The sequence below is a fragment of the Phascolarctos cinereus genome, unplaced genomic scaffold, assembly GCF_003287225.1.
Source record: "Phascolarctos cinereus isolate Bilbo 61053 unplaced genomic scaffold, phaCin_HiC Scaffold_5;HRSCAF=322, whole genome shotgun sequence".
Lineage (NCBI taxonomy): Eukaryota > Metazoa > Chordata > Mammalia > Diprotodontia > Phascolarctidae > Phascolarctos > Phascolarctos cinereus.
This window is the reverse complement of record NW_027555958.1, coordinates 308177379-308249467: the sequence shown is the minus strand read 5'-3', so window position 1 is coordinate 308249467 and position 72089 is coordinate 308177379.

Sequence of the window (72089 nt, the reverse complement as noted above, 5' to 3'; positions counted from 1 at the left end):
AGACAATAATGGCAGACATGACTTCTTCATAATAGTTTGTAGAAGGTAAGCAATTATTTGATTTTTCAAGTGCAAGCCCATATTATACTTTACTTACACAATAGTTTTCAAATAGAGAACATCATATGCTTGCACTTAATGGTAAATGAATAAATCACATAGTTTTTATCTATGAATAATAATCAATTAATATTTTTTTTTCTGAATGCCACATCTAGTAAATAAAACTTTACTTAGTTACTTAAGGAATAGAATTACAGACAGCAGAAAAAAATCCCTGTTCCCTCTTTCATCTTGAGTGAATAGAGCCTTATTATTCATAGTATTTTGCCCTATATACTTTGTGCCATGGAACAAATTGCTAGAATTTTGAAGAAAGCCAATATGCAATTTTCTTTTCATTTTCTAATGCTTGTTTGAGAAACTGATTAAAGAGACTAGAAGGTTCTTGGTCTGAAACTACACGCCATGTGAGAAAAGGTTGGGGTTACTGCAGAAATCAGTCATTAATTCCAAATGCAATAATCACAGATTATTCAAATTTTAAAAAGATGTTTCTACCTGTGACTAAATAGATGATCAAAAGCAGCATTGGTCTTGGATGGATGTTGAATTTTTCAATCCAGAAAGAGTGTTCAGGTATCAGTTTTGAGGAAAATGCTTACTGTCTGAATGTCATCAGAGGGGTCCAATAGTAGCATGTTGGTTGCCCTAAGAATGTGAGGAAAACTTGGAACTCAGTTTTAAATAAGATCATAACCTCTAATCACAAATAATAGATGCAGCCAGCCTACTTAGCCATCCAGTTTTAATTAGATTCTCTGCAGCTATGTGCCTTTGAAGTGGACTAAGTTCAGTATATCACAAATGTTCAACGTTCTTCGATCAAGTGAATGTGTGTGTGTGTCTAAGTTAACATAACTTACACCAAAATTGATACAATAATAGGTGGGGAAAGAAGTCCAAATGGACTGTATCCTCCTTTCAACTTTCATAGCTTTTACCCTAGTTCAGGTCTTCATCACCTTACTCTAGGACTGTTATAGCAGCCTCCTAATAACTCAACCCGATTCCAGTGTCTCCCTTCTCCAACACATCCTCCACACTGCTGTAAAATTGGTTTCTACAGTACATATCTTATCATGTCCCTACCCTAAGCAATAATTTTCCATAGTTCTCTGTTGTCCCTAGGATAAGACACAAAATTCTCAGCCTAATATTTAAAACTCTCTATAACCTGGCTTCACCTACCACTCCCTGTCCCAACTTTTTCATACTATTCCCCTTAACTCACTCTTTATTACTGTCAAATAATCCCCACATTTGACTATTATGGGTAAGGTGTTATGTGACCCATCCATCTTCCTTCTGTTCAGCTGGTTGATTATACACCTGTTGGGGTCAAGCCCTGACCCTCTATGTATTTCAACCCTGCATTTTAGAGATCATTGATCTAAATTACTTCTATGGTCCTTTGCAATTCTAAAAGATTGTTATTCTATGACAATATGATATAGAATTATAGTATAATACTATTAACACATCTGCCGATGAACACCTAATGGTCTCTAGGGAAGGAGATTCCAATGGATTCTCTCAATAGCCTAATCTAATATTACAATTCTTTGACAAGTCAGAAATATCTCTTCCCACCCAAATCTCAACTACACACTATTCAAAATGACAAAGTCTCAAATGTACTCTCACACTGAGTATAACAACAAAAATCAACATTAAAAGATAGCAATACTCTATATTTTATAGTTTCCATTCAGTTTTAATCATTATAGCCAATTAAAATATGTTAGAAGTAAAGATTCAGTCCTGTCATCCAAATGCAGTTCTAAAAAGCGTATTAATTTAGGATAGGACACACAGAGGTAGCAGTATGCCAATGTTATATACAGCTGCTATATTAGATGTCAGCATTTAGAAGTAATATTAACACATAAAATATTTGAACGTGCTGTAAAATAACATGGAGTATAATTACTCTCTCCATAAACTATCACACCATATAATTACTCTAAGTCTTTGTTTATTACTATTATAAAACTGTTTCATTTACTAAAACTATATCCATACTACATACATAAAGCAATTGGTAAAGAGTCTGTTTTGGAGTAATACAGATGCTATTCCATAAGGAATTAATTCTATTTTTAGGCAGTTAGGAGTCAGCAGATCAGTGATCAATTCTTGTCAAATTGCAATAAATCTAAAATGTAGCCATGATTTTACTTAGGCTCTTGACTCAAGCCTTCCACCAGTGCATTACTATGACCTAAGAATCTGAGTATTCTATTTTCCCAAATAGGACAGTGAGATATCATGCTAGGCTTATGGTATTTGGGCTACTTAGAGGCAATCATGGTGTTACTTACAGTATATCTCTATCTCTGCTCACTGTCATTACACACGACTTTCAAAAGAATGGTGATGTCATTAGAACTGCAACTCACAAGCAATTGATCCCTATGTAAATGGTTTCATAAATTGTTATTACCAAAACAGTCTATCACTTGGTCACCAAACTTCTGATGAAGAATTACTCTGAAGCTACACTGTTCCAAAGGCAACATCCTGCAATCTGGATTTAAAGTGCTTCCATCTTGTTAGGAAACACCTATTTTATGTTCTAGTAAAACTAGTCTATTTGCTCTTCCCTACATATGGCGTTCTTTCCCTGTCTAGAAGCCTTTAAACTAGTTGTTCCCTCTTACTTAGCTTCTGCCTCATAGAAAATCCAATTCCACTCAAAGTTCAGCCCAAGTGCCACTTCCTATGGAAAAAGAGTTTAAAAAAAAGTCTGGTGACATTGTCTAATTCACCATTTTGCTTGTCATTGCTTGCTGGAAACAATTTGAGAAATTAATAGCCTTTGGTAAGGTACCAGAGGACAAGTTAATTCCACAAAATTCAAAAGTGTTTTTGCAGAAATAACAAAATCCAGAAGGGAGTAATAGAAGGGGAAGTTATAGTCCCCATATACTCCAAAAAATGTGTAATAGCTATCAGTTAACAAACATGTATAAAGTTCCTACTATGTGCCAGACACTATGCTAAGTGCTGGGAATACAAAGAAAGGAAAAAGATACTGCCAGCTCTTAAGGAGCTCATATTATTGTTTTAGCAAAGAAATGGAAACAAACAAATCATCCATTGATTGGTGAATACTTAAAGTATTCGTGGAAAATAAATGCAATGGAATACCCCTGCACTGTAAAAAATAGTAAGTGTGATGAATATACAGAATGATGGAAAGAAATACATGAACATATGCAAAGTGAAGCAGACTTAGGAAAATAATATGCACATCGATGACAATGATGAAAATTCAAAAGAATATCATAAAAATACTTTTTAAAAATGTAATAAAATTATAAAACAAAAACATTGCCCTGAGAAAAGATATATGGACAGGAAGTTATCTTCCTGCATTCACTTGTGGATATGGGTGGTCCAGTGATTTGGAACATTGCTTATAGTTTCAGATTTTTTTTCAGTGTATTGATTGGTATTGCTGATTTTTTCTTCCTCTACTTTTTAAATAAAAATTATTTGTTATATAGAATATCATATGGGTGGGACAAAACAGGATGTTTTGGGGAAAATGTCAGTGATGTAAAAAAATTATTATTTTTTAAAAAGAAAGGGAAACCACATTCAAAAATATTTCAGGTTTATAAAATATATGGTAGTCAATTTACAAATACAAATTCAATAACTATATAACTACAGCTACAAATTATTCCTTTCATAAATAATGAGCAATAATTTGCTAGGTATTAGTGGTTATTGCTCTCCATTTTCTATCAGCAGCCCTGCTTAGTTTTGAAATATCAACCCTCCCCACCTATCCCTACCTCCCCCACTGATTTTCAGTTTCCTTTTGTGTATTGTCTTCCCTCATTTGATTATAAGATCCTTGAGGGCACAGACTATCTTTGTTTTTCTTATTTTCATTCCTAGTACTTAGCATATTGCATGGCATGTAGTAGACACTTAATAAATGATTATTGAATTATTAAATCATGACTGGGTTATGCCAATAAATTTAAAATGATGAGACTATCAAAATTAATTTACAAATTTAGCACTATGCCAATTAAATTGCCAAGGGGATACTATAGACAGCAAGTCAGTCAATAAGTATTTATTAAATAGTTACTATATGCCATACATAAGCTAGCTCTTAACCTAGCTAGATAAAAGAATTATAAAATTCCTTTGGAAAAAAATTGATTGGGTGTATCAAGGGAAACAGTGAAATAATATGAAGGGATAGCAGTTCAGGGGATAGCCTGAAACTATTTTATAAAACAGTAATCACAAAACTGTTTTTTCTGGTTCAAAACGGATAGGAGATCAATGAACAGATTAGTCAAAAAGAATCAGAATTAGCAGAATTTAAAAGCATAATATTTGATAAAAACCAAAGCAAAAATTACCTAGGAACTGCCTATTTGATAAGAATATCTTGTGGAAATTGTATTTTCTTAGATTAGAATTTAGTCTTGTAGAAATTAGATTTAGAACAACGTATTATACTATGTACTATATAATACTATATTATATGCTCTTATAGTACATACCACAATAAACTCAATAAATTCATGACCAGAACATTAAAAATAATCACAAAAAAATGAAAGAGGACAGTATCAGTTCTCAAAATGTTAAGATGTTAAGGTATAAACTCGTAACTAAACAAAGGATAGATGTGGTACATACAGAGGCAAGAATAGATATCTCTAGGATTTTCTCTTAACACTCCCCCCCCCCGGAAGGGAACATAAGTTGGGGAGCAGAGGTTGGCCACTCTGTACTTTTTCATAAAGTGTGGGGGGGGGTCGTAAGGGGGTACTAGACTTGAATTATATCTTTCTTCTCTTTTAAATATTATTGATCTAGGAGGGGTGATTTTTAAGTTCAAGATAAACTCCTTTTTTCTTCTTAATAGTATTTTTTCCCAATTATATGTAAAGATAGTTTTCAACATTCATTTTTGTAAAATTTTGAGTTACAAAATTTTTCTCCCTCTCTTCTTCTCTTCTCTCCCCCCTCCCCAAGACAGCAAGCAATCTGTTATAGGTTATATAAGTACAATCATGTTAAACAGATTTCAACATTAGTCATTTGCAAAAGAAGGCTCAGAACCAAAGGGAAAAACCATGAGTAAGAAAAAAAAGTGAAGATAGTATGCTTCAATCTGCATTCATGCTCCATAGTTCTTCCTCTGGATGTGGATAGCATTTCCCATCATGAGTCTTTTAGAATTGTCTTGGACAATTGTATTGCTGAAAAGAGCTAAGTCTATCATAGCTGATCATTGCACAATGTTGCTATTACTGTGTACTATGTTCTCCAGGTTCTGCTCATTTCACTCAGCATCAGTTCATGTAAGTTTTCCAGGTTCTTCTGAAATCTGCCTGCTCATCTCTTTTATAGAACAATAATATTCAAGGTAAACTCTTGAATTCCATCCAAGGGCTTCATGTCTTTCTCACCAAAAATCAGTTCCACAATGCATAAACAAACGGTAAAGGAACCCATTTATCCAAGTTAATAGCAAAACAGAAATCAGAAATATCTGTATCTAACTGTGTGATTGTGTGTGTGTGTGTGTATGTGTGTGTGTGTGTGTGTGTGTGTATGTGTGTACCACCAGACAATATATATTGAAGGAGCTCTCCCATTAGGAGTGAGATATGTCAGTTTAACTGAGGGAAAGACAGTATCAGATTTGGCCAAAAAGAAAACTCCCACACCTGGGAATGGAGACGTAATCCTAGTTCTACATTTGACTTTTTCCCAGGGTCTTCCTCTCCTTTCAGTAATCAGAAGAGAGAGTGGAATGACCATTTTCCTTCTCAAAGCTAGAAGCCAGAAGAACACAGAAACTCTGTTCTGGCCTACTCTCACCATCTCTGGCCTGCTACTTAGGCAAGCTCAGGGCACTGAGTAATCAATCTCCACCAGTGAGAAAAGAATCCCATACAATCGGCCATTTTAGCCAAGGTTACACATAAACTGGAAAAAAAAATCTTTTGTATGACAAAATTAATGTGACTAGAATAATAAAGGAAGTAGTGGCCTGGAGTAAAAATAGTTTTGAATCAAATATGTTGTTTTTGTTGTTTGTCCTTTGTTTTTGGAGATGACTAATTACATCACAGGATGATGTCTTGACTCATGCATGAATTGGATTTAAGTGAGGCAGAGTTGCACAAAGTCATCAGTCTCACTGTCTTCCAGAGTCACTGAAGTTCAGTAGCAAGACAAAAGTCAAGATGACTGGCAATGGTCCAGGATGCAGTGGATGACCTTGGCATCTTCAAGTCTGACCAGGCTGTAAGCCCTCCACAGCACCTGCTTCAGCCATCTACGTGGCCATTCAAACAAATTGTTCTCATTCACCCATTGCATCAGGGAAAATCTTCACATATTTGGGGTAAACTTAGCAATGGTTCTGAGCCCTGTCAATTACTTTTAACCTGGTTTAGCCCATCTGCTGGTATACTTTTACTGGTGTGTGGCCACTGTGCCTGCTATAACTTCTCAGAGCCACAGGTGAGAGATGAGTGCCAGGCAGACACCAAAGGTGGATGAGCAGCCCTGGAAAGGACTCAGGAAGCCCTTACATGAAAATGGTTAGTTCTCCTTAAATACCTTATACATCCTTGATATGAATAAAATGTGTCTAATGAGTGTCTCAAAACAAACCCATATAGGTAACTAACAGAAATATATATATATAAAAAAAAAGTCATTCTCCCATGAAGAATGGTCAAAGGATATCTATAAACCAGTTCTGAAAAGAATTTGAAACTATTAGCAACCATTTGAAAGAATGTGCCAAATCATTAGTAATGAGAAAAATATAAATTAAAACCACCCTCAAGTTTCATCTTATGTCCAGAAAATTGTCACAATTAACTAAAAATAGGAATAGTAAATATTATAAAAATAGTTTAAAAAAAAAGATGGAGACCCCAATACATTGTTGGTGGAGCTATGGATTTTTCCAATACTTCTGAAAATAGATTTGGAATTATGCAAAAATAAAGTGCCTAAAATGCCATGGCCTAAAAGCTCAAATATTCCATTGTTAGGCGTATATTCCAAGCAGATCTTTGACAGAAAGAAAGATGCCAAATAGATGAAAATATTTATGGATGACACTTTCAATGTAAAAAAAATAAAAGAACTGGAAATAAATATGACAGTTGACTGCAGAATGACTAAATAAGTTATGTATAAATGTAATGTAATGTGTTATGAGAAATTATAAATATGATGAATTCAAAGAAGCATGGGAATGTTTGTATGAACTGATACAAATTGAAATAAACAGAAACAGAAAAATAAACTATGTACATGACAACGAAAATGAAGGGAATAACAACAACAAAATAATCAAAACACTACAAAATTATCATGACCCACATAGTCCCTCCAAAAAAGATATAAGAATATCTTAATGGAAGTAGCTAATTATTAAAATGAAATACAGTCAATTTTGTTGGATTGTTTTAATATGTCAGTTAATTTTGTTGAACTTGTTCTTTATACTTTTCTTATTTCTTGTTTTAAGGAATTGTTCTTTGGGTATGGGAGGGATAAAGGTAGATGATGAAAGCAATAAAAAAAAAAGATGTAATTAAAATATATTTGAAAAAAATTTAAGCCAAAACAAACCCTTTGTTCGATTTTTAAACAGAATTCAAAAGCAGTTAAGTTAAATGTAATTGGAAAATTCTATTGAGTTGATGGACTTTTTAAAAAAAAATGAAAGGAATAAAAATATCTTATTGGGATCGTGAAAATGCAATTAATTCCTCTAACTTTTTTTCATTCATTACTTTTAACCAAATAAATGCACTTTCAAATTACATTATTTTTGTCCTCAATCAAATTTTTTTCTTCTCTTCTGAAAGTCTTACAAGCCATTTTGTCAATGCATCTTTGTCAGCACATGGGACATAATTTATACATAAATGTGAGATAAGTACCTCTTTTTCTTATCTAAAAATACTGGTATGTTTTTCTCCTAAGCTATGGAAATAAAAAGTCCTTAAAACATACTACTTTATATAGAATAAAATTAAGTTATTACCTGTCCATAAATGTGAAAGTTTTAATTAATATTTACCTTATAATATTTATAGGAATGAACATCATATATTTTATATCAAGTATCTGGGATATACAATTTGTACAATTTAACCTACAGCATTTATATAGCTATAAAGGGATTTCAGTGCATTTTTATATCCCACAGTAGTACTTAAAAGGAAGAAAAAATGTAAACAGCAAGTAGATTTGCTTACTTAAAAAAAAAAAAGTATTCCCTGATCCTGTACTATTGCATAATGGTGTGTAAAATGTGCTACAATTTTGTGGTCAGAGGACATGGAATATGGAATGAAACACAGAATATTAATCACGTAAGCACCATCTATCACTTGCCTTAAAACCTTAGTACTTTGAGTATCACTATAATATTCTCCCTAGACAGACTTAAATTGCAAAGATAGCAGCAACAACAAAGATGAAGTATTTTGCATATGAGACTATCAACTTGATGATTTATTCCATCAGGGAATAAAAGCATTAGGAGCATTTATAATATTGCATCCATGCCATCTTAGGCTCAATAATTTTATTATCATTACCACCATTTTTTCCAGTAGTTTATCTTAAATTGCCATTCTACAAATGGGATGCATAGTGTGGAACATTTCTCTTTCACTCTGCATTCCCTACCAAGCATTCTTCTCTTTGAAAGTGAATGAATGTGGCTTGATAACTACTTTGATGTCAACTTTTTGTTCCTTAATTTAAGCTGTCGTCCATGATTTTTGACACATGTTCATTTACTTTGAACTTGCCATTCCTTAATACTAAAACAGGGATGGGAATGGCTATTTCAGTGGCAAATGGGACTTCAGAATGAAGCAATGGTCTATCTACCAAGATAGACCAGCATCTTTTCCACAAACTATAGTCTTTGAAAGATGCCTAGAACACTAAAAGGTTAAAAGATTTGCCTATGGCCCCATAGGCAGTATGTATCAGAAAAAGGATTTGACCGTAGGTTTTTCTGGTTTTGAGGTCAGCTCTCTATTTCCCAACTATGCTGATTTTTCTGCACAATAATATTTGGAGTGATTTTCTATCATGTAAAAGTAACAGTTAAATGCAAACATGGTTTATGTCCAATAAGAGAAAAAAATTTATAGATTCACTCACATTTGCATTCATGAGTATTTTTGAAGATCGTTATTCATTTAGTGAATCTGTCTGCCCTTATCATAGGTGTTTCAAGAATGCATGAAAGATCTATGGTTTCTTTAGCATGAGGGAATTCCAGTGTGAGAACTTCTTCCAGGATTCCAAGACATAACCCAACTATAATATAATGTAGAGCCTTAGGAAATTGTCTGAAGCATAAAGAGGTTAAGTCACTTACCAAGCGTCAAATAGCTATTAAGTATCAGAAGTAGGACTTGAATCCAGTTCCTTTCTTTTTTATAAACTATTATTTTAATAAATCATGTGGCCACAGGTAAGTTTGGGAAGCTACCCACTGTAGCACACTGGCTGGTACTTGTCCATATATTACTGCAGAAATATGCTTGATGTGTCTAACTTACTATTGTATAAGTAAGTTGTGATGCTCCACTTTATGGGCATACAGTTTTCACTTACAAAAATACTAGAATCATGGCAATAAATACTAGCTTGAAGAACTAGTTTTATTAATAGAATTAAATAGGTTTAAAACAGAATTAAATGGAATTAAATAAATTTAATTGTTAGAATTAAAAATTAATAGAATTAATTTGCTAATTGCCCTCTGCTAGAAATAGCCTTCCTTCAGCAAGTGAAGTATGTATCACAAGCCCTTTAGGTTAACTTTTTGATTGTGTCTAAGATATTTTCTTTCGATCCTATTTTAAACTCTTAAAAGATTTTATTATTCTTTTTTCCCCTTATTTCCCTTGAAATTACAATATTTTCAGGTCTTTGAGATAGTCTTAACTCTTCTCTCTTCACATTTTTTCCAAAAATCCCTTACATATGTTCCCTTCTCTCACTCATACAGTCACCATTCACTCTACTATTTATTACCCTTATTACCTCTTGCCTAAATACTGCGACACCATTCTAATTGGTTCTCCTGTCTCTAATCTCTCTCCATTCCAATCAATCATCCAAAAGATTTTTCCTAAAGTGCACGTCTATTATTTTACCCACCATTCAATAAACTTCAGTGGTTTCCTACAAAATACTTTGTTACTTAGGGGTAGTTGGTGACCAAAGAGGGTAGAGCCCTGGATTTGGAGCTAGGAAGACCTAAGTTCAAATCTGCTCTTAAACTATTACTAACTAGCCAATCTGGGCAAGTCGCTTAAACTCTGTCAGCCTCATTTTCCTCATTTGTAAAATGAGGACAGTAATACCACTTCCTTCACAGAGTTATTGTGAGGATTAATGGAAATGATATTTGTAAAGAGCTTATTGCAATTCCTTCTGTGTAATGTTGCCAAATAAATGTGTTTATTTTTTTTGATTTTTATCACATAAAAGCTTTTCAAAACATAGTTCCTTCCTACCTTTCCAATTTTCTTACTTTCTATTCCCCTCCATGCACTAGTCATACCAACCTGTCTGATGTTCTTCACACATGACATTTCATTTCCTTTCTCTATGTTTTTGCTCTGGCTGTTTCCTGTACCTAGAATGTTCTCTCTTATTTCTTCATAATAAGAGAATGTTTGACCTTATTTAAGACTCATCTGATGTTCCACGTACTTCTGGAGGCCTTTCCTCATCTCCTAAGTTTCTAATGCCATCACTTCTGAAGTTATTTTCCACCTGTTCTGTATTTATCTTGTAGGCTTAGATAGACATGGAAAGTGAGAGAGAGAGAGAGAGAGAGAGAGAGAGAGAGAGAGACAGACAGACAGACAGACAGACAGACAGACAGAGACAGAGACAGAGACAAAGAGAGACAGAGAAGCAGAGAGACAGAGAGACAGAAATAGAGAGATAGAGACAGAAAAAGGCAGGCAGAGAGACAGACAGAAAGACAGAGTGACAGAAAGAGAGAAAGAGAGACAGAGAGAGACAGAGACAGAGAGGGAAAGAGAGAGAGAAGACAGAGAGACAGAGAGACAAAGACACAGAGAGGAGAGATGGAGACAGGCAGAGAGAGATAGACAGAGAGCGAGAGAGACAGAGAGCTATATGTATACAATCTGTTAGACTATAAGCTCCTTGATGGTGGAGATTGTGTTTTTTCTTTGCATCATCACAGTATAGTGCTTAATATATGATTATTGATTGATTGTCAGCTTGCGAAACCTCAATTGTACACATAGGTTATTATATGGAAAAGTCACTAGTCTAGAAAGCAGAGGATTCTGGATCTGGACTTGGTTTCACAATTAACTAGTTGTATAACCCAAGTAAGCCATTTTACTTCTCTGTGCCTCAGTTTACCACATGTAAGATCCGGGGGTTGGTCTCGACTTCCAGATTTAAAGTATTGTGTGACCATGGAGTGAATATCACATGGGACTTGGTATATGTATAAGCTGATAAAAGAGGTTTTACACTACTTTAAACAGCCCACATCACCAAATGCACTGCCTTCTGTCAACCTACATAAATATCGACTATCACTTTACCCCTAACTATCCATGTATATTTTAACATGTAGCATATATTTTTTGCCAACCAGGTGGTAGATGATTCCACTCACCAGCTCAGAGGTCAATCTTGATGCATGTTGTAATAACCATTATCAGAGGCAATAGAAAGAGCTAGGAACTTACCTATGATTTGCCTGAAGTTGAAATTAGGTGTGATTAGAAGACTAAAATCTTCTAATAGCAAGATATGCCTGAATCATGCTTAAAATTTCCTTAATATAAAATTAGAGATCATTAGCACTGCTTGAAGAAAGAAATTTTATTTTCTTATATTCTCAGTGCTTAGCACAGTGTTAGAAACATAGTAAGTGCTTAATAAATGTTTGTTGACTGACTGATTGACAAAAGAGACACTGGACAGAATAAATATTTGCCCCATTTGAGGGATTAAGAAGAAAAAATCCAAAGAAATTACTAGATAAATTATAGTGAGTACTCTTTTGTGACTTTACATAGAGGAAAGTATAAATGTATTAGCGAATGTTTTAATGAAGAATGGTAGGAAAACTCAGTGTGTTTAACCAACTTCTACAGAGAAAAAGTTTTGGCCAGCTACCACCCCTATATATCAATCTAGCCCCACTATATAGCTGTAAGTAGGTATGAGATTTTTAAACTCCTAACAAGGCCAGAGGGGAGGCTTGTCTTGCACATTTGACGGTACAAAATGAGGGAAATGACAAAGTATCACAGAAACTCAGAGTTGGAAGGAAAATCAGAAGGCATTTAGTCCAAATTGGACCTGAAGCAGATTCCCCACTCTAATATATCTAACAAGCAGTTATCTAGCCCTTGGTTGAAGGCTGTCAGTGCAATGGAACATGCTTCATCCCAAGGCAGCCCATTCTACTTTGGGGTAGGTTTACTTGTTAGAAAATATTTTCCTCTCTATTTCTAAATCTTCCTCTTTACAACTTCCATCCATTGCTCCTATTTCTGCCTTCTAGAGTCAAGCCTAACCTGTCTTCAATCCAACAGAGCTTTAAATACCTTAAAGCTAAATATCATGTTCCACCATATCCAAATGAGGTCATATTTGTAAAGCATTTAACAATAGCTGCCACAAAGCAAGTGATTAATAAATGCTTATTCCATTCATTTCCATCCCACCCTAAAGCTTTCCTTAAGATTAAGCAAGTCTGGTTCCATGATCAGATCCTCATATGACATGGACTTTTCATATCCATTGTCCTTTCTTTAAATCACACACACACACACACACACACACACACAGACACCTAGCTTACCAATATTATTCCTAAAATGTGACAGATAAAAATGAACATTGATCTCCAGATATGGTCAGTGTACATCAAGATTATCACTTACCTAGGCTTGGACGTTATGTCACACTCCCACAGTGGTTAACATAGTGTTGATCACATAGTAAGAACTGAATGAACACATGGTTCGCTGATCATCACCATCTTTATTGCACCTTGCTGTTTTTAAGACCTTTGTGCATTATTAGCATTGTATGAGGCAAGCAGATATTACTCCGATTACTTTGTAGGACCAGAACTGGTGTACAAAGAGGAGTGGAGTGACTGGAAAAGGCAGTGTCAGAATGGGGACTCATCAGCAAATGAAAGAATCAGTCAGTAAGTATTTAGATTTTCCCTCTTGCTGAAATCTTCCCACTCAAGTATTCATGTAGCTATAGTTCATAGGTAGGGTAAATGACTATTTTCTCACTTTTTTCTTTTAATTTTTTTCTTTTGAAAATTTCCATATGCCAAAAATGAATGAAAAAAGAGGATTGTATATGAAAATATGAATTATCTATTGTGTTTCCTCATTTTAAGGTATATACCCTGTTTAACTCAAAAGCAGCAACGCTGACTGCTTGTTTGTATCTCTTCCTTCTGCTTTCCTTTCTGTAATTTTAAGTGTTTCATTGACCTTTTTTTTTAAAAATATGCTATCACTAACCCCCCATTCTATCACTAACCCCCCATTCTTCCTCATAAATTCTGCCCCCCCTTATAACAAACAAATCTATTCAAGCTAAATAAGTCCATACATTGGCCATGTCTCATTCTGTACCTCTCTAATCCTTCACCTCCCTAACAAGAGGCAGGAAGCACGCTTCATCATCAGTCCTCTAGAGTCAGAATGGATCATTGCATTGTCTTTGGCCCTGATGAGTTTCAGTCAGAAATTGGCAACCACTCTGGTCTCTGGCCTCCTGGAAGGTTACCCTGTCTCCTATTGTGCCTTTTGTGCTAGTTCTAATTGCAGATCTTGCAAGCCTTCTAGACTGCCTCAGGCTCTGACTCCCTGCACAGTGATCTATGAGGTACTTTTACCTCTCTCTGATTCTTTCACAAACCACTGGTTTCAGGCCCCATTTGCTAGGGCAGCTAGGTGGTGCATTGAATAGAGCACTGGGCTTGCAGTCAGGAAGACTCATCTTCATGAATTCAGATCTGACCTCAGACATTTAGTAGCTTGTGTGACCCTGAGCAAATCAGTCAATCACTTTTTCCTCAATTCCTCATTTGTAAAATAAGCTGGAGAAGGAAATGTTAAATACCTTCATTATTTTTGCCAAGAACACTCAAAAATGGGGTCATAGAGAGTCATATATGACTGAACTACAGCAGGTTCTATTTCCTGATGGGACCCCTCCAGCAATCACTTTCAAGCTATGAGACATCTTGTTCCATCTTAGACTAGATAATAGAGATCACTTGTGTTCTTTTTGGCCAATCATCACTCCTAATTGTGCCCTATAATATATTTGTGGGGATATTTATAGTAGAGCTGGGCTCTCTTCTCTCCTTACTACCTACTGTTTTCCTTGGTGAGCTCATGAAAATTCATGGATTCAATTATTATGGGTATGCTTATGATTGTCAATTCTACTTCTAACTTCTAACCTCTTTGCTGACCTCCAGTCCCACATCTCTAGCTGCCTATTGGACAGCTTGAACTGTACATCCCATGGAAATCTTAAATTTAATAGATCCAAAAATGAATTTATTACCTTTCCCCTAAGCTCTTCCTACTTCACAATATTTCTATTGTTTTTGAGGGCACCAACATCTCTCCAGTAATCCAGTCTCACAAATTAGATGTCAACCTGGACTCTTCATTCTTTCTTATACCATCTCCATAACCAGTTGACAGTTTCTGTCAATTTCATCCTTCTTAATATCATTCATATACACCTCCTTCTCTCTTCTGACACAGTCAGCACCTTTTTGCAGGCCCTCAACACCTCATTCCCAGATAATTGCAAAATCCTGCTATTGGGACTCCCTGCCTCAAGTCTCTTCCTACTCCAGTACATATTCCATTCTGTTATCAAATTGATCTTCCTAAATCACAGGCCTAACCATGTCACCCCTCTCTTCAATCAACTACCTAGAAGGTCAAATATAAAATTCATATTTATTTTCTAAACCCTTTCATACCGTATCACCTTCTACCTTTTCAGTCTTTTTAAACCTTATTCCCTCCCACTCTCCACCCCACTCATGTACTTTATGATCCATTGATTTTGGCATTCTTGCTGTTCCTCATACGTGACACTTTGTTCCATGCCTGGAATTCTTTCCTTTCTTATCTTTGTCTCCAGGAATCCCTGGTTTCTCTCAAGTCCAAGCTAAAATCCTATCTTCTACAGGAAGAATTACCTCATGACCCTTAATGCCCATATCTTCTCTCTTACAATTACAAGATCAGAATTTATATTGCATGTATCTTGCTTTGTTTACTTATTGACTACCACATGAGACTGTGAGTTCTTCAAAAGCAGGAACAGATGTTTTGTTTGTTTGTTTGTTTGTTTTTGTTTCATTTTTTGAGGGAAGAGGTGAGGTTACTTTGTCTTTCTTTGTATTTCCAGCCTTTGGCGCAAGTATCTGGCACATTTGCATTGTCTCAGTCGTTTCCAACTCTTCACGACCCCATTTGGGGTTTTCTTGGCAAAGATACTGTAGTGGTTTGCCATTTCCTTCTCCAGATCACAGTTGGTTCTTCCTAACTGTTTGTTGACTTGATTTGCCTTGAGCTGGTTTTCTATAAGATCTCTCATGTCTGCCTCTAAATAAGAACTCACTTCTTTAGATTTTGAATTTTTAAAAAGTGCATCAAAATTGATTTACGCATATTTCTTCAAACAACGTAAGAACTATGTCCTAACTTCAAACTATTCCTAGTTTGGTCAAGATTTTTTCTAATTTCAAGACAATCCAAAGAAGCATCATTTCTTCAGGAGTAGATTTACATGTCAAGTAGCATATAAAAATAGTACTCAGCATGTGATGAAGGAGAGATTTGAAGCCTGAAGGAAACATTGTCAAAAACATAACAGATATGATTGAAAATTCATGAAGATTATTCCCTTCTTTTATATAATGTTGTCCAGAAAATGAAACAAGTCAGATCTCTTGGAATCCTACTTGTTCTAACTATAGCATTTTCTATGTTCGCACCCAATCTCTTATCTTAAAGTACCTAAAAGTTTTCCAGTTAGCTTAATGTGTTCAGTTGAAACAATGCAGCAGAAAAATACCCCAGGCTGGGAGTCAGGAAACCAAGTTGTTAACCCTGCTTAAGCTAACTGTTTGATTTTTTTTTCCACTCTAAGCCTCAATTTCCTCCTCTGTAAAATAAATGCAGATTTCATGATCTCAAAGGTTCCTTCTAGCTCAGACATTATATAATTCTATTTTAAAAAATTATAAGGAAACTCCAAACATCCAAGTGACCTATATGATGTCATTTGGATAACTATTGTTAAAGGAACATGTGGAGGAAAAGGGCTTATTTCTTACCAATTCCCATACTTTAAGCAAAATTATCTTTCCTTCATTCTAAACCCACAAAGCTTTCTTTTGCTCTGTTAGAATCCCTTTCAAATGAAGCCAAAGCAAAAATGTCTTTCAAGGTGAAGAGAATGTTTGTCTCCAATATAGACACTTAAATGATTTCTCCAAAGACTGTGGAGTTAGTCTACCTTCAGACAGACCTTTGTAATTGCTCCCCACACTACCTTGCCATGGAACAGAACTGTGGGGAAAAGAGAATGCAGCAGTGTTACACAATGATTCTCTGAGTAGGTACACAACAGCATCTGCAAGTTAACGAGAAAGCCAGAGCAAGGAAAAGGGAGAGAGAATATTTCACAATACAAACTTCATTTCTGATTATCAAAACACAGCTCAGCACCTAGACTAAGTGATTTTGTGCTGGGAAAGAGTGAGGTCAGAGATCAGCAACCTCTTTCTCTGTAGGCTGGGAATTTGCCTAAGGGAGAGATGGGGAAGGAGTAAAAGCCAATTAAAGGAGAGGAAAGAACATAAAAAGAGTAGTGGGGTGAAAGAGTAAAATTAGGGAGAGAAAGACAGAGACAGACAGAAAGAGAGAGAGAGAGAGAGAGAGAGAGAGAGAGAGAGAGAGAGAGAGAGAGGAAGGGAGGGAGAGAGATAGTAAGAGAAAGGGAGAGAAGCAAGAAGAGGAAGGAAGGAAGGAAGGAAGGAAGGAAGGAAGGAAGGAAGGAAGGAAGGAAGGAAGGAAGAAAAAAAAAGAAAGAAAAAAAGAAAAGAAGGAAGGTGTCTCTAAGATCTCTTCTAGCTGAGACATAAAATTTTATTTAAAAAATTATAAGGAATTTCCAAGTATCCAAATGACCTACATGAAATCATTTGCATAAGTATTGTTAAATGAACATGGGGAAAGAAAGAAGGAAGAGAGGAAAAAAGGAAGGAAGGATAAAAGGAAAGAAGGAAAGAAAGGAAAGAGGAAAAGAAGGAAGGAAGGAAAGAAAAAGGAAGGGGAAAATGACCTGTATATAGTAGGGATTTGACATTCGTTCAATAAGCTAGTCCCTATGACATTCCTTGCCTATAACTTTCTTATCCCTAGTAATTAACAAAATCTTGGCTAGTTTTAATTTTTCATAGTTTGGTTGTGTTGCTCTAATGTCTTGCTGCATTCTTGGTTTCATACCTACCAGTACTGTTTTTCATCCATGCAAAATAGCAACACTAACCAACCACTATAACTATTTCTTGATTTCAACTCATGTGTGTAATTTCCCATAAAGACTTCATCAAAGACCTAAGAGAACTTGATAGATGCCATCTTAATTTTGTTTTTGTTGTTATCTTAGAATTACCAACGTATAGGACTCAGGCTGCAAGAAATATAAAGTGAGAAAATTATACTTCAATTTCTACTCATAACTCATCTGTTCTCTCTCTGGAGATAGCATTTTTTCATCATGAGTTCTTTAGAATTGTCTTGGATCATTCATTATATCAAAAAAGCAAAGTCTTTCATATTTGTTAATCATTACAACATTGTTGTTACTGTACATAATGCCCTCCCAGTTCTTCTCACTTTACTCTGCATCAGTTCATATAGGTCTTGCCATGTTTTATTTTGTTTTGTTTGAAACCACCTCCTCATCATTTCTTAGGGTATGATAGTACTACATCACCATCAGTCATCCTCCAATTGATGACCATCTCCTCTATTTCTCTTTCTTTGCTACCACAGAAAGAACTGTTATAAGCATTCTTTCACACATGGATCCTTTCCCTTTTCCTTTGATCTCTTGGGCTACAGAACTAGTAGTGATATTGCTGGGTTGATCAAAGGTATGCACAATTTTACAGCCCTTCTCCAGAATGGTTGGACCAGTTCACCACTCCCTCGTAGTTCATTAGTGTACCTTTTTTTCCCTCATCCCCTCCAGCATTTGTCGTTTTTGATAGGTATGACCAATGCTACATGTTAATATCCTCAGCATCAATGTTGTAAAAATCATCCATGTTTAAATATTTAAGAAGTTTGATCAACACAATAATTAACCACATTTTCAGAGGAAAATGATGAAAAATTTTACCTACCTCCTGAAAGACAGGTGATAGACTCAATACATAAAATGAAATATACAAGGCAGCTAGGTGGTGAGGTAGATAGAACACCTGTCCTGAAGTCAGGAGGACCTGAGTTCAAATATGGCCTCAGACCAAACACTTGACACTTACCAGCTGTATGACCCTGAGCAAGTCACTTAACCCCAATTGCCTTAAAAAGAAAATGAAATACACATTTGAACATAGCCAATATGCAAATTTATTTTGTTTTATTATGCTTATTTGTTACAATGGTTTTGTTTTTCTTTTCCCCACTATTCCCTATGCAGAGTGGAAGAAGGAGAAAAATGAATTAAAAATGTAAAAGACATACATCAACAAAACCAAAAATAAGCAAAAAACAAAATCCTATCTCCTTTTTAAAAAATGTAGATAACTTAAACCTGAAATCTTTACTCAACCATCAATACTGTCTTATTTTTTAATGTGTTCTAGTCATCCTTTTAAAATATGCTTTGTTGCATGCAAAAAAAAATTCATCTAAAGGCCTCTGGCTGCTAAAAGAATACCCACTTTTTTTTTTGGACAAGAGGATTTTATTCTCTTCATTCTCTCTGTCTCAACAGCAAGCTTATTTTATTTTATGATTTCCATGAGCTACTTATATTCCTTAGGACTTGTAGAAAAAGAATACCCCTAGGCTGAAATTCAGGACAGAGATCTTGGATTTTTAGCAAAAAGTCCAATTTATGCCAGGTGAAGAATGGGATGCTGAGGTTCCTGGAGAAAAATGCCCAGTGGGTAGCTTTCTTTTTTTTTTATCAAAGGAAACTATAAGTCTATCACAAAAGGGAACTGGAGTCTAGGAAGAAAAAGAAAGTGCCTATCTTGTTAACCAATATACCCAAACCTAAAAGCCATTTTCAAACTTTCCAGATATCTTAGCTCTTCATCTGAACAGGGATAATTCTCTGCTTTAAGGAGGAGCAGCCAGAGATTTCAGTAGTTATTTCTTAACATCACAACTGTGCAACCCACAGAGCTTTGTGAATTTATCTCTTTCCTTAGAGAGTTTTGATTGTTCTTCCTGAAGAAAATGAAAACAGAGTAAGAAAGGAATTGCTATATCTTCTTCCCGGTATTCAAACTTGGCCTATGACTGCTAACTAGGGCCACTAGTTTTAATGCTCCTAGAGGACATTGCTTAAAGAAACAATGGATGAATTAATAACAGAAAAAGAGAGACTAAATCCTAAAAGGACTCTAATACAAGAAATTAAAGGGTCACTGGAACAAGCAGGACTGATATAAAACAAATTGTTCCTTAGAATGCCTACTCAGACCAAGGTCAACACTTAAAACAATTATAGGATCTAAGGTAGCATAGTGTAGTGGAACAAGTGGAGAAAGCTCTTGAACTGTTATCAGTCAATCAATAAATAAACATTTATTAATCTACTACTAGGCAGCTAGATGATGTAGTGGATAGAATGATGGGCCTGGAGTCAGGAAAATCTGATTCCAAATCCAGCCTCAGACAGTTACTAGCTATGTGACCCTGGGGAAGTCACTTAACCTCTGTTTTCCTTAATCCACTGGAGAAGGAAATGGTAAACCACCATAGTATCTTTGCCAAGAAAACTCCATGGCCAATATTGCCTTTTTATGGTCTTTTGGAGTGTCCAACATGACTGAAGTACTGAAGGAAATCACAGGTAGTAGGCATTGTGCTAAGTATGGGAGAGGATACCAAAAGGGGCAAAAGACAGTCCCTACCCCAAAGCAACTCACATTCTCATGCAGGAGACAACAAAGAAATATATACAAACAAGCTCAATACAGGATAAATAGGAAATAGTTAACAAAGATACCACTCTAGAACTAAGGAGAGTTAAGAAATGGGATTTTTAGATAGTATTTAAAAGAAGACAGGGAAGGCAGTAGGTGAAAGATGAGGAAGAAGAGCATTGGAGATTTGGGAGAAACCAGAAAAAAGGCCTGGAATCAAGAGACAAAATGTTTTGTTTGTGGAACAGCAAGGAGAACTTGGTCACTAGATCAAAGTTAGAGAGTTAGATGTAAACAAGACTAGAAAGATAGAAAGGAATTAGTTTATGAAGGGCTTTGAATGCCTATAACAGGATTTTATATTTGATCCTGTAGGTGATAGAAAACATTAAAGTTTATTGATTACTAGAATGATGTGATTATAACTATGCTTTAGGAAAATCATTTCATGGCAAAATGGAGTAAGGAATGGATTGGATTGAGGAAAGATGAGACAGGCAGATTCAGCAGTAGGTTGTTGCTATAGTCTATTTCAGGGGTGGGGAATCTTTTGTTATATGAAGTTGGGATTCAATAAAAGGGACATGCTTGAGGACCTAGAGGGCCATATGTGGCTTTGAGCCCACAGGTCCCCCTTACCCCCACCCCATCTAGTTGTACAGTGACTAGGGTCTGCACTCAAGGAGTGGCAGTGTCAGAGGAGACAAGGGGGCATATTTGAGAAATGTAGCAAAGGTGATGTTGGCAGACCTTTACAACAGATTGGTTATAGGGGAGTGAGAGATAGTGAAGAGTCTACAATCGCTTCTAGGTTGAAAACAGGAGGGACTGGGAGTCTAGTTTGCACTCTACAGTAATAGGGAAGGAAGGAGCAGAAAAGGATCAGGGGAAAAGATATTGAGTTCAATTTTGGACATGTTGATTTTAAGATGTCTACTGGTTATCTAGTTCCAGATATATGAAAGATAGTTGGAGATACGAGATTCCAGGACAGGATAGGTTGAGATGAGAGTAATTAACATAGAAATGGTAATTAAATACGTGGGCATTGATGAGATCACGAAGTGACATGGTATAGAAGAAAAGAAGAGGGCCCAGAACAGAAGCCTGTGAAACACCTATGGTTAGCGTGATTTAGATGAGGATCCAGAAAAAAACATAGAACTGGGGAGTGGTCAGATGGGAGGATATTCAAGAAAGAGAGGTGCCTCAAAAACTTAGAAGAGAATATCAAGGAGAAGAGGTGATCAAAAATGTCAAAAGCTGAAGAAGTTGTAGAGATTTAGGATTGATAAAAGCCTATTGGATTTGACAACTTAGAGATTATTAGTAACCTTGGAGACAGAAATTTTAGTGGAATGATGAGGTTAGAAGCCAGGTTGTAAGGGGTTAAGAAGAGAGTGGGAGACTAGAAAGTGGATGCACCTCTTGTAGATGATCTTTGTGAGGATGTAATCTACTAAGAGCAGAAGAGATACAGGATGAGAGTAGACAGCGATGGAAGGGTCAAGTGAAAGTTTTTCAGGGTAGAGGAGACATGGGCATGTTTTTAAGCCATAGATAATGAGACAGGAGACAGGGAGAGATAGAAAGTAAATAATAGTCATATGAAAAAAAAATGCTCGAAATAACTATTAATTAGAGAAAATAAAATTTAAAAAAAATCCAAGATACCACCTCACACCAATCAAGTTGGCTAATATAACAAAACATGAAAATGGCAAATGGTGGAGGAGATTTAACAAATAAGGACACATATGCAATATTAGTATGGTTATGAACTGATCTAACCATTTTGGAGAACATTTGAAACTATGGCCAAAAAGCTATAAAACTGTGCCTAAACTTTGACCCAGCAATACCTTTACTAGGTCTATACTTCCGAAAGATAAAAAAAAAAAAGGAAAATGATTATAGGTACAAAAATATTTATAGCAGCTCTTTTTTGGGGGGAGGGGCTCAGGCAATGAGGTTTAAGTGACTTGCACAAGGTCACACAGCTAGTATTATGTGTCTGAGGCTGGATTTGAACTCAGGTCCTCCTGAATCCAGGGCAAGTGCTGTATCCACTGCACCACCTAGCTGCCCCATATAATAGCTCTTTTTGTGGTGGCAAAGAATTGGAAACTGAGGAGATGTCCATCAATTTGGAAATGGCTGAAGAAGTTGTGGCATATGATTGTGTTGGAATACTATTTTGCTATCGAAATGATGACCAGTATGCCTTCAGAAAAAGCGTTCATAAACTGATGCAAAGAGGGGTGAGCACAACCAGGAGAACGTTGTGCACAGTAACAGCAATATTGTATGATGATCAGCTGTGAAGGACTTAGCTATTTTCAGCAATACAACGATCCAAGACAATTATGTAGTACCAGTGAAGAGCAGAGTTTTGAAAGGGAAGGTAGAGTAAAATGTGAAAAGTCAATGGATTATGATCAGAAATGGGGCTTTTAGAATTCTTGAACATGGAGATGTTACATTTGTAGGTGGTAGTAGTGGATAACTTCACTAGATCGTAAGCTTCTTGAGGTCAGGGATTATCTTTTTCCTTTTTTATTTCCCCAGCACTTAGCACAGTGCCTGGAACATTTAACATGCTTAATAAATGTTTATTGACTGATTGATGAGAAGATTGAGGTTATTGTTATTTTGAGGGGAAGTTATGGTGAGGTGGAGGAGTAGATCATGGGAAGTGAATAGTTGAAGAACCTCTACCTACTGTTTGGTTAGGGTGTTTGAGGAAGAGTCAATACGTATGTTAAAGTCCCCTTGTATGAGGACAGTAATTGGGGAAAAGAGAAAAAGTACTGACCTCATTGAAAAAAGAAGAGGAGTTACCTTGAGGTCTCTAGGCAACAACTATCAGGATTTTGATTAGGTGACAGATATGAATAGCATTACCTTCAAAGGTGGGTTACTGAGTTAAGGTGAGGTGAGAAATTGGAAGTGACAATGGGGAGCAAATAGTATTGCAACTCCCCCACCTCAACCAGTGAGTGGAGGCACAGCTAATACTAGAAAGGGTGACCAGGGAGGCTGTGTCATCAGAAGGGATCCAAGTTTCAGTGGAGACAAGGTTTCAGCTGGTTGATTGAAAGTGGAAAATAAAATTATTTAGGATAGAAGGAAATTTATTACCTATGGAAAAGGTATTTCATAGGACACAGTGGAAAGGCTGGGTGGTGTTTGGTTGAAATTTGGGGATTGGGGGGTTTGAGGGGTATGGGAATAAAGAATTGGGAGATGTGGTAAGGAATGGGGCTTCAAAGATGAGCTATAGGGGTGAAGTTTTATGACTAGATATAAGAATGGGAAATTGAATGAAGGGCTCCACTCCACTTCCCAAAGGAGCTGGAGATCAGGCTGAAGGCAAGTGCAACATGAGATGGCAGGCATATGGTTAGAAGATCAAAGGAGAGATCCTGCTTCACCTTTCCATTTCTTTCTTAAGGGTGAAGATTAGCAGCATACGCAAGTGGAACCTGCACAGCAAGGGAAAGAATTAATGTTCCTCACCAACTTTCCTGCTCCTGTTCCTTTAAAGGACAGGCTAGAAGAAGATGGAAGGCTGAGGTGAAAAAATTATCATCATCATCATCATCATCATCATCATCATTATCTGAATTTAGGAATGACTTGACACTTGCTAGTTGTATGACCATTAGCAAATCACTTGATCTTTCTTGGCCTCAGCTTCCTCATTTGTAAAAGACTAAGCATATCTATATTATTTGCTCCAGATAATATATAGTGTGGCATAGCAGACAGAGCGCCTGAGAAAAGTATCAAAAAGCCTAGGTCCAAAACTTCCTTATCATACTTATAAGCTATGTCTCTGTAGGTGAACCATGTTACCTCTGAGAAGTCACCTCTAATATGTTTGTCTACATTACAGATTGGATATCATCAGAGTTACATATCTTTGATGCATTGACATATTTAGCTCACAAGTTTGTCATGAGGCTCAAGTGTTCTAACATAAATCTAATAAGAAGAACTTTAATTTAGCTTGGGGGATCTGGGGTGCTATACTGTCTTCTCCACTACAAGGCTTTCTGCTACGAACCCACATATGGGATGACCAGAGTGGTTTAGTCTTGTGGGTGCTCGATCCTCTAGAAGTAGGATCAGACTCGTTTTCTTGCATGCTCACGTCTTCTGTGAGATGAGGGTGGGGGGGTGAAGCCAGGGGATGCTTGAAGTCTTCCTTCTGTTGCTAGTATTTTCTTTAATTCGGAAATCCCCTTGTCGTTAGTAAGCTCAGACCAATGACCCTAGGACCTTCAACCCCCCAAAGTCACAACACTGCTCCTAATATTGGGCATTTCCATCTCAGTATCACTGTTTAGTCACTCATGAGAAAAAGAAGCACAGCATGAAAGGGAGGTAGTGACCACAAGGTCCAGGTTCGCCCAGCCCCCGCCCCACCTTCATATCTATTCTAGTTGTCACGTGGGATCAGTTGCCTTCTGCCTTGTTCTCTTTAGGAGATTCAAGTATATCTGACAAAATCTCCAGAAGGAAAGGGAAGAAAAGTGGAGGGAAGAGAGATAGGGGATGGAAGGGGGGAAGAGAGAAGAGTAAATAAGGGGAGAAAAAACTTAGGACAAGTCACTCTACTTCTTTTAAGATTCACTGAGTCACTGGCTCTTCCTGCTCCGTGGCCAATAAAAGGATTACTTCCTCATTACTAAGACGTCTTCATCTCTCACTGTTGAGTTGAATTTATCTGGTTAGAAGTAGGCAGGGGTTCCATCACACCCAAAGCTTCCAAGTGCTTTACTAACAGATAGGGTTAGCTGCAAGTAAATAGGGCAGCTATACATATGCCCTATTGCATATATAAAGTACTTGTTATATAAATGTCAGAAATTATAGTCCTAAGCCTAATGTTCTTCCGGTACATCTTCTCTGTCTCTTCACTCTTCTCAATTTGTCCCTTCTTGTCAGAGAAAATCCTTCTGTTTGCTTTTTAAGCTGACTGTTCCAGTGCATTTCTGTTAAAGAATCTACTCCTCATTCTATGGTGAGTCTGTCCACCCACACCAACCCTATTTCTGTCTGCTTTTTCTAACTTTTTTTTTGTTCCAGGACACAAGGCTTCAAATTTCAAGCTGGGTCTGATGAGACCAATTGGCAACAGCATCACAGATGGAAGGGGCTTGTCATCTAGTCCAGGCCCTTCATTTAACAGATGAAGAAACTGAGGCTGACAGATTTTAAGCAACTTTCATAACTCACAAGTAGTAATTGTCAGAGATAGAATTTGAACCCAGTTCTTTTATTTGCTGATTCCAGAGCCAATAAATTTCTCACTGCCTTCCACAGTAAGGCAACAGATAGAAAAAAAAATGTTTAGAGCCACAGTCTGAACTGTTTCTTAGAATTCCAACAAAACTAGATGGACACACATTGGTCTTCCTGATCCCTCCTACTCACGTCTAAAATAAAAATCACATATGTTTTTTTCCAATATAGACTGCAAAGTGCCTTTGGAGGAGGGAAGGCTTGATATGTTATTGAAATTGAGTGAATTGTTTCTCCTTTTTATAAAGCATTTTTCTTTTAGGTGTCAGATGGTCCCCTGGGTGTTTGGTTGTTATGATCAAGCCCAGAAATAGCACTTACTCATGTAAATGGCATGTGAAGAAGAAGCAGTAATAGAATAAAGAAATGAAAGACAGATAGTGGTGAAATTAACATTATTCTTAATCATTAATCATTTTGGCCTAAAAATAACATGTATGTTGTTGTACTGTCATTTCAGTCATGTCTGATTCTTCCTGACTCCATTTTGGAGTTTTCTTGGCAAAGATATTGAAATGGTTTGCCGTGCTCTTCTCCAGCTCATTTTACAGGTGAGGAACTGAGGCAAACAGTGCTAAGTGACTTGCCCAGGGCCCCACAGTCAGCAAGTGTGTGAGGCCAGATTTGAACTCATGGAGATTTCTTCTGGATTCTAAACCCAGTGCTCTATCCTAGTATTTTCTCTGCATCCCACCCCCCCAACCAGTATCTTCTAAATACCTGTGTGTGCTTCCTGGCTAAAGCTATCTTTAGGTTGAATTTTAACTCATTAAATCCATACTTGCCAGGGCATTGTTTTTACTAACATAATAACCTCTGTAAAGACCAGGTATTTTGCAACGTAATGGAAGGTGTTGATATATTGGATATAATGGTTGAGGGGAGGCAGGACAAGAAAAACAACTTTTATCTTATGAGTTGGAGTCATTTGGCGCCTCCATGCCCGGTTCTGGGAAAGCTTGTTTAAACGAGTCGATAAGAGCAAACCAATTTATGACTTGAAATAAGCTCAACTCCTGTTTCCACACTGCTGAAGGGCAGGGCCAGACAAACACTGTATAGTTATCATAAAATTTTTATCAAGAAGCCACAGTAACTTTAATAATTCATAATTTTACCTTCTTTCAAGAACTCCTCTATATGCTCTTAAAATGTTGTTGTCATTATCCTGGAAGAAAACTGGAAGGAACAACAGAAAGGAAGAATTGGGTTCACAAAACAGCCTTTCTCTAAGTATAGTGCTGTGTTCAATCTCTTGCGCTAAAGTTCAAATTAGTATAAGCTGATTTTATCCCTCCCTTTTATATACCTTTTGATTGTTTGCATTAAGAAAACAGTCTTCTCGGAGATCACCAGCTTAATAAGAATAACCAGGTCAATATCGACTATATTCAAGGTGCTTTCCCCAGGGCTGAGAATACAAAAATAAAAAAAACTCAACACCCCTGCCCTCAAGAAGCTTATATTCTACCAGGGAGATAAAATTTTTAACTTTCATTTCTTTAGCACTTTAAGGTTTACAAGATACTTTCCCCACAAAAACCCTGATAAGTAGGTCGTACTAGTATGATGATTGTAATTTTACAGATGAGGAAACAAAGGCTGAGAAAGGTAAGGTAGTAACTTAGCTATGGTCACACAGTTTAAGTAAGTGTCTGAGCCAGTTACTTAGGTCCACATCCAAATCTAGTGTTTTCCCATTTTAACGTGTTGCTTTAAGGACAATTGTTTTAAAACATGAAGAAAAGAAACAAACATAAGTAAGTGTCTTGTTTACTTAGGCAGGAAAAAAAAAGCTCCTGCAAATAAATGGCATAATAGATAAAAGTCCAGACTTGGAGTTGGGAGGACCTCAGTTCAAATCCTAGCTCAGATACTTAATATTTATGTGTCTCAGGGCCAGTTACTTAGCCTTTCGCATCATCAGCTTATTCATCTGCAAAATGGCAAAAATAATAGCATATATGTCACAGGATTGTCATCAGAATCAAATGGAAACATATATGCCTCTTGTCTAGATTACTGCCATGTTCTCCTAATTAAATCTCACTGCCTCAAGTCTTTCCCCATCTATCCCACACACTGCTGCCAGAGTAATTTCCTTAAACCAGGATATAACTATTTGATTTCTGGACTCAATCAATTTCAGTGGCTTCCTATTGCTTCTAGCATGAAATATAAAATTTTTAAAAATTTGTGCAACCAAATTCATTGGACAATACCCCCCCATCAAGTCCTGAGATCTAGTCAAACAGGATTTTTCTCTATTTTTTAGGGATGGCATTCCATATCCAGTCCCACTTGCCTAAAATGCACTCTCTTTACCTAATTCATAGAGTCCTTCTTTTCCTTTTAAAATACAGATCAAGCATCTCTTTCCAAGTGAAGACTAGCCTGACCCCTCCCTCCCCTTAAGTACTAAGACCTTCCCTCCTGAACTACCTTGTATTTATCTACTTTGTATGTACTTGTATTTATTGACGTTATATTTCTGCTACATGCTTTTGTATATGCATTTATTGTCTCCCCCATTAGAATGTAAGCCTATAGTCAGTAAAGATTATTTCATTCTTTGTACTTGTATACCCAAGGCCTACCATAGTATCTGATACATAGTAGGTGCTCAACAAATGCCTGTTGATTGACTTCTTGATAGCACATTGCTATTATGTAAGAGTAAATATGTCATTTGGTAGAATCTCCACAGCCTCCTTAGAAAGTGTTGAAGCATGGTAAAAAAAAAAAAAACTTACATGATATAACATGTGCTAGAATAATACCTACTTTAGCACAGATATGAATGAACAAATGTGTTTACAATTGATTGTTCAATCACTCATAATTTCAGAGAATTCATGAGGCTTTTTTAAACATAGTTTAGGTGTATAATGTCTCAACCTAACTGTAACTGGAATCTAGACTTAGATGAATCACATCAGATCATTCTATCTTTCAGAAATTATTTACAGAGGGAAGTAAATAGGATAAAAAGAGGAAGAAGAATATGTTTTGCACTGACAAAACAAAACAATGAACATTCAGTCCTAGGAAGCACAAGAAACTTAAGAGACTAAAGTGTTTATCTGTAATAAAATCGACTGCACTCTATTTGGCATTGAAAAGTACTTATTTTAAAATTTATCTGGTAAAGGATTTCACCAACTTTGATGTAGATGCACAAGTTGCAGACTCTATAAGTTAGGCTATAAAACAGGTTGAAGGTTGGAGGACAGAGAGAACGCCTGTTTTCAATATGCTACTTTAATGAAAAAATATATTGTTGTTGTTTTTAATCAACTGCTATACAAAACTTTCTTACACAAAATACTTATAGCTTATTGCTATGCAAAACTTTCTTTGCTACACAAAACTTTCAGTCAATTATTCAATCAACAAGCATTTATTAAGCATTCCGTATGACCCAAGAACTGTGCTATGCATTGGGACTACAAAGAAGGCAAAAGTATGACCACTGCTCTCAAATAGATCACATTCTAATAGGGGAGAAAACATGAAAATAACTGTGTAAATAATATGTATATGTCTATGTACATATATACATATACTGTGACTTAAAGGATGCAAAGGTAATCACAGAAGCAAAGAGCTGGCCTCACTGGAATGAAGGGGGAAACAGGAGTCTGAGAAAGGCCTCCTACAGATTGTGAAATTTGGGTGGAAGCCAGTGAAGTCAGAAGGCTGAGATGAGTTGAGGAAGTACCTTCCTCCTTTCCACACCACTCACAAACATGGTGGACAGCCAATGCAAATTCATAAGTGGAGTACCTTATGGGAAGAACAAGTATACCGATGTAGCTGGATTTTAGAGTGCATGGAAAGGAGTGAAGTGTAAGGCTGAAAGGATTTTAAATGGCAAACCTGGAAGAAGTAGAGAGACATCTGAGTTTATTGAATGTGTGTGTGTGTGTGTGTGTGTGTGTGTGTGTGTGTGTGTGTGTGTAGGGAGACAGGGAGAGTAGGGAAGGATGGTATGATTAAACCTGAACATTAGGAAATTTGATTTGCCAGCTGAGCAGAGGATGGATGGCAGTAGAGAAAGACAAGTCAGTAAGATTATTTGGAAAGTTATTTTAGTCAAGATCTGCACCAAGGAAATGGTTGCTGTGTGAGTAGAGAGATGTGGGTTGCAATGACAAGACATGACACAAGACTGGTTGTGATATAAGTGTGAGGAGTCTAGTATGATACTTCGGTTGTGAGCCAGGGTAACTTGAAGGATGGTGGTACTACCAAGTTAAAGTCGGAAAGGGTATAGAGTTTGTAGGAAACAACACAAATCAACAACTGCCCTCTAACTTATATTCTCAGTGCCTTAGGCATTAAGAGGGTAAGTTATCTATCCAGGGTCTCTTAATCCATAAATGTCAGAAACAGAACATGATAACAAGATCTTTCTGACCCTAAGGGAAGCTTTAAATCATTATTCCATACTTATTTTCTTTTTATATTATACTTTATTTTAACATTCATTTAAAAAAATGAGTTCCAAATTCTCTCTCGATGCTTCCCCTATATGCTATCAATTATATATAGGAAGTCATGTAAAATATATTTAATATTAGCCATATTGACAAAAAAGGCAAGAAAGTAAGTGAAATAAATATGCTTTAATCTTCAATCAAAATTCATCAGTTAGCTCTCTGGATGATGATAGCATTTCTTTTGTCATTAGTCATCATCTTGGATCAGTGTATCAATCAGAGTAGATAAACCTTTCATAGTTGGTCAATGTTGCAATATTGTTGTTACCGTGTACAGTGTTCTCTTGGTTCTGCTCACTTTACTTTGCATCAGTTCATATAAATCTTCCCATCTTTTCTTTCCCCCTGAAACCATCCTCTTCTTCATTTCTTATAGCACAAAAGTATGTCATTACAATTTATACCACAACATGCTCAGCTATTCCTCAGTGGATGGACATCTCTTCATTTTCCACTTCTTTGCCACCACAAAAAATAGCTGCTATAAATATTGTTGTACAAATATATCCTTTTCTCTTTTCTCTGATCTCTTTTAGATGCAGACCTAATAGTGCTTCTGCTGGGTCAAAGGCTATGCACCTTACTGCTACTTATAAGGCCATAATAATGAATAAACACATGTTGGAATTATCAAAATGTTATTGAAAATGCTTCATCAAAGTGAGTCTGAATTTGTAGGATCTTACATTTAGAGTTGGGAATCATCCTCAATGTCATATAATATAATCTTTCATTTTACATTTGAAGAAACAAGCCCAGAAAAATTAAATGACTTGTCTAAGGTCACACAGGTAATAAGTGATAAAGCCAGGACTTGAAATGTCATGTCAATCCAAATACAATGTCCCTATTTAAATAATTCCTGTGCTGCCTCATAAGCTGTTATGTTAGTAGAGAGTAAGTTCTGGCATGTCAAACCAAATGAAAAAAGCCTAGTGATATATTCTTTGTTTTATATCTCTGAGACCAGCCTGGTTATGTTTGGAGAGATTCATCACTATAAGGTTGACTAGTTGTGTATGAAAACTGTCTGTTAAGGTGTACAGGGGTGGTGACCCAAGTTAGTATATGAAGTATTCATATTTGTCAAGCCATAAATCCTTATATTGTTTTGGATGAATTCACATTGAGAGAATATGAAAACTTTCTTCCAAAAACATTACATTCTTAGGCAGAGACAAGATGGCAGAGTGAAAGCAAGGACTTGCCTGAGCTCTCCCCCAAACTCCTTCAAATACCTTTAAAAAGTGACTCTGAACAAATTCTAGAGTGGCAAAACCTACAAAGAGACAGTGAGGCAGATCTCCAGCCCACGACAACCTGGAAGGTGAACAGGAAGAGTCTATTGTACTGGGCTGAGAGGGGAGTGTAGTCTAGAGCAGGCCATGTGAGCACAGATCCAGTCCCAGCAAAGCTGGAGCAAGCCTCAGGGAACTGAATCACTGGCAGCAGTAGTGGTTTCCAGATTTCTCAATTCACAGATGCCAGAGGCAACTTAGAAAGTCAGTGAGAAAGGTCTATTAGAACTGGGTGAGAGAGAAGCCAATATAGCCTGGCCCCAGCAAATCAGGAACAGGACTTGGGAGTGACTGAATTAGGGGCAGCAGCAGCTGCTCCTGGAGCTATCAGCCTACAGATGGAATGTTTGAAAGTCAACTATTTCGACTCCCAGGAGCCAACAATGCAGAGGTAACACTAAGTCACTCTTACCCTCCCTTATTGACCTTGAAAATCACAGAGAATACCGCGCCCCAGGAAAAATTCTGAAATAGTGGATCTAGCAGAAAGACAAGGTGCAGAAGAGTCTCTTAGCTAAGGAGGTTAGGGGGGTTAATGGGAAAGGTCCTTCTTGCTGTGGCTAAAGGGGATCAGTACAGGATGGGAGGCATCTCAGCAAGTTAGCAGCAATCCCCATCTCAGCAAAACAGTGGGAGATCCTGAGCCCTGAGGTAGTGGAGCAGGCAAGCATCAATACCAGGCACACACCAGCCACCACCACCAGTTCCAGCTCAGCACCAGGTAAGCTACCAGATGCCTATAGCCTCTAATTATCAACAACTGAGTTCCCCGCAAAACCAGTAACTAGGCCTCTACCCCCAGCAAAACAAGCTTGGGACAGTGCCCCCTGTGCCCCCAGAAGCAGAGATCAACTTTAAAAGCTAGAAAATAAAACAAGCAAACAACATGAGAAAGAAGCAACAAATCAAAACAATGACAATAGAAAAGTATTTTGGTGACAGGGAAGATCAAAACACAAATTCAGGAGAGGACAACATTGTCAATATACCCACATCTAAACACTCAAATGAGAATCTGAACTGGTCTCAAACCCAAAAAGCCTTCTTCAAAGAGCTCAAGAAAGATTTTAAAGTCAAAAACATTACATTTTTTAAACCAGCTAATTTTTTGGTTAATCTTTGTTACATTCAATATTTTGCCATCTCTCATTGGTAAGAGCAAAACCTGAATGCCAAAATGGACACCTTTACTTTAAAAAAAATAGAATTTAATGACCCTTTCTTATATTACTAAGATTTTCCTGTATATACTTCCTTTTCACCATCCAAGAAAGTCTTTCATCATAGCAAAGAATTTTAAAAAGAAAAGCAAAAGGGGAAAAACAGCAGAATGTATCAATTCATTAAGAAATTGGTGTTTTAAATAATGTTCCATAGCTCTAGATATGCACCCTTCCCCTCATTGCACAGGGGTGTAAGAAGACATAGACACATGTTTTCATTAAAAAAAAAATGGAGACACTGGTGTCTCCTATATGATTTTAATTGTGATGTGGGACTTCTCATAGTTAGTATCTACAATGTACTTCTGATGAATCCAGAAAGCTTTTTGCTGACAGATGATCCAAGAATGGGAGGGAGACCACTTGGAAATATGTAGCAGTCCAGAAAACCTTTCTGATTTTCTGTTACTATGCTTTTGTATGACAAATTGAGAGCATCAATATATTATTTATTCTTTCCTTACTTATCTTGGGTTTTTACCCCCGATAAAGATTTTTATCCTATTCTTCTAATTTCAATGATGATTCACCCAGGCAGCAAAAATAGTGAAATAGGAAATTAGTAGTTCAACCTTCTTACTTTTATCCATTATCATTAATATATATATATATATACCTTGAGCAGCAGTCCTAGCACTCCTTTAATCTTCTCTTATTCCTAACAAGAAAATGAAACAAAAACCAAAAAAAGTGCATCTTTTTGTTGCCCTTGTCCTCTATTTCACTGAACATACATTTTCCCCTGAAGGATTATACACAATTTTGCTCGTTAGTTGATTTTTTGCCCTCTGGAAGGTCATATCCCAAGCCAAATAAAACAACTGTAGCCAAGGTCAGAAAGAAAACAGAAATTTGATGAAAAAAATTTTTAGACAGTGTCTCAGATAAAGGTGTTATATCTCACGTATATGAAGAGTTTTGTAAAATCTATAAGAATAATAGTCATTTCCAATTGAAAAATGGTCAAAGGATATAAACAGGCAATTTTCTGATGAAATAAAAATGATTTAAAGTCACATAAAAATGTTCTAAATTATTATTGATTAGAGAAATGCATATTAAAACAACCTTGAGATATCATTTTACACCTATAAGATTGACTAAAATGATGGAATGGGAAAGTGCTAAATGTTGGAGGGGGTGTGGAAAACCTGGGACACTGATTCGTTGTTGGTAGAACTGTGAACTGATCCAACCATTTTGGAGAGCAATCTGGAATTATGCCCAAAGAGTTATTGTTTATAACTGCCTTACCCTTCGATTCAGCAATACCAGTACTAAGTTTATTTCCAAAGACATTTACGGAAAAAGGAAAAGGACCTATATGTTCTAAAATATTTATAGCAGATCTGTTTGTGGTGGCAAACAACTTCACAGATGCTCATCAATTCGGGAATGGCTGAATGACTTGTGGTTTATGTTTGTGATAAGCTCAGTGATCTTAGAAAAACAGGTGTAAACTTCCAAGGAATAATAAAGAGAAAAATGAGCAGAATCAAGAAAACATTGTATACAGGAACAGCAATATTGTTTTAAGAACAACTTCGAGTGAATAAGTAATTTTGACTATTATAAATACCCAAATTAAGTACAAAGAACATATGACGGAAAAAGAGAAAGAACTGAGAAATAGATGTTTAGAATGACATTACATACATATATATGCATGTATGTGTGTGTGTGTGTATATTTGTGTATATATATGTGTGTGTGTGTGTGTGTGTATTATATATATAGTATGTGTACTTAATGATAGCCATCTGTAGGGTGGGGGGAGGAAGAAAAAAAGACAAATTTATGTGATAATTTCATTATATATTTGAAAGGAATATCAAGTCTTACATAATTAATTTGTGGTTCATGTATAATAATATTTTTTATTATACTGTGTCATAAAAATGCTTTATTCCATAAAATTATTTTTTTAAAGAAAGGACAGGACTCAATGGAGTCTTTCTTTTTTTTTTCCTTAGGGAATTGGTGTTAAGTGACTTGCCCAGGGTCACATAGCTAGTGTCAAGTGTTTGGTCTGAGGCCAGATTTAAACTCAGGTTCTCCTGACTTCAGGGTCAGTATTCTATCTACCTTGCCACCTAGCTGCCCCAGTGGAGTCTTTCTTAAAATGATAGCTAGTTCCTATCTAAATCCAAAAGCAAGAATTACCTGTAATGGAGATAAGCTAGAAGCCTTCCAAATAAGATCAGGGATGAAGGAAGGATGTTCCTTATCATCACTTGTGATAATGCAGCAAGAGATAGAAAAAGAAATTCCATTTAAAATAACTGCAGATATCATTGGGGCAGCTAGGAGGCACAGCGGATAGAGCTCTGGCCTTGGAGTCAGGAGGACTTGAATTTGAATCCGGTCTCAGACACGCAACACACAATACACGACACTTACTAGCTCTGTGACCCTGGGCAAGTCACTTAACCCTGATTGCCTAGCAAAAAGCTAATAATAATAACAATAATAATAATAATAATAATAATAATAACTGCAGATATCATCAAATACTTGGGAGCTCTTTTTGTGGTAGCAAAGAAATGGAAATTGAGGGGATGCCCATCAGCTGGGTAATGGATGAACTAATGTGATTGTGATAGATTACTATTGCACTATAAGAAATGATAAGTAGGATGGTTTCCAAAATAAATAAATAAATAAAGCCTGGGAAGACTTACATAAAGTAATGCAGAGTGAAGTGAGCAGAACCAGGATAACATTCTCTATGGTAACAGAAATATTGTAAAGATGATCAACTATGAAAGAGTTAGCTACTCAGACAAGACAATAATCTAAGATAATTTCAAAGGACCCATGACGTTTAAAAATGCTATTCACCTCAGAGAGAGAACTGATGAACTCTGAGTGAAGATTAAAACATACTGTTTTCACTTTCTGTGTGTTTCTTGCTTTTCATTGTTTTCTTTTTTGTAAAGTGGCTAATATGGCTATTTTTTATGACTTCACTGAATAATTGATATTGTATTGTTTGCTTTCTCAATGGGTAGGGGAGGGACAGAAGGGAGGAAAAGAATTGGAAACACTTTTTTTAAAAGAATGTTAAAAATACATAAATTTTGTAAAAAGAATTCTGATCAGCACAATGAGCAACCATGCTTCCTGGTTATCAGATTATGCACAATTCCATTCTTGAGATTCCCATCCCTCTTGCACAGACATTGTCTTCAAAATATTCAACTATTAAGTCTTCCCTGTCTTTTGCTGAATGCCTTGAAATTTGCTCTCCTACAATCTGTCATGTGAAGTAGACTGTTTGTGGAGGTTTTCTTCTCTATTATGAACTTTATTTGTAGTGGAGTCATCACTTGCCTCCAAAGTTGCTATCATTTCTACTGGGATAATCAGTTCCTGATACTTGGTCAGAATTAGGTCCATAAGAGAAGTTTCTTTTGTTATTTCCTGAAGGAAATTATAAATACAGCAATACACAAATTTAGTAGTTGATCTGCTTTTGACAAAGAGAATACCAACAGATACTAGAAGAACTGAATACAACTAGCTCTACAATATACTTTTCTGCAAGGTTTATGATTGATTTCCCAGATTCATCACCTAATTCTTTATTTCAATCAGATCTGTAAGATGTTCCTAATAAAATATTGTTATTTTTACCTCATTTGATTTTCACCCAATTGCTCTCTACAATGTTTCTGTCTTGAGGTTTATAGATAACCTCACATGGAAAATACACACATACACACACATACATATATACATATATGCATATATAGATATACATATCGATATATCTCCATAACCATTACGCCATCACTCACTACATCCCTTAGAGGTAAATGACATTATGTCAGAATCAGGTCTTGAACCCAACATGTTTCCACAAAGTTCCATTGATATGTGTGTGGACATATTTTCCTTTTTGAATTAAAGGCAGCAGATTTTTATATTTTTTTTACAGCTGTTATATAAATACTTGAGTCTGTAGTTGTTGTTGTTGGGTTTTTTTGCCTAGTTCTGTTCTTGGATAATCTGTCCTATGAGTTACTCATTCTGCTAGTTGTTCTTCTACTGTTGCCTCTGCTATTCTCTGTAGTACCATGATGGTCAAAAGAATTGAGTTAGAATAGCACATGAGTTCTCAAAATGTGGTCTGAGGACTCCTTGGCGATCTTAAATACTCTTTCAGTACATCTTTCAGGTTAAAACTATCTGCATAACAATACTAAGATGCTCTGATTTTTAATGTGGTAAATTATGATAGATATGATTTACCAAAGCAAAAGCTTTATGGGAAGTGGTCCTTAATAATTTTTTTAATTTTTTATTAATTTATTTTGATTTATTAATTATCACTTCCTTATGCTTTTAACTTTAAATTTTTTCTCCCCCTTCCTCCCCACCACCCTCCCCAAGACAGTGCACAATCTGATATAGGCTATACATTTACATTCCTATTAAACATATTTTCACATTAGTGATGTTAGAAGTAAAAATTAAAACCAACAGGAAGAACAATCAGAAAGAGGCAACAAAATTCAACAGAAGAGAAAAAACTAGCAATTCAACTTACATAGTTCTGTCTTTGGATGTGTATAGCATTTTCCATCATGAGGCCTCTGGAGATGTCTTTGATCCTTGTATTGCTGAGAAGGGTTAAGTTTATCAATATTAGTCAATAATTTTTAAATGTATGAAGGAGTCCTGAGATAAAAAAAAATTGAGAATTGGTGGTATAATGTAAGGACCACTGTATTTGAGCCTAGGGACCTGGGTTCAAATCTTGACCTTGCTGCTTGCTTAGTTTACAACATAGATACAACATTGAACATCTTTGTACCTCAGTTTCCTCATCTGTTAAATGAGAGGACTTGTTGGTTCCTTCTAAGGTTTAGATGTTCCTCTAACTATAATCGTATGATCTGTGAGTCAGTTTTCTCTTCCCTTTGTTATTATAAAATTCCCCTCAACTAGTTTCATAAAGAGAAAAGAGGGGGGAAATAAGGAAAGAGATGGCCCTTATTTCATATCAAGAATGCCTCTTTTTAGGGAGTGCCTTTCAATATAGGAGTAGTTCTAAACTTTTGAAGATTAAACTGCAATGTCAACAAATCAGGGCAGGTGGGTGGATGGCAGTACTGACTGCTTTGCATAAAAGATTTGCCTATTATTTCTTAAATACTATTATATTACTCCTTGTTTCAGGTCTGTTCCACAATTCTAATTAACTTGTTCTGTTGTATATCAAGCTCATTTGAAAATTACACTTTTAATCAATGTTAAGAATTTGGTAAAGGCCCTGTATGTCAAGAGGCAAATTAACACAAGAAGACACATTTCCACATAAGTCACACAGCTTCTCTCTTAAAACATTGTTAGATCTGATATTTCTAAGCCAGAAATTGAAGCTACATTTGCTCCCCTTTTCCCAAAAGAGTATTTTGTGGGTATAAAATATTTAGAATTTGAGCATTTGGTATGTGGCTGGCTTTACATCCCTAAATAACAATTACTATTGTTTGGAAATGTTAATTAAAATGGCAGCACTTTCTACAAATCTCTGAGAAGAGACTTTTTATGCTAGCAATACAGCTCAAGTGAGAGCTCAGATACAATATCTAGAGACATTAAGCTAGTCCTTCTCCAACTTATCACAATAGATGGCTTTGGGGATTTGTAATGGGATTCAGAGCCCTCCACCTCTAGGTCACCAGTTCAAATATGGCTCAGGCCAGGAGTGAGTGAAACTCATTATTATTGGAAAGACCTAGGTATTTAGTTAGTTTAATGGGATGAAGTGACTCTATCCAGCCCATTTCTAGGACACAGGGGCTTTAATTAGAAAGCTTCCTAGCATTAATTAGCACATTTAAAAAAAATTCTGGCTATGAGGCCAAAAGGCATGATGGGCTTTTCTCTCTTTCCTTTTTTTTAATAAAAGAAAATGAAATCAACCTCCTGAAATTGCTTTGAGGTTATACCAATAAAGTTGACATCTTACTGGGAACTTGGATTCTCTTCTACTCATTAGATCAAGGGGGACGTGTCACTGATGTCTTTTCAGAACCAAGTAATTACTTTATGTCTTCCAGGTTGAACTAACTGGATGTACATTCCCTTCCCTTTTCAATTCATCATAGCATTCCCTGAGAAGCTCAGTCCCTGTTCTCTGAGGACAATTCACTGAGTTTTTAACCCCATAGTGCTTCATTTTCTCTTTATAAAGGAACATTTGTCTTTTCTTTGACATAATTGTAGGTCCAGAAGGCCCCTCAAAAGCCCTTTCTCCCTGTGTCTTCAAATACTATTAATGACTCTCAGTCTTCATTAGAAAGACTGAAGATGGGGCTTAACAGAAATATGATGTACATAGCTCACTAACCAGTGTAGTAATATGATTTTAGAGGGTTGAGTTTGGATCGAGTGGAAGAAAACTCCAGAGATGATCTGACTCAAGATCTGGGAAGCTACAGGGATGAGATATATAGATTTGTAAATCATTTGCACAGAAATAATAAGTAAATGAATGGGGCCTGATGGGGTCACTAACAAAAAAAAAAGTGAAGAAGGAAAAGAACAGGGTCCATAACAGGTCTCAGTTAGACTAAGAAGATGGAAGAAGGATGAGAGAAAGAAGTCCAGGATGAAGGGAAGTATGTTCATTATGGAAGGAACTCCAGAGTGTATAATGGAAAGAGGGGGGAAATATAGAGTTGGATATGGGTTTTGTAGAGTTGAGGAGGATAGGGGTGAGAGAATGGGAGGTTAGGAGGATGGTAATAGTTTACTCCTAAGTATTTTGTGATTAAATAATTCAGGGATAATGAGAGTAACTGGTGGCTGATGGGGTAGTAGTGGGTAGAAAATGAAATATATTGTCTACAGTCTCCATAGGAAGGTACTGAAAATTTAAAACCTTACTTAACATAATTAATTCAAAGGAAACTGGGAACTTATTGCCCTGGCTTTTGCAACAAAGATGAAAATGTCAAGTATGCTATAGATGAATCATCACAGATTCAAATAAGCACATTTTCTACCAAAGTGTCCAGAGAAAGCATCTACACTCCCTTCCTGAGTAACATATTTCAAAGGGCATCATTTGTGACACAGTCAACTAATTACTATCACATAATCTACCACACCCTTTACTTAAACAGCATGAGATAATGCATGTGATGGCCTTAGAGTCATGAAGATCTGGGTTGAAAACCTACTTCTGACATCTACTAGCTTGGTGACCCTAGACAATTACTTAATTTTTGGGGGCTTCAATTTTCTCATAAGTAAAATAAAGAGGTTGAATTCAATTCCTTCTAAGCTTCCTTCCAACTCTAAATCTAGGGTCCTATCATTTTCTCTCTTTTTTAGTTATTATTTTTTTTAATTTTTTAAATTTGATAATTTTCCAATTACATGTAAAAATAGTTTTCAACATTCATTTTTGTAAAATTTTGAGTTCCAAATTTTTCTCCCTTCCTTTCTTCCCTCCCGTGTCCACAAGACAGCAAGCAATCTAATATAGGTTACGTATGTATAATCATGTGAAATATTTTTTCTGCATTATTTATGTTATGAAAGAAGAATCAGAACAAAAGGGAAATGCCATGAGAAAGAAAAAGCAAAAAAAAAAAAAAAGTGAAAATGGTCTGCTTTGATCTGCATTCAGACTCATAGTTCTTTCTCTGGATGTGGTTAGCATTTTCCATCACCAGTCTTTTGGAGTTGTCTTAGATTATCGTATTGCTGAGAAGAGCTAAGTCTATTATAGTCAATCATCACACAGTCTTGCTGTTGTTGTGTATGATGTTCTTCTGGTTCTGCTCACTTCACTAAGCATCAGTTTGTATAAGTCTTAGGATCCAATAATTTTCTATCTAAATTGTAAGAATTAAGACATGCTTTCAGTTGTGACTCTGTGGGTTTCCTTCCTTAAGTACATAAATTAAAAAAAAAATGATGACATTCCTAGCAGAATTCATAACCAGGCTACCAGTGACTAGAAACTAGTGTGAGTAATGATTTTTTTAACTGACCTTGGCAAGAGATTTTAGACATTCACAAGCAAAACTGATTGGAATGGGGCTCATTTGTTTCCCAATGCAATTATCACTTTGCCTTTAATATTAGTTGTTAAGGAGTGATGACCACTGTGTCTCTGAGACAGAGAATGTTAAGTGCTGAATAGACATTTTGATCCTTAGTGTTCATGCCAGAACTTCCCCTCTGAGTCTGGTAGCTTCTATGTTTGTAATCCTTGTCATCATGGAAAAGTCACTTAAACTTTCTGAGCTTCAGTTTGCTTCTCTGTGAAATGAGGATTACATTGCTTATACTGTCTACCTCAGAGTGGGTTGGGATGAGAAAATAAAGTACAATAAACGTTCTCTCTAAATGTGATCTATTATTGTTATTATCATTGCTGTTATGATTTTTTTTTCTCCTGAAAGAGAAGAATGAAAAGCAGAAAAAGTATTAAATACCACATTAAACTTGGATCAGGAGGCCCTGGGTTAGAACCCTGTCTGTCAGACTGCCTTAGTCACTTAAAAGTTGTGGGACTTTAAGCAGATCACATCACTTCTTGGGGCCTCAGTTTCCTTATCAATAAAATGAGAGCTATGTCAATAACCTCTAACATTCCTTTCTGCTCTAAATCTCTCATCTGTGACCCTGTGAATAAGAAGAAGAGTTATATCATCAAGGGAATTCTGCCTATGAGAGAACAACATGCCACTTGCGTTGGCTTAAAAGGAGACATAGGCAGAGAAACAATAATGAGAAGATCTGGGATTAAGTAGAAATTCACTCTTCCTCATAAGCTACAAAGAGAATACGGAAAATGAAATCAACACTTCTTCCATTTGGCAAGAATCATCCTTAAATATGACTATAGAAGCATACAAGGGAGGCTGGAAAGTTACAGAAGCCAAAATTGGGGGGGCATGTTCAATCAATGGATATCACCTCTTCAGAAAGGATAAACCTCAAACAAGGGACTGAGGTCAAGAGGGCAATTGGAGGCTAGAAAGTGAACAAAATCAATATCATTTAGCAGCTTGGGGTAGTTGCAAAAACACCCTTAAGAGATAAGACCTGTGCCAAGGAAGCTTCCTCAGAAGTCTGCAGTCAGTGATAAGGTACTAAGGAAGGCACTGGTAACCTTGGGCACGTCTCCAATTCCTTTCTCCTTCTCCTTGTTCTTGATAGTCATGGGTCTTCTGGCAACCAAGATAAGCAAAACCAAAGGCCCTGGGGAATCAGAGAAACAGACAGGTTAAGGCAATTTGCCCTCCACCTGGATAAAGGGACATTCTCCAGAGTATTCTGCGGCAGTTGGCATCTCCAAATGCAGGTAGCTGGATTTTCCTCTCCTGACAAGAACAGATAGTCCCTTTTCTCTTTTCCTTGAGCTACAAGGCTGCTGACTTAATAGTTATGCCATGCTCGCTTTTGGCCTCAATAAGGTCAGCAACATATAGCCTCTAGTCCATCTGTGTCTTTAAATTCAAGATCTGCACACAGAATCTTGGCTTAAGAGAGGATGAGGGCACCAGAGTTGGGAAACACTTATAGTAAATACAGACAGAAGGGACCTTAAACAACGAATCCAACTTATCCATTGTAAGTGATGAATTTAGAGTAATGGGACCTGAGTTCAAATCCTGGTTTTGATACTTAGTATGTGACTTCTGGCAAGTTGTGTCCTCTCTCTTGGCCTCATTTTCTTTTCTCTAAAACGAGAAGGCAGGAGTGGTTGACTTTTAAGACTCATTTCAGCTCTATGGTCCTATAAACTTAGACACAAAAGCTGGCACTTATTAGAACAGCTGTATCCTTCTTTACTCTCCTAAAAAGAGCTTTATAGATGAATAAATGAAAAAAAAAATTATTAATCACCTAGATTAGACAGCTAGATGATGCAGTGGATAGAGTGTTGGGCCTGGACACCTTCGTGAGTTTAAATCTGGCCTCAGACACTTACTAGCTGTATGACCTTGGGCAAGTCCCTTAACCTTGTTTGCATCATTTTCCTCATCTGTAAAATAAGCTGGAAAAGTAAATAGCAAACCACTCCAGTATTTTTGCCAAGAAAACCTCAAATGAAGTCACAAAAAGTCAGACATGACTGGATAATACCAAAAGTCTAGATACTGGGGATACAAATGCAAAAGTATAATAACTCCTGCCCTCAAAGAGCTTTCATTCCTCTCCTAGGCATTCCTTTGACTTTTTGGACTTCTGTAACACACCTTATCTGAAATCTCACCCTGGGACATCTATCATTGCCCCTGCAGAATTCTCAAACTGGAACATTCTTCTGTTCCTTTGCTATGTGGTCTTCTCCTCCATTTTGAGGGGAAGCCCAGGATCAACAGCTTTCATTTCCTTTCAGATTTTCCCGGCTTCATCATGCCTCCTTTTTCATTCCCTTACTCTTTCCAGCTTTCTTATGTGTTTTCTTTTTCTACTGAATTATAAGGCCCTTAAAGCAGGGCCTGCTCTCCTTTTTGCTTCTATCCATGTCCCTAGTGCTAGTAAACATTTAATGAATTTTTGTTGCCTTGCCCTGTTGCCTAATAAGTGGAGACAAGACATACAAGTCAGTAGTGGTCAGATGATGTGGTTTTGGTCTGGGGAGACACAAAAATTATGAGCAGTGCCATAAAGTAGTCTATTTCATAACCTTTGTAGTAGCAAAGATTGTATAGATTTAGTGACTGCAGAAAAAGAGACAGAAACCCCTTGTCAAATCAACAAGTATTTATTAAGTGCCTACTATGTACTAGACAATGGGCTAAGTTCTGGGGATACAAAAAAAAAAAAAAAGCAAAACAAATGAACAACATAAAGCAGTTCCTGCTCTCAAGGAGCTAATAGCTCAGTAGAAAGACAGCAGATAACTGTATAAACAAGATATAGACAAGATAAATTGGAGATAATCAACAGATTTACCTTATTTCCAGTCTTTCTTGAGATTACAGATTACTGACCTTTGTGGTACCTGGTTACCAACTAGCTGATAAGGAAAGAAAGAAAGAAAGAAAGAAAGAAAGAAAGAAAGAAAGAAAGAAAGAAAGAAAGAAAGAAAGAAAGAAAGAAAGAAAGAAAGAGAAATATTCTCACTTACATTCCAGACATCAAATACCTCATATATGATGCTTCAATGAACTGAATTGTGTAAATGAGGAAGGGATTGTTGATTATTTTTCATATGGGTAAGGGGAAAATTTCATTTTTAGAGATTCATATGTATTTTTAAAGCTTTATCCTGGAGTTAGAGAAGAGAATAGGGGGATTGTAGATAGGACTGCTGATTGTGGCATAGTGGCAAACTGGTTACACATTGCCTAGAATGTAGTTGCTACAGTTCCCCATTTCCTTAGTCTAAGTTATAAGGACAAATTTCTTTGACCAGACTTTTTTTTTTCCTCCACGAAGCTTTATTCAGATAAACTTGCCAGTAGAGTACAAATCTGCTCTTAAGTCATGCAATGAAACACAAAAGAAAACTCATTGTCATACTGTTTTCCCTTTGATATTTTTTGGGGAAGAGATCAATGATCATATATCTTCACGAAGCCATTTCTAGCTTCCTTCTTTTGTCATCGAGACATGTGCCAATTTTGTCCTTTCCTTTCTGATGTGCTACTCTGAAATGGCCCTAATCTGATGCCAGTGCTTCCAGTATTCCCATAATATGATTCCCTTCATCCTTATACTCCCTCCAGGCTAGTTGCAACAGAAAGCATAACATTCTTCTCCCACATGGGTGCCTTCTCCCCTATTTTCAGCTCCTTTTCATATGTTGTCTTCCCCTACTAGCATATAAGCTCCTTGAGGTTAGGAGCCATCTTATTTTTTCTTGTGTTCATATCGTTAATGCTTTGCATAGGGCCTGCAAGGTAGTATAAATGTGTGTTACCGGTCTGCCCAATAACAGAAAATTCTTACAAAGGCAGAGTCTTAGTTCTCGTAGTTGGTTTATTTTTGTTTTGTTTTGATATTCTTCTGGCCAGAACCACTTCCAAAAAGCTCAGATCAATGGGCAGTGATATGATAGTGAGATTCTGAGTGTTTTAGATGATGCAAAAGGACCTATTAATCCCTCCTCAGGGAAACAGAGCCAAAAAATTTGGGATAGAGATAGGGACTGGACCAAGATTCCTTGATAGAAAGAATTCCCAGGTGAGGAAACTCGAGTTACTAATGCAGGGCAGCAACTTCCTTTAAATGCTATTCTTATAGATTTGCTTAGAGTATTGAGAAGTTAAGTGACATGTTGAGGTCACAAAGCCAAATAAGGAAAAGAGGCAGGATTTGAAGCCACAAACTTGTGGAAATATGTTCTTTAATTCACAGGAAATGAAGTTATTCCTAAGAAAAGATGAAGACAAACCTGGCCTATGAAAGTGATGGATTAGCAGGCAGAAATTTGAGTCCAAATCCCAGGTAATCTTGAACAAATCACTTTGACTCAGTTTACCCATTTGTAAAATGAAGTCATATTAGATGAGTTTGAAGGTTCCATCCACTTCCAAATCCATAATTGTATTATACTATAACTCCAGCTTGCTAGATCAACATGAAATCTTCCTCTCCCTCAAATCCCATTACCCTATTCCATAACCCAACTGCCCATTGCCACGAACTTTCCTCCATTCTTCACAACTTTCCCCTACCATATTTACTTTATTTATTTTTGGGGGGAGGAGCTAGGCAATGGGGTTAAGTGACTTGCCCAGGGTCACACAGCTAGTAAGTATCAATTGTCTGAGGCCAAATTTGAACTCAGGTCCTCTTGACTCCAAGGCCAGAGCTCTATCCACTGCACCACCTAGCTGCCCTATTACCATATTTATTTTAAACAAATTTCAGTTGTATAAAAATATTGGAGTATGTGTGGGGAGGTAAAACTGCCCACTGGATCCCTCTAATTCCCTTACCCTCCAGCCTTCTCATTCCTTCATGCTAGTTTAGCCCTGAACCCACTAAGAATGATGTTATATAGAATTATACCTACTTACAAAAGCTTCCATTATGTCTTTTGATCTATTCATTCATTCAACAAGCATATATTTATGGAGCTACCATTTGTATACCATTGTTCTAAGCTGGGGGTGCAAAGATAATGCCTGCCTTTAACATGTTTGCATTACACTTGGGATATATGACATTTAAGCAGATAAATAAATTCAGTATAATTTGAGTAGTGAGAAAGCATATCAACTATTGGACAGTGATTTCACTGTTATATGGAACTTTCAGGTGAGGAAACTACTAATAAAGATCATCTCCTTCTCTGCAATTTACATTCTTAGAGATTGCCTAAAGTATTGAGAGGTTAAGCAACTTGACAAGGGCCACATTGTGCCTGCTAAAAGCAAGGTTTGGACCCGGGCATTGAATTTGAGGTTGGCTTCCTCTGCATTATACCGCATTATACAAAATATATTCAAAGTGAACACAAGAAGTTGAAGGAAAATAAGTTTGTCTTTACCAGTGACCACATCATTTCATTTTAAAAAAAGAAAAAAATACAAGTTACATTTATTAATAGCTTGTCACTTTTTTGAGTTTGTATAGTACTTGCAGAAATATTCTCCAAAACCAGAGAACAGACTTGGTTTCAGATTTTGTCACAATGAATAAAACAAATGCTATTATTCTGTTCTCTTCTTTTTACCTACAGGAGGGAGGTTCAATAGAAACAAATTTATGCATATATGTATCCATATATTTACATATACCTACTGTATTATGTATGCCAATATGAACAAAACAAATATACTACTTGTGTATAATAAATACATTTGAATAATTAAGTAAACACCAGACAGTTTTTGGCATAGTTCAAAACAAAGAACAAGTGACCAAAAAAAAAAAAAGGAAAGAAAGAACAAGTTAGTTTGTTAGTTTGTGTTTTAATAAAGGAGATAGAAAACATGGCTCTACCAAAACTTAACCAAAAAATTTTAAAGGTTACTATGGAGAATAAATTAAGAAAGGGACTTAGTAAAAGCATACTGATGAATACTCAGCACCAAATTACTTGGTTTTGTTTTTGTTTATTTGTTTGTTTTTGGTGAGGGCAATTGGGGTTAAGCACCTTGCCCAGAGTCACACAGCTACTGAGTGTTACTGTCTCTGACTGGATTTGAATTCAGGTCCTCCTGACTCCAGGGCCTGTGCTTTATCCATAGCACCACCTAGCTACTCCACCAAAATTCTTAAGAGGTAAGTTAAATCTCTCTTATTGAGGAACCAACATCTATTACCAAGCTGTGATTCTTTGATTTAGTGAGGGAGTGGCTTGTCAAATGAGGCACACTCAGAGCACCCAGGCCAAATGGAGAATTCAAACAAGATCTCTCTGAGCCAGACAGTTGCTAAAGAGTTATTAATTTGTAGAGCACAGTGACAAGAATAGGCACAGCATCATTTGGCACCACTCAGTGTTATTTGGTCTAAATGAAATTAAAGGTAGCTAGGTAGTATAGTGAATTGAATACTGGACCTAGAGTCAAGAAGTAAAGTGACTTACTCAAAGTCATGCTCCAACCAAACTGGCCTTCTTGCTGATTCTCTTCTCAGAAAATCCTTGTGTGCCTTTGCACAAACTGTCCAACCTGCCTGAAATGTTCTCCTTTCTTATCTCCACCTCTTGGAATGCATAGCTCCCTTCAAGGATCATTTCATATACCAATTCTTTCAAAAAACCTTTCATGATTCCCCTATTTGTTAGTGCCTTTGTGCATCCCTCCCCACCATCACCACCACCAAATTGTATCAATGAACATGATATATTCCCCCAATAGAGTATATCTCCTTAAAGGCAAGTATTGTCTCACTTTGAATTTGAATACTGAATACTTATTACGGTGCCTGGGTCATGGTAGATATTTAATATATGGTTCTCAATTGATTTATTGATTAGGAATATAGCATTTCAGAACTCTAGGAACTAAAAGAGCATGCCAAAGACAACACAAATAACAACAAAAAGTATTTGAATTGTCAAATACAAGCATGTATATAAATAGACGTAATAGGAGAATATAGTATTAAGAGAACTTCTAGACAATGTTTTACAAATTCTCATCACTAGAAGTTTGGTAACCTGATGGTTTATTTTCCCTGAACCAAAACTTAAAACCCTTTATGAAGGCATAATGGGACTGCCAAGACATATACCAGTACTATATGAATACTGTTACAAAACATTTTTCACATCTATGTAAATATACATCTAAATAATCAGGGAAATAATAATTACTCACAAGTAGGCCAAGCCAATATAATAAAAATGATAGAATTACCTACATTAATTTCCTTATTCAGTACCATACCAATTAATTATTTTATAAAGCTAGAAAAAATAATAACAAAATCCATATGGAGGAACAAAAGATCCAGAATATAAAAAACTGAAGGAAGGCAACCTAGTAGTGCCATATCTTAAACTATACTACAAAATGGCAACCATCAAAACACTTTGGTACTGAATAAGAAAAAGAGTGATTAATCAGTGGAATAAAGTACACAATATATAGAAGCAAATGATCACAAACACCTAGCATTTAGTAAACCAAAAGATCCAAGCTATTGTGGCAAGAACTCACTATTCAACAACAACAACAACAAAATATGCTGGGAAAACTGGAAAGTGGTTTGGCAGAAGCTAGGCATAGACCAGCATTTCATACTGTACACCAAGGCAAGCTCAAAATGGCTACTTACTTAGAAATAAATGGTGATATTATAAACAAGTTAGAGGAGTATGGAAAAAAGTTCGTGTTGGAGCTATGAATAAAAGAAGATTATTTCTGACCAAACAAGAGATAGAATCACAGGAGGTAAAATCGACAACTTTGATTATATTAAATGAAAATGATTTTGCACAAACAAAATTAATGCAGCCAAAATTATAAGGAAAATAGGTAACTGGGAAATAATTATAGTAAGTTTCTATGATAAACCTCTCATTTCTCAAATATATAGAGAACTGAGTCAAATTTATACAACATATAAGAATGATTCTCCAATTGCTAAATAGTCAAATATATTAAAGGGATGTTTTCAGAAGAAGAAATCAAAGCTATCAATAGTTATATGAAAAATGCTCCAAATCACCAATTATTAGAGGAATTGAAATTGAAGTAACTTGGAAGAATCACTTCAAAGCCATTAGATTGGCTAACATGATCAAAAAGGAAAATGACAAAAGCTGAATGGGATGTAGGAAAATAAGTATACTAAAGCACTGTTAGTTGAACTGTGATCTAGCCCAGCTCTTCTGAAGAACAATTTTGAATTATGATCAAAGGGCTATAAAACTTTGTTAACACTTTGACCCAGTAATATCACTTTTGGGTTTATACCCCAAAGAAATCAAAGAAAAGGAAAAAAATAATCCATATGTACAAAAATATTTATGGCAGCTTTTTGTGGTAGCAAAGAATTGGAAACTGGGGGGATGTCCATCAGTTGGAGAATGATTATACAAATTACAGCAAACGATTATAATAGAATGCTATGGTGCTATAAGAAATAACAAAGTGAATGCTTGGCTTCAGAAAAACCTTAGAAGACTTATATGAGTTGATGTAAAATGAAGTGAGCAGAACTAGGGGAACAACGTATATAGTAGGAGCAATATTGTAATAGTAATCAATTATTAAAAACTTAACACTCTAATCAATGCAATGATCTATGACAATTCCACAAGACTCATAATGAAAAGTGCTGTACACTTCCAAAGGGAGAGAACTGATGAAGTCTGAATATAGGTTAAAGCATATATTCGTTTGCTGTTTTTACTTTTCTTGCTTTTTTTTCTTTCATAACAAGACTCATGTTGAAATGTGTTTTTCATGACTTAATATGTATAATTGGTATCATATTTATTGGTTTCTCAGTGGGAAGAGAGAACCAGGAGGGAGAAGGCAATTCAGAACTGAAATAAAAAAAAAAATTAAAGACATGATAGAGGGTGATATGTGTTAGTCGTGATGATTTCTCATGAAAGAATTTTCAAGTCTTACAATTTTCCTTTTACTTTCTTTAAAATTATGCTTGCATACATTTATACACACATACACACAGTCCTCAGTTTTCTCCCCAACCCCAGTGTCTCTAAAATCTCTAGTCCCTTAATAGCCATAACAGTTTGTAGTTAGTTTTTCTAATACAAGACATCATACACCCAGGAGCTAATCCTAGGTTTAAGGGCTACTCCAAGATATATGATATCCCCTCCTTTTTTTGACATGGAAACCAACCAAATCAACTCTTCTCATTTTTATCTCCAGAGACTGAAGATAATTGGGAAGAGTTACAGGATAGATAGATCACCAGACTTGGAGTTAAGCCTGAGGTCAGACCCCACGTTTAATAATTGCTGTGTGGCTCTGGGCAAGTCATTAACATCTCTCAAGCTCAGTTTCTTTAACAGGATAAGAATAAAATTAATACTCTACAGCTTACTTAATCAGATTCTTGTGAGGATCAAATAAGAATATGTGTGTGTGTGTGTGTGTATATATATATGTATATATACACGTATATGTATATATATCACATGTATACATATATACACATACAGATATTCTTATTTGAATATTATAGTATACATATACGAATACAAGAATAATTGAATCCATGGATCACTATATATATGGGTGAATGTATATATAAATATACATATGTATGCATGTATGTATTCACACGTAGAGTAATAAGAACAACTGTCATTTAAATGGCACTATATATGATATATGTCCATATACTGACATATGTGTCTATACAGTGTCATATAAACATCAGTTGATCTTGTTACGCCATTCTAGGACAAATTAAGCAATCAAATGGAAAGATGAGGACACACTTGCATTTTCTTGATTTTTTTTGACACCGCTTGGACATTTTAAAGTGTATATGTTCTCTCCTACCCTTATAAATTTAACCTAGAAGTGGCCCCATTCTAGAGCTGATCTATATAGCAGGAATCTATAGACCATGAATTCACCCTGCAACAGGGATTCTCAACATTTTTGTATATATCATGGAAACTTTTGGCAATCTGGTGAAGTCTAGGGACCCCTACTCAGAATAATGTTAAATTCATAAAATAAAATATGTAGGATTACCAAGAAAATAAATTTTATTGAAATAGTTATGAGAATACTCTTAATTATAACATAGTTTATGAACCCTCTGAATGGGGCTGAATGCCCCATATTGAGAATCCCTGCTGCACAACAGCCTTGGCATGTGTTTGCTGTTGCTGTTGTTGTTTTTAATGCCTTTGCTTGAACATGTCCACAGATAGGATCCTCTTTAGCTAATAAATCAACCCATTTCAATGTTGAGAAACTCTAATCATTCCCAATGTCCTTTCTTCATTCCTGTCTGACTGCCTTATATTGCACTGAAATCTGGCTCCTTTCTGTAAGTAATACTCACTATTCCTAGTCTTGCCCTCTGGAGCTACATAGATTAAGTTTAATCCCTATTCTATAGGATAGGCTTTTAAAATACTTGAAGACAGCTATCTAATGCTCACTATATTAAATCTTCTCTTCACAAGGTTAAATATCCCTAATACCTGCAACTATTCCTGATGTGAATTGATTTCAAGTCTCCACATTGATCTAGCTGCCCATCTCTGGATTAAGTACAGTTTATCAGGGTGCCTCTTAAAATGCAGTGTTCAGCCCAGTACTCCAAATGAAATCTGAACAGGACAGAATATGGTGAGACTTTTCCTATACTTGCTAAGGGAACCATTTTTCTATTAAAACAGAGGCTTTTAACTTGGTGTCTATGGATTTGTTTGTTGTTAATTTTTAAATTTATAACAGTATTTCAACATAATAGTTGTTTCAATATAATCCTGTATAATTTGCTATATTTTAAGAATTTTAAAACATTATTCTCAAAATGGGTCCATAGGTTTTATATAGACTTCTAAAGGGATACATATCACTGTCTAAAAAATGTCTAAGGGCCTCTTCATTAATGCATAAAGCTACAGTATCAAAGGTTGTACCCCATGGCAAATTGGCGGTGGTGGGCTTACAGGGACTACTCTTACAACTTTCAGGAATATATGGGGCTCAGTAGTGAATGGTTTCTGCTTGAGGATAGCAGAAAAAAAATTATCCTTGCTAGCCACAAATCAGAATCTCTACTTGAGGGATGAAATATTTTATATAGAGAATAGCAAGGTCACTCTATCTGGAACAGACTGCATAAGGGGGAATAACTTACAATCAGCTTAAAAGAAGTCTTCTACTTTCCATTTAATGCAACAAATTTTTAGCAAGCACCTACTATGTGTAAAGAATTAAGCTAAGCTCTGGGAAGACAGAGAAGTATCGGAGTTCCATACATACAGCAAGTATTCCATGTTGGTTTAAATGTACCATCTTATCTATAGATCAAGATTTCTTAACTCTGTGTACTTGTGTGTGTGTGTGTGTGTGTGTGTGTGTGTGTGTGTGTGTGTGTGAGAGAGAGAGACACACACACTTCTGTGGTTGACCTGGTAAAATCTATGGACTCCTTCCCAGAATATTTTTAGATACATAAAACGAAGTACATAGAATTACAAAGAAAACCAATATAGTAAAACATAGTTCTCTCTCTCTCACTCTCCCTCTGTGTGTCTATGTCTCTATCTGTCTTTTTGTCTCTCTTTCTCTCTCCAAAGACATACATTTATATATGTATATGTGTATTTTATATATGCATATATGTGTGGGCATATCTATATCTATATTTATCTTTTCCGCATCATGGAGGTTAGGAGCACGGCACCCCATGATCTGGAAAATCCTTATAAAATTTTTTGGCCCTCTCTTCATACCAGAGAAAAAGTTTGATTTTTTTTCTTTTTCTTTTGCGGTATGTTTACAGTACCCTATTGTAAAATTTGGATATATTTATGGAATTAAAAGATAAAATATATTGCTATTATACAATACTATACATATATTGCATGCATTTCTGAGTTTCTAAACTTTTTCTGTGTCTTCTGCTGGCCTTTGAATGTCATCTGCAGCTTCTGCAAAACTCCCCAAAAATTTCCATTTTATTTCTTTTGCTGACCCATAATATATCAAAACCGTGATGGGCAAAGTCATGATGTGGAAGAGATAACTGTGTATACATGCACACACACACACACACACACACACACACACACACATACACACAATGAATGTATTAAGCATGTTTAATGTTTCTTGGAAGTGGAAAAAAACCCTCCCTGTGTATTTATCCCTTAGCACTTAATAACCAATTATCTTTCTAGTCAGAGGATTTCAGAAGTCTCCCCTTTACTTCAGCTGCCTACTCACTTGCAATCACTAGAAGCCTCCATTGTGCCCCCATAGAAAGTGAAGGATTCTGCTTGTCAAAGCACATCTATGGCAACTGATTTGATGGAGAACTCATAAGTTGAAAGGAGGCATGTGGGATTGTGGTATTTGCAAAGTGGTTCCTTAGAAGAGATGTTTCAAAGGGAGTTTCTACTAATAAAATGCCATCCTCCCCATTGAAATGGCTCTTTATCAGCCTGCATGAGGAGAGGCACATTTTGATTAAGACTTGTCATGTAGCAGACCAGGGGAGGACTTTTTCAACATTTGGGAATTAACCTTAGACCAGCAAGGTGAAATACGATAAAACTGTAGATTTATAGTTAATGGTTTCCCATGAAAGGCCAGAATGTTTTTTTCCCCCAATAAATAGCTGGCCTAGCTACTTCCATGTATCACTAGATCTAAGGCCACTTCTGGAGTAGAAAAAAGCAGCTATTCTCACAGGGCTATTCCAGAGTCACTTGGGGCAACTGATTGTGAGTATTCTCTGTGTCAGGCCAAAGTAGCTGATAAAACTCATAAATACATGAAGGCTGAGCTTAGGTGGGAAGCAAGACCAAATCTGAAATACATGGCTCCACTGATAGCTTATCTGCATTCTTTCCTGTTAGTACAGTGAAAAGAGTATTGAATTTGTTGGGTTATAGGTTTAAATCTTGGCTCTGTTACTTACTACCTCCATGACCTTTGAAGTAGAATTTCTCTTCTCTGGGGCTCATTTTCTTTATTTGTAAAATGAGAGTTTTGTATTAAATGATTTTTAAAGCCCCATCCAGATCTAGAGCTCTGATCCCACTTTATATAATAAAGTCATCTGCATTATTTCATTTGAGTCTTATTGCCTGTGCCATAGCTGTGATGAAGTGAATGGAGTTTTGCCCCATTGACATCTAATGACAGCTGTTCCCACATTTCACCTTCAGTCTTCTGACATCTTTACACTTGGTCTCTTTTTCCAGGCCTTCTCAGTATACGGTACAATAAATCTATAGGCTCCTAACACAACAATACCAAAGGTCTGCCACCCCTGAAAATTACTCTGTGGCACTTTCCCTCTACTGGATCAACAGCATTCTCAGCCTGAATGTCCTCTGAGCTGCTGGTCCATATTTCCAAATATCCATTTCAACTACTGTTGCCATACATGGAAATATCCCTAGTGAAACCTCTGCTTATAAGAGTCAAGTGAGATAGGTACAATGAGTATTTGAATTCTGATTTCACACATCAAGAAACAAGATTAGAGAGGAGAATTAACTTTCCCAAGGTCACACAGGCTATAAGTGGTATATCTGGGACACAAGTCCATGTCTTCTAACTTAAGTCCTAAGAATTCTTTGCTTTACCACACTGGCTCCATTTGTTTTCTCCTTCAGCTTTAAGGACTATGATGTATACTAGGATGTTGAAGTGAGTTGTTCACCTTATTTCCTTTTTACAGCACAAGTCTTTACAAAATCTCTAAAAGCCTAAGGCTTAGTATTTTATGTATGTTTCTATTTTTTTTTTTTTAGGTAGGCAAGGTGATAAGGAGAGAGGAAATAGAGAAAAAGCAACAAATGAAAAGAAAAACATATAGTGGTTGCCCCCTTTTAAAACCTTGAAAAGAAAAGTCTAGTTTCCACTTCTGTGATTCCATCTTTACCTTCTTAGTCAGCACAAACACTTCCTCCCAAGAGGCATATTGGATCCCCTCTGTAGGAGAATCTGCCATTGAGAGATGCTATGATTAGAAAATCTTCCCCCCATGGACAACCTGGAGATCATAGGATCATAGATTGAGAGGTGAGAGAAGTCTTAAATATATATATATATATATGTGTGTGTGTGTGTGTGTGTGTGTGTGTGTGTGTGTGTGTGTGTGTGTATACATGCATATACATGTGTGTGCATGCATAATTATATATACACGTACATATATATGTATGTATGTATTTCACTAAACATTTACCAATTATATATTAAAAATGAACAATCTTTTTTTTTTAAACTGAGTTCCAAATTCTTTCCATCACTCCTGTTCCTTTCCCCTCCTTAGGAAGACAAGGAATTTGGTATTGATTAAATGTGTGAAGTCATGTAAAACATATTTCCATATTAGCAATGTTGCAAAACAAAACAAAACAAAAACAAGAAAAATAAAATTTTAATAATATGATTGAATCTGTACCCAGAGTTTATCAGTTGTTTCTCTGAAAGTGGATAGCATTTTTCATTATGGGTTCTTTGCCATTGCCTTGGATCATTGCCTTCCTAAGAGAAGGTAAGTCTTTTACAATTAATCATCCCTACAATATCATTGTGTACAGTGCTCCCTCAGTTGTGCTCACTTCACTTTGCATCAGTTCATATAAGTCTTCCCAAGATTTTCTGAAACCATCTTACTTATCCTTTATTATAGCACAATAGTGTCCCATCACAATCATATACCATAACTTATTCAATCATTACCCAATTGATGGGCATCTCCTAGATTTCCAATTCTTTGCCACCACAAAAAGAGCTACTGTAGATATTTTCATACAAATAGGTCATTTTCCCTTTTCTTTGATCTCTTTAGGGTATAGACCTAGTGATGGTATTGCTGGGTCAAAGGGTATGCACAATGGTATAGTCATTTGGAAATAATTGAAAATTGTTCTTTAAAATGGTTAGATTAGCTTAGTATTAGTCCATGAATTAATATACCATTTTTTCTACACCATCTTTTGCAATAGTCACTTTCCTTCTCTCTCATGTTAACACATCTAACAAGTGTGAGTGGTATCACAGAGTTGTTTTAATTTGCATTTCTCTAATCAGAGAATTTTTCATGTAACAATTAAGAGCTTGTATTGCTTCTGAAAACTGTCTGGTCATATCTTTTTTACCATTTATCAATTGGAGAATCAATCTGTTTTTTTATAAGTTTGGCTCAGTTCTTTATACATTTGAGAAATGAGACCTTTATCAGAGAAACTTATTGTAAACTTTTCCCCCCCAGTTTCCTGTTCCCTTCTAATTTTGGCTACATTCAAATTATATAAAAGATTTTAAATTTCAGGTAATCAAAATATCTTTTTTAACTGTCACGACCTTCTCTATTTTTGCTTGAAACTTTCATTATCCATAGATTGGACAGGTACATTTTACCATGCTACCCTAATTCATTTATGACATCACCCTTTAGGTCTAAATCATTTATCCATTTTGACCTTCTCTTGTATCTTTGTATGGTGTGAGATTTTAGTCTATGCCTAGTTTCTGCCAATCTGCCTTCAAGTTTTCCTAATTTTTTCTAATCAAATGGTGAGTTCTTACCTCAAAAGCTTGGAACTTTGGGTTTATGAAACACTGGAATACTATGATCATTTACTACTTTGTATTGTGTACCTAACCTATTCCACTTAGTCAGTATCAGATTGTTTTGATGATTACCAGTTTATAATATAGTATGAAATCTGCAAATTCTAGGCCACCTTACTTAACATTTGTTTTAATTGGTTCACTTGATATGCTTTACCTTTTGTTCTTCCAGAAGAATTTTATTATTTTTTCTAGCTCTATAAAATAATTCTTCAGTAGTGTGATTGATATAGTACTAAAAAAGTAAATTAACTTAGGAAGAATTGTCATTTTGATTATATTGGCTTGGCCTACCCATGAGCAATTCATATTTTCCCAATTGTTTATATCTGTCTTTATTTATGTGAAAAGTGTTTTTTAATTATGTCCATATGGTTCATGTGTTTTTCTTGGCAGGAAGATTCCCAAGCATTTTCTGTTTTCTGAAGTTATTTTAAATAGAATTTCTCTGTCTGTTGCTGCTAGGTTTTGTTGATCATATGTAGAATTTGTAGAATTGCTGATTATTTATGTAGGTTTATTTTGTATCCTGCAACTTTGCTAAAGTTATTAATTGTTTCAACCAGTTTTTTTATTATTATTGATTAACTAGGGCTCTTCAAGTATACCATCATATCATCTGCGAAGAGTGATACTTTTGTTTCCTCATTGCCTATTTTTATTCTTTCAACTCTTTTTCTCTATTCTTATTACCATAGCTAGCATTTCTAAAACAATATTGAATAATAAGGGTGATAATGGAAATCCTTCCTTCACATCTAATCTTATTTGGAGGGCTTTAAGTTTAAAAAATAATGGTAAGGTAATACCACTGCAGATAATGCTTACTCTTGATTTTAGGGAGATACTACTTAACATTATTAAAAAAGTTCTAATTATTTCTTTGCTTACTAGTGTGTTAAATAGGAACGGGTGTTATATTTTTTCTAAAGCTTTTTCTGAATCTATTTGCCTTAATTATATGATTTTCGTTGTTTTTGTTATTGATATTTTCAATTATGCAAATAATTTTCCTACTGTTGAACCAACCATGTATTCAGGGTTTATATTTAACCTAGCCCTAATAATGTATGAATTTTGAAATATATTTTTGTAATCCTGCTGTTAGTAATTTAATTTTTTTTGCATTGATATTCATTAAAGAAATCATCCTACAGCTTTGTTTCTCTGTTTTTGCTCTCCAAGGTTTAGGTATCACAACACTATTAAATTGTTTTAAACACTCATATAAGAAATTTGTTAGGACCCTTTTACATATTTTTTAAATAATTTATATAGTACTAGGATTAATTATTCCTTATATGTTTGGTAGAATTCAGTTGTAAATCCATCTGGTCCTCGGGATTTTTTCTTATGGAGCTCACTGATCACTTGTTCAATTTATTTTTCAAAGATAGAGTGATTTAAATATTCTATTTCATCTCCTATTAATATGGGCAATTTATATTTTTGTAAATAATCATCCACTTCACTTAGATTGCCAGTTTTATTGGCATATAATGTGGCAAAACAAGTCCTAATAATTCCTTGAATTTTATCTCCATTGATGGTTCATTATCCCTTTTCATTTTTGATACTGGTAATTTGGTTTTCATCCTCCTTTTTTTAAAAAAAAACAAATTAACAAATGGTTTACCTATTTCATTGTTTTTTCCCCACATAACCAGCTCCTAGTTTTATTATTAGTTTATTTATTTCTTTTTAATTTTATTAATCTTGGGGCAGCTAGGTGGTGCAGTAGATAGAGCACTGGCCCTGGAGTCAGGAGGACCTGAGTTCAAATCCAGCCTCAGATACATAACATTCACTAGCTGTGTGATTCTGGACAACTCACTTAACCCTAATTGCCTCTCATAAAAAAAGAGAAAAACATTATTAATCTCTCTTTTAATTTTTCAACATTTCAATTTTGGTATTTAATTGGGGGTTTTAAATTTGTTGGTCTCACTTTTCTAGTTATTTTTTTAATTACATGTTTAGCTCATTGATCTGATCTTTCTTTTATTGTTGTACATATTGTACATTTCCCTCTAAATACTGCTTTGGCTCCAACCTACAAATTTTGGAATGTTGTCTCATTGTCATCATTCTCTTTAATGAAATTACTGATTGTTTCTATTATTTATTCTTTAACCCACTCATTCTTTAGGAATAGATCATTTAATTTGTTATTAATTTTTCATCTATCTCTCAACAGCCCTTTAATACGTGGTTAATTTTTATGAAGGTGGCATATACACCTGAGAAAAAGGTATACTCTTTTCTATTCTTATTCAGTTATCTCAAGAGTTCTATCATATCTAAATTTTCTAAGATCCTATATGATTCCTTGTTGCTTTCTTTTTCTTATTTCTTTTATGGTTAGATTTATCTGGCTTTGAGATGAGAAACCGAGATTTCTCCACTGGTGTTGTTTTACCATCTACTTCTTCCTGTAATTCTTTAATTTTTCCCTTAAGAATTCAGATGCTATGGCATTTGGTGTGTATGTCAAGTATTAATATTACTTCATTGTCTATGGTGCCTTTTAGCAAAATATACTTTTCTTGCTTGTCCCTTTTAATTAGGTTTATTTTTGCCTCTGCTTTGCCTGCAATGACTACTGCTGCTCTACTTTCTTTATTTCAGCCAAAGCATGAGATTCAGCTCATTTTCTTCTCTGTGTGCCTCTCTGTTTCAAATGTGCTTCTTGAAAACAATTTGTTGTTGAATTCTGGTTTCTAATCCATCCTGCTATCCACTTGTATTTTATGGGTAAGTTCATCCCTTTCACATTCACATTTATGATCACTAATTGCATCCCTCTAACCTATTTAATTGTTTTTCCTTCTCTCTCTTTTTTATCCTCTCCCTCTTGTAAAGTGTATTTTACTTCTGACTACTGTCTTCTTTTATCTTCTCTCCTTTTTGTCACCCACAACCTTTCTCTTACCCTCTTTCCCGCCTATTTCCCTTTTGGGTACAATGGATAGCTATTGCTATTTAAGAAAGAAAGAAAGAAAGAAAGAAAGAAAGAAAGAAAGAAAGAAAGAGAGAGAGAAAGAGAGAAAGAAAGAAAGAGAAAGAAAGAAAGAAAGGAAGGAAGGAAGGAAGGAAGGAAGAAAGAAAGAAAGAAAGAAAGAAAGAAAGAAAGAAGGGTGGAGATATATAGACATCTATATCAGTAGTTAGATAGATATAGATATACATAAATATTTCCCTCTTTGAACCAATTTAGATGTGAGTGAGGTTCAAACATTGCCTAACCCCTGCCCCACCCTTTCGTTCTACACTGTAAAATCCTCTCCTTACTTGCCTTTTTTACATCAAATAATTTTCCCCAATATTTCTCTCCCTCTTTCTCCCAGCATATCCTCCTTTCTCACCTATTCATTTTTTTAACTTCATCTTAACTTAATTGATTCATCCCACGCCCTCTTTCTACATAAAATCCTTCTAAATGCCCTGATAATGATTACGTTCTTGGAAGATACATGCATCATCTTCCCATATAGAAAGTTAAAGAGTTTAATCTTACTGAACCACTTACAACTTCTCTTTCATGTTTATCTTTTTGTGCTTCCCTTGAGTCTTGTATTTGAAAGTCAAATTTTCTATTCAGCTCTGGTTTCAAGCATTCAAAGAATGCTTGAAAATCCTTTACTTTATTAAATGTCCTTTATTTCCCTTGAAAGATCACATTCAGTTTTGCCTGGATAGGTTATTCTTTCTTGTAATCTCAGCTGTTTTGCCTTCTGGAATATTATATTGCAAGCCCTCTACTCCTTTAATTGGGTAGCTGATAAATCTTGTGTGATCCTGACTGTGGCTCTATGATATTTGTGTGGTTTCTTTCTGGCTATTTAAAGTATTTTTGATGTAAGAGCTCTGGAATTTGGCTGTGACATTCCTGGGAGTTTTCTTTTTGGGATCTCTTTCAGGTGTTGATGGGTGACTTCTTTCAATTTCTCTTTTGTGGGGCAGCTAGGTGGTGACAGTGGCTAGAGCACAAGCTTTGGAGACAGAAAGACCTCAGTTCAAATCTGGCCTCAGACACTTGATATTTACTAGCTGTATGACCCTAAGCAAGTCACTTAACCCCAACTGCCTTACAAAAAACATCTATTTTGCCCTTTTGTTCTAGGATATCTTTGGTAATATTTTGAAAGATAATGTTGGGTTGACCCAAGATGGTGAAGAAAAGTCAGAGACTTGCCTGAGCTCTCCCCAAAGCTCTACTAAAAACCTATAAATAATGACCTAAAAAATCCCTGAAGCAACAGATCCCACAAAAGGATAGGGTGAAATAATTTTCCAGCTAAAGACAGCTTTAAAGTCAGCAGCAAAGGTCTGTCACTCCCAGGTGAGAGTGGAGCACAGTCTAGCACAGGCCTGACCAGAACAGACCCAGCCCCAGGAAGCCAGGAACAGGCCTTGGGAGCCACTTAGGAGTTGTAACAGTGGCAGCAGCTGCTTCTGGACTTTTCAGCCCTCAGATGATAACAGGGTCAGAAGGTGATTACATGGGTTTCTCTGTTAGCACTGAGGCAGGACTCTTGCTTTGCCCCTATGCTGATATGGGTTGCAGTCCTAGGTGTCAGTCCCAGGCAAGGAGGAAAACAAGAACACAGAGTTTGTGGCCACAGTGGGGCAGGGACTCTCATCACAGTTCCAGGGCAGAAAAGAGTGCTTGTGGCCACTCACAGACAAGAGCAGAGGCCAGAAGAGTAGTAAACACTCCTCTCCTAAGATCACACCACCTAGAAAGAACTGAAAATTTACGTATCCCTAGATGTATCTCTGAAAACATCTGCACAGAACCCCTGAAGCTTGGGACAGTGCACCCTACACCCTGGAAACCGAGCCCTTCTTCAACAAAGAGTTAAAAGTCAAGAAATAGGCTGGAAAAATGAGCAAACATCAAAAAAAAATTCTGACTATAGAGGGTTACAATGGTGACAAGGAAGGTCAAAACACATATTCAGAAGAAAATAACAAAATCAGAACTCCTACATCTGAAGCCTCCAAGAAAAATATGAATTGGTCTCAGGCCATGGAAGAACTCAAAAAAAAAAAATGGAAATCAAGTAAGAGAGGTAGAGGAAAAAATGGTAAGTGAAATGAGACTGCTGTAAGAAAACCATGAAAAAGAGTCAACAGCTTGGTAAAGAAGGCACAAAAAATTACTAAAGAAAATAACACTGTAAAAAAAAAAACAGACTAGGCCAAACGATAAAAGCCAATGAGAAGAAGAATGCCTTAAAAAGCAAAACTGGACAAATTGAAAAGAAGGAACAAAAGCTCACTGAAGAAAATAATTCCTTAAAAATTAGAATTCAGCAAATGGAAGTTAGTGACTCTTTGGGACACCAAGAAACAATAAAATAAAACCAAAAGAATGAAAAAAAAAAGACAATGTAAAATATCTCATTGGGAAAACAACTGACCTGGAAAATAGATCCAGGGGAAATAATTTAAAAATTAGTGGACTACCTGAAAGCCATGATCAAAAAAAGAGCCTAGACATCACCTTTCAAGAAATTATCAAAGAAAACTGCCCTGATATTCTAGAATCAGAGGGTAAAATAGAAAGTGAAAGAATCCACCAGTCACCTCCTGAAATAGTTCCCAAAATGAAAACTGCCAGGAATATTATAGCCAAAATCCAGAGTTCCAGGTCAAGGAGAAATATTGCAAGCAGCCAGAAAGAAACAATTGAAGCATGGCGGAGCCACAGTCAGGATAACACAAGATTTAGCAGCTTCTACATTAAAGAATCAAAGGGCTTTGAATACAATAACCCAGAGAGCAAAAGAGCTTGGATTATAAACAAGAATCACCTACCTAGCAAAGCTGAGTATAATTCTTCAGGGGAAAATGGAAATTCAATGAAATAGAGGACTTTCAAGCATTCTTGCTGAAAAGACCAGAGCTGAATAGAAAATTTGACTTTCAAATACAAGACTCAAGAGAAGCACAGAAAGGTAAACAGGAAAGGGAAATCATGAGGTACTTAATAAGGTTAAACTGTTTATATTCCTACATGGAAAGATGATACTGATAGCTCATAAGAACATTCTCATTATTAGAGTAGTTAGAAAGAGTGTATGTATATGTATATATATATATATATATATATATATATATATATATATATATATATACATATACATATACATATATATACATATACATATACATATATATACACAGAGAGAGAGAGAGAGAGGGCAGTGGTATGACTTGATTATGAAGGGATGACATCTAAAAAGTAAAATTAAGGGGTGAAAGAGGTATGCACATGAGAAAGGGAAAGGAAATGTAGAAAAGGGTAAATTAGCTCATATAAAAGAGGCAAGAAAAAGCTTTTACAGTGGAGGGGAAGAGGTGATAGGTGAGGGGGAGTTAATGAACCTTACTCACATCAAAACTTGCTCAAAGAAGGAATAACATACACACTCAATTGGTGTGTCAAAATCTATCTTACCCTACAAGCAACTGGAGGGAAAGGGGATAAGAGAGGGGAGCTGATAAAAGGGAGGGCAGAATGGGGGAGGGGGTAGTGGGAAACAAAAATCTTTTGAGGAGGTATGAGATGAAAGGAGAAAGAATAGAATCAGTGAGAGAAATAGGATGGAGGGAAATACAGTTAGCAATAGCTACTGTGGGAAAAAAATTGAAGCAAGTTTCTCCAATAAGATCTTCTTTTCTCTAAAACATACAGAATTGATTCAAATTTATAAAAAATAAGAGCCATTCCCCAGTTGATAAATGATAAAAAGAAATGAACACTTTTCAGATAAAGTAATCAAAGCTTTCTATAACCTTATGAAAGAAAATGTTCTAATTCACTATCGATTTGAGAAATGTAAATTAAAAGAATTCTGAGGCACTACTTCATACCTATTAGATTGGAAAATAGAAAAAGAAAATGACAAACTTTGGGAGGGATATGGGAAAAATAAGACATCAATGTACTGTTGGTGTTGTGAACTGATTGAACCATTCTGTATAGCAATTTGAAACTATTCCCTGAGGGCTATAAAAAATATCCATACCCTTTTACCTACCAATACCACTACTAGGTGGGAGACTTCCCCTTATGGGAGCCAAGATGGCTGACTGAAAATGTAGTAGCTCTCACTCCCCCCTATCAACCTCTGAAGACCCAGAAAATATCACCCCAGAAAAAAGCCCTGGAACAGCTGAACTAGAAGAAAGACAGGGAGCAGCAGAGCAGCAGCACAGCTAACAGGTCTCCCAGTGCCTCAGAAAAAATAAGGGAGGCAGAACTACAAGGAGCCCCAGGCAGATAAGTACCCTGCCATTCATCTGAAAGGAGGTGAAGAAAACACCCTAAAGGCTTCCTAAAGCCCAGGCCTTGCTGATTCCAACCACATACCAGGTGAGCTGTCAGAGTCCTGTAGCCTCCAATTGTGAATAAATCCTGAAGCCCAGGTGGTAGAGCAGGCAAACACGAACAACTGGACCTCCGAGTGCCTCAGTGAGGGGGGGAACCGTGGAAACCAGCTCAGAAAACCACCAGGTGCCTCAGCACTCGACTGCAAAGGAATCTCCCTGTGCATTAGCAGAAAACAGGGAGACAACACTGCAGGGGGCCCCAGGCAGATAAACACCCTGCAGCACCCATCTAAAAGGAGCTGAAGAAAGCTAAAGGAAAGGAAAAGCAGGCAACCTAGAATTGCCTGAAAGTTCCAGCCTTGCTGATTCCAGCCCAACAAGGTAAGCTGCCAGAAACCTACAGCCTCCAATTGCCAGCATAAGAGGCCCCAGCACAAAGCCAGTGACCAAGACCTAGGCTCCCAACACAAGAAGCTTGGGTCAGTACCCTCTGTTCCCCAGCAGGAGAGCTCAATCTCTTTAAAGGCCAGGGAATAAAGAAACACCATGAGTAAAAAGAAACGTACCATAGATTCATATTATGAGAAGAGTGAAGATCAAGACAGAAATTCTGAAGAGGACAACATTGTCAACAAACCCACATCTGCAACAACAAAAGGGAATATGAACTGGTCTGAAGCCCAAAAAGCCTTCTTAGAAGAGCTCAAGAAGGATTTTAATAGTCAAATGAGAGAGGTAGAAGAGTCCTTCAAAAATACAATTGGCCAATTGGAAAAAAAATACACTGAAGAAAACAAGTCCCTAAAAACCACAATTGGCCAATTGAAGAAGGACAAAAACTAACAGAAGAAAACAATCTGTTAAAAACTAGAATTGGACAAATGGAAACTAATGTCTCTATGAGAGAGCAAGAATCAGTCAAACAGAAAAAAAAAATGAAAAAATAGATGAAAATGTAAAATACCTCATCAGTAAAACAAGCTACCTGGAAAATTGACTCAGGAGAGACAATTTAAAAATTATTGGACTACCTGAAAATCATGATAAAAAAGAGCCTGGACAATATCTTTCAGGAAATCATAAAGGAAAACTGCCCAGAAGTCCTAGAACCAGAAGGGAAAATAAGCATAGAAAAATCCACCATCACCACCTGAAAGAGATCCCAAATTGACAATGCCAAGGAATATAATAGCAAAATTCCAAAATTACCAGATGAAAGAGAAGGTGCTGCAAGCAGCCAGAAAGAAACAATTTAAATATCATGGAACCACAGTCAGGATTACACAGGACCTTGCAGCTTCTACATTAAAAGACCACAGGGCATGGAACATGATATTCCATAAGGCAAAGGAGCTTGGAATGCAGCCAAGGATCAATTACCCAGCAAAAATAAGCACCATTTTTCAAGGGAGGGGTGGATATTCAATGAAATAGGAGACTTCCAAACTTTCCTGATAAAAAGACCAGAGCTCAACAAAAAATTTGATCTTCAAGTACAGGACTCAAGAAGGACTTAAAAAGGTAAATGGGACAGAAAGATACAATATGTTGTTAATAAGGGGGGGGCTGTTTAAACCCCTACAAGGGAATATGACACTTGCAACCCTTGAGAACTGTATTGTTATTACACCTTGTTAAAGGAGTATACATAAAGAGGGTGGATATTAGTTGACTTTGATGTAATGATAAAAAAAAATCTAATCAAGTGGGTTAAATGGATCCAAATAAGTGGATCAATCTGATCTTAGAAAATGTACTGAGAAAGGAGGAGGCAGACAAGGGTAAATTACATTACAGGAAAAGACACAAAATCCTATTACAGCGGAGGGAAAGAAGGGGGGGAGCATTGTTTGAACCTTACTCTCATCAGATTTGGCTCAAGAAGGGCATAATATAATCAGTTAGGTATAGAAATCTAACTTGCCCTATAGGCAGTAGGAGGGAAAAGGGGAAAGAAAAGGGAGGGGGGGAAAGAAGGGAGGGAAGAAGCAGTAAGACTAAAGGGGAAGAAAAGGGAAAGGGATAATAAAAGGGGGAGGGACTGAAGGAGGCAGTGGTCAAAAGCAAAACACTAGTGAAGGGGGAAAGGAAAAAGGAGAAAGAAAAGCATAAATGGGGGGAAAGGATGGAGAAAAAGACACAGTAATCATAACTGTGAATGTGAATGGGATGAACTCTCCCATAAAACAGAAATGGATTGCAGAATGGATTAAAAACCATAATCCTACAATATGTTGTTTACAGGAAACACATTTGAAAAAGAGTGACACATACAGGGTAAAGGTAAAAGGCTGGAGCAGAATATATTATGCTTCAGCTGAAGTAAAAAAAGCAGGGGTAGCAATCCTGATCTCAGACAAAGCAAAAGCAAAAATAGATCTAATCAAAAGAGATAAGGAAGGAAACTACATCCTGCTAAAAGGCACCATAGACAATGAAGTAATATCATTACTAAACATATATGCACCAAATGGTATAGCATCCAAATTCTTACAGGAGAAGTTCAGGGAGTTACAGGAAGAAATAGACAGCAAAACTATACTAGTGGGGGACCTGAACCTCCCCCTCTCTGCACTAGATAAATCTAACCACAAAATAAACAAGAAAGAAGTTAAGGAGGTGAATAGAACATTAGAAAAGTTAGGTATGATAGACCTCTGGAGAAAACTGAATGGGGATAGAAAGGAATATACCTTTTTCTCGGCAGTACATGGCACATACACAAAAATTGACCATGTACTAGGGCATAAAAACCTCACAATCCAATGCAGAAAGGCAGAAATATTAAATGCATCCTTTTCAGATCATGATGCAATAAAAATTATATGTAATAAAGGGCCATGGAAAGATAGACTAAAAAATAATTGGAAACTAAATAATCTAATCCTAAAAAATGATTGGGTCAAACAACAAATCATAGAAACAATCAATAATTTCATTCAAGAGAATGACAATAATGAGACAACATACCAAAACCTATGGGATGCAGTGAAAGCAGTTCTTAGGGGAAGTTTTATATCTCTAAATGCTTACATAAATAAAATAGAAAAAGAGGAGATTAATGAATTGGGCATACAACAAAAAAAACTAGAAAAAGAACAAATTAAAAATCCTCAACTAAACACTAAATTAGAAATATTGAAAACCAAAGGAAAAATTAATAAAATTGAAATTAAGAAAACTATTGAACTAATAAATAAGAGCTGGTTTTATGAAAAAACCAATAAAATAGATAAACCTTTGGTTAATTTAATTAAAAAAAGAAAGAAGAAAACCAAATTACTAGTATCAAGAATGAAAAGGGTGAAGCTACCACCAAGGAAGAGGAAATTAAAACAATAATTAGGAATTATTTTGCCCAACTATATGCCAACAAATTTGACAATCTTAGTGAAATGGATACATATTTACAAAAATATAAATTGCCCAGATTAACAAAGAGGAAGTAAAATACTTAAATAACCCCATCTCAGAAAAAGAAATTGAACAAGCCATTGATGAACTCCCTAGGAAAAAATCTCCAGGGCCAGATGGATTTACATGTGAATTCTATCAAACATTTAAAGAACAATTAATTCCAATACTATATAGACTATTTGGGAAAATAGGTGAAGAAGGAGTCTTACCAAATTCTTTTTATGATACAAATATGGTGTTGATACCTAAACCAGGAAGAGTCAAAATAGAGAAAGAAAATTATAGACCAATTTCTCTAATGAATATAGATGCAAAAATTTTAAACAAAATACTAGCAAATAGATTGCAGAAACTTATCACAAGAATAATACACTATGACCAGGTAGGATTTATACCAGGAATGCAGGGTTGGTTCAATATTAGGAAAACTATCAGCATCATTGAGCATATCAACACCAAAACCAACAGAAACCACATGATCATCTCAATAGATGCAGAAAAAGCTTTTGATAAAATACAACACCCATTCCTATTAAAAACACTAGAAAGCATAGGTATAAATGGAGTCTTCCTTAAAATAATAAATAGCATATATCTAAAACCTTCAAGCGGGACAGGCTAGAAGCATTTCCAATAAGATCGGGGTGAAACAAGGATGTCCATTATCACCACTGTTATTCAATATTGTACTGGAAACTTAGCTTTAGCAATAAGAGAAGAAAAAGAAATTGAAGGCATTAGAATAGGCAAAGAAGAAACAAAGCTATCACTCTTTGCAGATGACATGATGATATACTTAGAGAATCCTAGAGAATCAAGTAAAAAACTACTTGAAATAATAAACAACTTTAGCAAAGTTGCAGGCTATAAAATAAACCCACATAAATCATCAGCATTTCTATATATTACCAACAAAGCCCAACAGCAAGAGATAGAAAGAGAAATCCCATTTAAACTTACTGTAGACATTATAAAATATTTAGGAGTCTACCTCCCGAAACAAACCCAGGAACTCTATGAACACAATTACAAAACACTTTTCACACAAATAAAATCAGATCTAAATAATTGGAAAAACATCAGTTGCTCATGGGTAGGCCGAGCTAATATAATAAAAATGACAATCCTACCTAAGCTAATTTACTTATTCAGTGCCATACCAATCAAACTACCAAAAATTATTTTATAGAGTTAGAAAAAATAATAACAAGATTCATTTGGAAAAACAAAAGGTCCAGAATATCAAAGGAACTAATGAAAAGAAATGCAGGGGAAGGTGGCCTAGCAATTCCAGATCTTAAATTGTATTATAAAGCAGCAATCATCAAAACTGCTTGGTACTGGCTAAGAAATAGGGAGGTGGATCAGTGGAATAGGTTAAATATGCAAGACACAGTAGTCAATGACTATAGTAATCTATTATTTGATAAACCCAAAGACCCCAGCTTCTGGGATAAGAACCCACTCTTTGAAAAAAACTGCTGGGAAAACTGGAAAAGAGTATGGCAGAAACTAGGCATAGACCCAAATCTCACACCATATACCAAAATAAAGTCAAAATGGGTTCATGACTTAGATATAAAGGCTGATACCATAAGTAAACTGGGAGAACAAGGAATAGTTTACCTATCAGATCTATGGAGAACAGAAGAATTCATGACCAAACAGGAGATAGAGAACATTATGAAAAGCAAAATGGATAATTTTGATTACATTAAATTGAAAAGTTTTTGCACAAACAAAGCCAATGCAACTAAGATTAGAAGGAAGGTAGAAAATTGGGAAAGAATTTTTACAACCAGTCTCTCTGATAAAGGCCTCATTTCTAAAATATATAGAGAATTAAGACAAATTTATAAGAACACAAGCCATTCCCCAATTGATAAATGGTCAAAGGATATGAACAGACAGTTCTCAGATGAAGAAATTAAAGCCATCTATAGTCATATGAAAAAATGCTCTAAATCATTATTGATTAGAGAAATGCAAATCAAAACAACTCTGAGGTACCACATCACACCTATCAGATTGGCCAACATGACAAAACAGGAAAATGATAAATGTTGGAGAAGATGTGGGAAAATTGGAACACTAATACATTGTTGGTGGAGTTGTGAAATGATCCAACCATTTTGGAGAACAATTTGGAACTATGCCCAAAGGGCTACAAAAATGTGCATACCCTTTGATCCAGCAATAGCACTTCTAGGGCTATATCCCAAAGAGATCAAACAAATGGGAAAAGGACCCACATGTACAAAAATATTCATAGCAGCTCTTTTTGTGGTGGCAAAGAATTGGAAATTGAGAGGATGCCCATCAATTGGGGAATGGCTGAGCAAGTTGTGGTATATGAATGTAATGGAATACTATTGTGCTATAAGAAATGATGAACAGGCTGACTTCAGAAAAACCTGGAAAGACTTATATGGTCTGATGCTGAGTGAAGTGAGCAGAACCAAGAGGACTTTGTACACAATAACAGCCATTATGCAATGACTAAGATTGTTAAACTGAACCCTTCTCAGCATTACAAGGATCTAAGACATCTCCAGAGGCCTCGGATGGAAAATGCTGTCCACATCCAAAGAAAGAACTATGGAAGTGAATCGCTATCACTTATTTTTACCTTCTGTTGAGTTTTGTTTCATCTTTCTGATGGTTCCTCCTATTGGTTTTAATTTTTACTTACAACTTCACTAATGTGAAAATATGTTTAATGGATATGTAAATGTAAAGTCTATATCAGATTGTAAGCCATCTTGGGGAGGGGGTAGAAGGGGGAGAAAAATTTTCAACTCAAGAGCATATGGAAGTGATTGTTGAGAAATCAAAATAAATTAATAAAAAAAAAAAAAAAATTAAAAAAATAAAAAATAAATAAAAGAATTAAAAAAAAAAAAAATATTTAAAGCAGCTCTGTTCTAGTGGCATATAATTGGAAATTGAAGGGATGCCCATCAAGTGGGAAATGTCTGAACAAATTGTGGTTTGTGATTGTGATGGAATACTATTGTGATGTGAGAAATGATAAGCAGATGCTCTTAATAAAACCTGGAAAGATTTACATGAGCTCATACAAAGTGAAATGTACTGTACAAAAAGTAACAGTAAATGTAAGACGATCAGCTATGAATGACTTAGCTATTTTCAGCAATACAATAATCCAAGACCAATCTGAAGCACTTATGATGAAAAATGCTATCCATCCCCAGAGAAAGAACTGATGGTGTCTGAATACAGACTGAAGCATACTTTGTTTTATTTTATTTTTCTTGAGAGTTTGTTTTGGTCTATCTTTTCTTTCACAACATGACTAATATGGGGGCAGCTAGGTGACGCAGTGGATAGAGCACCGGCCGTGAAGTCAGGAGGACCTGAGTTCAAATCCAGCCTCAGACCAAACACTTGACACTTACTATCTGTGTGACCCTGGGCAAGTCACTTAACCTCAATTGCCTAAAAGCAAAAAAACAAAACAAAACAAAAAATCCATGACTAATACGAAAATGTTTTGCGTGACTACATATGTGTAACCTCTATCTAATGGCTTGCTCTCTCCATGTAGGGGGGTAGGAAGGGAGGAAAGGAAAGAATTTGAAACTCAAGGTTTTAAAAAAAATAAATGTTAAAAATTGTTTTTACATGTAACTGGGGAAAATGACACACTAAATAATTTTTTAAAAAAGAAAGAAAGATGACGTCCAGGCTATTTCTTTGATCATGGCTTTTAGGCAGTCAAATTATTCTTAAATTACATCTCCTGCTTCTGTTTTCCAAGTCAGTTGTTTTTCTTATGAGATATTTCACATTTTCTTCTTTTTTTTTCATTCTTTTGATATTGTTTTATTGTTTCTTGATGTCTCATGGTCATTAGCTTCCACTTGCCCAATCCTAATTTTTACAGGATTATTTAATTCAGCATACTTTTCTACATTTTTTTTTCTTTTGGCCAATTCTGGGTTTTAAGGTGTCATTTTCTTCTTTATTTTTGGTGTCTTTTACCAAGCTATTAATTGTCTTCTCATAATTTTCTACCACTCATTTCATTTCTAAAATCATTTTTTTTACCTCTTCTGGGAATTCTTTTGGGGCTTGTTTCCAATTAATATTTTCTTTCCTTTGAGACTTTACTTGCTTTTTTAACTCCGTTGCCTTATTTTGAGTTTGTGTCTTGATCTTCCCTGTCACCATATTAGTTTTTTTTGTTTTGTTTTGTTTTGTTTTGTTTTATAGTCAGGGTTTTGTTGTTGTTGTTGTTTGCTCTTTTTTCCACCTTATTTCATGATTTTGATTTTTATGGTAAAGTTGGGCTCTTTTCTGACCTTGGTGGGGAAAAGGGCACTGTCTTGAGCTTCAGGGTTTTTGCATTGCTATTCTCAGAGCTAGTTTGAGGGATGTGAGAGTTGTTAGCGTTCTCAAGGTAGTGTGAGCTGGAGAGAGGTGTGGTCACTGTCCTTCTGCTATGTACTTTGATTTTTGCCCAGGCAGAGTCCCTGATGCCTTTGGATTACAATTGATACTGTTCCTCAGGGTCTCTCATCCCATGACCACAAGCAATATTGCTCCTCATGTCTGCCACTTTCTCTTCACTGAAAGTGCTCCTTTTTGCCCTTGAACTATGACCTAGAAGTGAATATAGGGATGGTAGTTGCCAAATAGTGTCTGGTTCTATGTCCAGTGCTAGCACAGGAGAACTCTGCATTTTTTTTTCTATAATTTCTTTATGACCAGTTGCCGTGTCCCCTTGTCATCTTTGGCTTGAGAGCTACTGAAGCTGTTATTGTTTCTGTCACCACTAACTAGTCTTTCCACTAGTGTTTCATCCACGTAGTCTTTGGGTTATCCTCTTCCAGCCTGTGACAGATCTGTCTTTCAGACCTCCTAAGTTGTCTTGAACTGGAAGAATGTCTTGCTGTGAACTGTCGTCGACTCTTCTACCA